Below are 72089 nucleotides of genomic sequence, written 5' to 3' on the forward strand. Positions count from 1 at the left end.
CTGCCAGATTATCATGTAATAAAGAAAAGTATCACCAAAGATACTAGGCTCAGCACTGATTTAAAAAAAAGGATAGTCTTTCAAGGAAGATGTTTCTAAGTTTGTACTAAATACAGTGGTCTTCATGACCAAAGTTCATTTTACCTGTAAAAAGTCTGAGTGTTCTTCCTGTAGGTGCAGAGACATAGATATCATCCCTTTGTTCACCCTTGGTGCAGGGCCATGATGTGGAGCCCATGACACCTCTAGGCAGGCTGCTATGGAGATGCATGGGTGATACTGGTGGTTCAAGGATGCCTCCAAACCCTGCTTTGCTAAATGGCTCCGTGATGGCTGTAAGACTTGGGAAAGCTGGGACACTGCTAACCAAAGAGGGAGCCTGGGAAAGTGGTTTTTGCCAGCGAGGCACCATCAAGACCTTCAGAGTTGTGGGGAAATGCACCAGCAGGAACTTGGCAGAGGGGCATCAGCAGGCAAGAGTGCTCGCCAGCTCCTGCTGGCCACAGCTGCCCGCCTTGCTGGCCTGGGGTGCATTCTTCTCTGCACTCCGAGGTAGAGAAGGTGGGCAGCCTGCCTGCAAGGGGCGGCTTGGCCACTGCTTAAGTCTATCACCCCAGCTCAGGGAGGGAGAGAGGGCTTTGAGTGAGTGTTCCTTTCCTGGCCAGCCAGGCAGCTACCTACCACAGAGAGGGATGCTTTGGGCCGGGGAAGGTGAGCCAAACTGCCTGCTCAGAAGCCAGCGCTCGCTCCACAGCTGCTGCAGTTCAGGAGGCCACCAGCCCCTGCACAGCCGCCTGCCGTGCTTGGTGGGAGGGCGAGGGAGATTTTGTCTGCCGGCGCTGCCGAACATCAGGCCATTAGCTGGCCGTCATGAGACCTTGAAAACACCAGGCAGGCAACAACCCTGGGTGGATGCTGAGGCCAGTCTCTAATGACTGCTGCTATTTCTTTGCACTTTAGTCCCTGTTTTGACTGCTGCTTGGGTTAACCCCTATTTGTTTCTTTAAAGTCAAAGGTCCTCGGCAGAAGACAATACCTGTCTCTTAAGGTGAGGGGCCATCGCAGTTTTTGTGAGATGGCATAAGGATTAATCAGCTGGAGTATGAGGATTTCAGATAGCACACCAATGAGCGTGCTGTGCCCAGGCAGATAAGGCAAGCCTTCTGTCAATAGAGTTTTGATCTCTGGCCTTTTCCAACCCACTCTCTTTGGGAACAGGTTTTTGGAGGGGTAAACTGAAGTTTAAAGCTTCTCTTATGAAACTCTCTATTGTACTTTTTCGCATCCTTTATAGTATGAAAAAGATACTGTTTTGATTATTACCGTTATCTCTTTTCTGTTAAACCACCGTGTACTTGTCCTTGGCTGAAGTTTTTGCTGCTTTAAGAAAAACTTGCTTTAAAGGATCTGAGAGTTAAAGAAAAAAAAGATTTTTTTCCCACTTCCAGCCTCTGTGTTTTTGAGGGTCCTCTATGCAGCAACTTGTGCATTACAGTACCAAAACGTACAAAGGTGTATTAAAACGTGTTTGCATTTCTGATTATTTTATTCTGCTACATTGGATGGTGTTAAACTGAGAGTGAACCTGGAAATATAATGTCACAACACTGGGTGCTGGAGGTTAGCTGTTAGATGCCAGCAGAGCTCAGGCACGTGGGCTCTCCGAACAACACCACTCATTCAATCATGTTTTAGAAGCCTCCTGGCAGGAAGTGCTGATTTGTTTAACTCTATTAAGCTCAGATAAGAAAGGTAAATAATATGTCTATCCAATATAAGACAACCACTCCAAAATAAGTTTGATATTGGCCAATAATCACTCAAGAATTTTTGTGGCTTTAGCAGCTTTGGAGCCTGTTGAATGGCACAATGGGGGAAAAAAAAAGAGTGAGAGAACGAACTCCTGCTTGTTGCTTTAGCCTATTTGAGATGAATTATTAGGAAGGACAGCCAACACTCGGACTAAATGCTAACAGATGTGGTGCCGAGTGTGCCATTTAGATGCTGGTGGTTTGCTGTGGAGCAGTAGGAAGTGGCCGCAGTGGGTGGCAATGGGAGTCGGTGTCCGGGCGGGGGAGTGCAGCCCCAGCTTCCTGGAGAAACCCCATGCAATGGCAGGGCTGGCACCACATCTGAGGACCTGGTTTAATCTTTTTACCTGATTTCTGCCAGGAATGTCTTGTTACCAGACATGTTTTTGACAGTGACTCTGGTTGTGAGGCAGGAAAGAGGGCTCAGGTCTTTTGCGGAGCATGGGCAGCTCTAAAATTGCTCTGTTGGGCAGGAGCTAGCACAGACCAGCCATCAAAGCCACAGGGGCTGAAAAGGGAGGCCTCCCTCAGCTCTTCGGACTCACCCAGGATGTGATGAAGCAATAGCTTTGCCATTGACATGTTTAGGAAGGGTTTTCACAGTCACTGATGCGTTTTGGTGCAAGATGAGTCTGGTATCCATTAAGTGCAAGCCTGGGATATGCTGGGCAGCAGTATGGTGTGACAGAAACAGGCTGGCTGCTTCACCTTGCAGACATCTGCCAGATATTTTCCAACAAGACTGTTTTTCAGCTTCTTGGCATGTAAATTACGGTGACATAGCTGTGTGTTGAAACCTGACAAAACCATAGCAAACTGGTTGAATGCCTGTGGTGTTCAAAGCTTCAGTGAGAAGGACGAAAAGGTTTTCAACACAAAAACTAATACTGTGCAGTGATGTAGGAGGTCAGTCAAGGAGCACAATAAACAATAACAAAGACCCACAATGGGAGATGTGATTAGCTTGTGAGCAGCCACAAGATAACGTTTGCTCAGAAAAAGCCATCACTGAACACATCTGATGAATGACAGTGGTCTTATGAGCTGGTTGCATAAAAGAGCAGAAGGTGACCTGTTGGCCTAGATACTGTGCATCCCTTCTCACCTGCCTGCCTTGAAAAGGTGTCAGTATGAATCCTGTTTCACAGAGGATAAGGAAAGGTGTCAGTCAACAGATGAAGGTTTTACCAGAACCATGCTCAGGAGATTAATCTTCCTGTGTGCAAAGAATATGAGTAGTTTCTGCCACAGAATATCACTGATTTTTTCTTTTTTTTACTGGACAACTCAGTTTGATACAGAAAAAAGTGTCACTGAAGAAAGATTGTCATGACTCTTTTTCAACCTTAACTGTGTTTAGGGGTTGGTTATGTTCTGCCCTGTACTCTTCCTGGGTTGAAGAGTATCTTCATTAAATAGTTTAATATTAAATGTCTGTTCTTCATCCACTGTGTCTTCTCACCTTCATTTTTGGGGTCTGAAAAACCAGACCATTGCACTTTTCTTTCTTTTTGCCTGTTTTGGCTGGTCAAACTCTTGTTCCTAGGGTCAAAAAGTTAATCATTGGAAGCTGGATTTCTCATCCGTCACTCTGGTTTCTTGCCTGCCGGATGAAACAGGACAGCACTATGGCCAAAAGACTCCTGAAAACCAAGCAACCACATTTTTAAATGATTGCTCACAGTCTGATGAATGTCATAGCTCCTAGGAAAAAAATTTCCAGTGGGCTGGTGGAGTATCTTGCCTGGGAAAGCTGTGGACAGTTCACCAGCATCAGTCTGTAGGTGCAAGTTAGATAGATATCTGTCAGGAATGACATAGGAAGTGTTACCTTGGGGTTTGGGGGTGGCCTGGAGACCTCCTGCAGTTCACCCAGACATCTCTGACTGCCCAATGGAGGATCAGGGCCTGCCTCATCTCACAAGGAAGAGGCTGCATGCCACTCTGGCCATATCTTATTATCCTGATGCTCCACTTACGCAGAGGTGAACTTACGAACTTTTTATTTTATGGATATCTTAATAGCACTGAACAGAAGGATTTTGGCTTCTCCTTACAGTGTGACAGATTTTGCTGAAGAGACCACAAGGATTGGATAGGTAGCCTCTATTACAAGTCCAAGTTTAAACTGCTCTGAAAACATCTGTTTTAGCTTGACTCTTGCAGGTGGGAATGTCATTCCTAGTACTTTCCTGTAGCTGCTAACATTGAGTTTGAAATAATTTTAATGTTAGAAACACAAATAAACAACTCATAGACTTCAATGCAGTATAAGCCACTCTGGAGCTTCCCATCTAGGTCAGTTTGTCAAGGCCACTGTTATCAGGGCCATTCCCAGACTGAATTTAATCATGGGTCAAAATACAACTGCAAACCCCATCTTTACAGGGACAAAGGCATCAGATTTGACATGGTGTCTGTTATGTAGCAATAATGGCAACAGGGTCCAAAAGCTATTTTCCACACACTATTCCAGGGTTCCCTGCCCTTGGTATTGTGTTCACCAAGTCAGCTGGATTTTAAAGGTTCTTGCCCTTTCTTACGGTCATAGTCTCCCATGACTTGGCCCGACCTGAATGTGGGTCTCAGTGGCTACAGAAAACAAAAAGTGATGCCTCTCTGTGGTCACCACTCAGGCGTGGGTTTATTCATGCATGTGCAGGAGAGCTGGCAGGAATGGGGAGAGCCCTAAAACATCCTCACCTCAGCAGTGCTGCCTAGGTAGAAAGCAGACATTGTGTGATATGACTGAGCTCAGCCACTTGCACAGGCTCTTCCAACAGGCCTGTGTGTTTCAAATATTGGTCTTTGTGGATTTTGGATTTCTTATTTAGAACTTTTTCTTTCTTTGCCCCAAATTTTCTTAAGCAATCTAGAATATATTCATTATTATATCACATGCATTACCTGTAGTTGTTGTAAAATGATGGTAAAACACTGCAACAGGGACAGAAAAGGCCACAGGACAATGTAATTTACAATTACAAATGAGTTGGACTGTGATAAGCTTCACATTTAATTGTTTTATCTCACTTGCTCCCCCCCTCACACTGTGAAGTTGAAAGAGAGAAACCTGAGTTGCAGAGCTGACTCCAGACATGTCCTCTAAAATTCAGCTAGCTGGAAGCAGGGCTTTTGCCTCAGTTTTTGAATAGCTGATATAAATCAGTAGACATCCACTGATTTCAAAACTTCTGCTATTGGTTTATGCCAGCTGAACTCTGTCCCATTTTGCATCTTGCCATCCCTCATCACAGTAGGTGGCAAGTATACAAGGCACACACTTCCCTGTCGCAGCCGCCCCCAAAAATGGACCCAGTCCTTAAGGCAATCATGTGAATTTAGGAAATGTTTTTGGAATAGGAATTCATTTGGGAGAGGGAAATCATTCAGTAAAAAGGGTGGGATAAAACTTCTCTCTGTTCAGGAGCAAGGTCCTTATGAGCATGTCTCAGCCTAGCAGCCAGGGCCATGACACTTAGGCAGCCATAAAAGATGCCTAAATATTTTTGACTTCTGCTCAGCATTGTTACATTAAGGCTTATGAAAAATTATGGAGATCTTTTAATTCTTGTTTTTAAATGACACGGAAAAGAGAATTACATATTCTGACAATGGCAGAAGACAAGACAAATGTGATTCATTCTTTCTAATGAGTTGAAGAGAATTAACTGCTACAGTCACTTACTTAACATGTTACTTGGAAATATGTTGTACGTATTCAGTTTTCTGCACTTCAAAACAACCGATTAGTTAAACAACTTTTTCTTTTTTTTTTTTTCATGGTCAAAGATACTGCTTTGTAACTTGCTCTGTTACTTCCAAGTAAAACAACTGGATTTTGGGCATAGCTTGAACAATTCCCTGCAAAATCTCTCATATGATGGAAACTTGTATTCCCCATAATTACCCTAGATATTTGCAGTTACAAGGTATTATTTTAACTGTAAGATGTCATATAGGAAATTAGTCACATAACAGAGTACTGATTGCATTATTATTTCCTAAATTTGTCTAGGAAAGAGTTTTCTTGTCCTGCTTGATTATATGATTCTGCAGGCTATTTTTCCACTCCAAATCAGAATGAAAAGTCAAATATTTTTGTATATGAGGAACCCAAAATACATTCTGAGCAGAGTCAAATCATTACTTTTAGTATAAATTCACATTTCAAAGGGAAAAGCTGTTAGGATCCAGAAAACAAACTTTTACTTAGGAAAACGTTAAAACAAAACTTTTGGAAGAATTGGAAAAATAATAACAATAAAAATATATAATAGTTTCAAGATTCACAAATGTCTACGTTTTCCTTTTGGCAGCTTTGGTTTTAATTGCCAGGCTTTTACCAATTGGCTGAAAGGTTCCCCACAAAACATACACTTGATGCCTAGTTTTGCATCTGTGATCTTTCCCCCTATTCCCAGGATTATCCAGCCTCATGTTTCAGTTACAAAACTAATACAACTCTTTTTCCCCAGTTCTTTAGCAATACAAGTTCACTTTCTACAGTGATGTGTTGGATGCCCCAGACATGTAACTCACATACTGATCTGGGCTGCTTGCACAAAGCACGGCTGTGCAGGAGCTTGTTCATTGAATGCATATTAAAAGCATTTGTCATGAAGATGAAGGATTTGTAGTTCATTCATGGGGCAGCTGGTTTCAGTCTTTATTTCCTTCACTTGTATTCTTGTTAAAAACTCATCTTGGCTGTTGGACTTCCTTTATTTATTTAATTATTTTTTTACATATCCTATGCATGTACATATATATTCATAGTCTTCCATTTTTTCCTGGCGCAAGCCCAGTGCTAAAAGATATCATACTTTTCCTCTAAGCTCATAAGAATTTTACTTAATGGTTATATTAACTCATATAAATAGATAGAATAATAAAATTATTCCCAGAATTTAACAAAACGGCCTAACTAAATAAAATATTTTCTGCAAAAATTGCATCTAACCCACACACCTAGCTGCAGATGTCTACTTCCATAAGTCATCTGTTTTTCTAGTAATTTAAGAATTCAGCATGGAGGGAGTTTCTCCCTTAGATTAATACTCTGAGGTAAAAATGATAGGAAAAGCAAAAAACGGTAAATTAAGCTTTTGCAGAGCTGTAGCCTTGAAAGTGTTGGGGTCTTGTAAAGGAAACTGTAGCGCTACAAAACCAAGGTTACAGTCCTTTGTGGAACTAGCTACACTTGTTTCAACAGATCTACCCCAGGGATCTGCTTGGGCCACAAGTTATGCTTTTCATGTAGATAGCATGAACCGTGCAGTTAGTTTTTTCATCAGTTCAGATCATACTGGCACAAGATTTCAGCTTCATGGGAGAAAAGGAAAGGTTGTTGCTGAGCTGGAGCTGGAGACCCTTTCCAAGAAGTTACTGATAGAATGGAAGGATCCATTGCTTTCAGGCAAGGTAGTGCTCTCCCAGGAACCAGCAAGAGTCTGGGCCTATAAATGCATTTTTTTTTCTCTCAAGAAGTCATTATTCACTGGTCTAACCACATTAAAATCAAGACTCAGGGAGGCTTTCACTTTAGAGTTCAAATTTTAACTTTGCTTCCTGCAGAAGATGTGTAGCCAAACCCAGTCAGTCCATCTGGAAGCCTCAATGTATGTCTGTGCTTCATCCATGCAGTGGAGCCACTGCGGGGACTGACTGATGATTACATGCTTTAGGATTATCTAGATTATCAGAATCAAATAAGTTTTAGTTGACTTATTGCCTGCTTGAATCAACAACTTCACTTACCACCCTGTACTGAAAGAACTAGGTACCTAAACCGTGTAAGTCACACTAGCCCGTCAGCTAGCAGGGAAGTGGAGGATAGCCAAAGCAGCTGGTAAGAAACATAAAGGAGAGATATGTGCTCAGTCCCTGTCCCAGATACAGTCAAGGATGAAAAAAACCATGGCTGTTTCCAAATGGACTCCAAAGTATGGCTTCTTTACTGGGGTGAGATATCTAAAGCAGTAAAGTCCTGTCTTACTAAAATTGAAGGGGAGAAATACCATCTGTATTTACAGTAGCCTGGTATTTTGGAGTGCTCATCAGAGATATGAAGATCAAAATTCCGCCTTTTGGTTGCCTGAAGTGGAGAACAGAAAGCAGGTATTCAGCCCCCCAGGTCTCCCACCCTGCTAGTTTAGTCACCAGGCAATAAAGTATTCTGAGGTGGGATTTTCCCTCCATTCAGATTGATGCTGTTCTCCTTTGTACAAGGAACTGGATATTCTCTAGCCCAGGCACCTAAGCCCCACTCAACTCTTGCATGTAAGTGACCTCACATAGGCTGTAATGCAAGTAAAATGCTTACAAAAAAAGAAGACCTGCTTGCATTACGTTATAATGAGGTATTTTACTATGGATTAAAAGGCACAGGGTAATCCAGCTGCGTATATGCTCCTGGGGAGTTAAAAATCTCAAAGTAGGTGACAGAAAGCCACACTAGTGACATGCTGGGACCACCACTGTTTTGCATGCTGTGGGCTGGAGAAGCTGATACCACTTAATAATGAGTGATTTCTTTGGCCGAGAAACAGAGTGGTGTATTTCCACCCTGAGAAGATCAAAGTGTTAAATCTCTCGATTTCAAATGAAGAAACCAGGTCAATGGTGAGGAGATGGCTATAATTCAAACCACTGTGAAGAAGTGATATCTCAGCCTAGAATAAGCAAATAGCAAATTAGAGTTCTTAAATTAGGTATTTCAGTTTGAGTAGCCTTAGTGAACATCATCCTAGAATACTTAAAGAATTGACTGCAGCAATCTCAGAAGCATTAGCAGTGGAGGATAGTGGAGGACAGACAAGATACTGGAAGGTTAGAAAATGTCATACTTAATTTTTAAGAAAGAAGAGAAGGGATAGATTATTCAGTTTAACTTAAGTACCTAGGAAATACTGGAAATAATGAGCAGACATATTTTTGCAGGATGAGTTGAGTAACAAATACTACAGACTCATTAGGAGCTGAACAATCTCATTTCGCTCCACAGAATGGTAATAAACCTTCTGGACTGTGTACTAATAGTAGATACAGAAATACATATCTTGACTGTAATAAGACTTTTGACACTGTGCTATGTACCAAGCAAGGGGGCTAGGCAAGCATAGCCCTGAGTATGTGGAAGCTGTTGAGAGAAATCTTCCAAGAGACTCATAATTTTTTCACTCCTCCATGGGAAGAATGAATGAAGAGGGACTGCATGGGACTGTGCCCTGGCCAGGCTCTGTTCAGTGCTGTTGCAAGTAAGCTGGATGGAGGATAAACCAGAGTTACTACACTTGTAGATGACGTGATAATTAAAAAGACCATACATATGCTGGAGGCAGGAGCAAAATTCAAAAGGATATAGAGTAACTGGAGAAATGTTCTAAAATAAGATAATTCTTTATGAAGACAATAAGGACAAGTACCAGTTTCTGCACTTAGGTGGAAAAACACGTTCACAGTGGGAAACAATTGACTAGACAGCAGATCTACGGGGCAGGGGGGAGGGGGGGAAGTGATGATGAATCAGAAGCTGAACATGTTTGCTGAAAAAATATGAATGTTACAGTGTGGGGTATAAACTTGAGTAGAGCCTAAAAGTGATGTGATATGATCCTTCAATTCCATTCAGGTTTGAAAGGTCTTTGATGGAGTCCAGTCTACAGTTTTGCTCCAAGGAGGATGTGAACCTACAGAAGAGGGTCCAGAAGAGGGTCCAGACAGCTTGAATGTCCTGAAAGAAGTGGGTAATTTTTACTTCCTGAATGGAAAAAGATACAAGATAAATATCCATAGCAAATGTGTAAGTGTGGGGAGGTTCCAGAGGTTCTTTAACTTGATGTCTTCAGACAAGTATCAGCTAGGAATGATGTAGTTTGTTCAGTTTGTTTCTGACACGGAGTACAAAAGTAGGATATATGACCTTTTGAGGTCCCTTGAAGAGACCTCAAATGATCATTTTACCATGATCTTATGATTAATGATTAACCTAACTCCATGGTAACACCAAGGCCTATGTAACAGAGAGATCGGTGGGGCTGCATTCTGGCTTGACCACACTCCTGAATATTATATTTAACTATTAATACCAAACAAGAAAAGTTCAGGAACTCTGACTTGTCCCGGTGCTGTGATGGATTTTATTGAACAAGCAGCTATGTGTCTGTGCTTCCCCAGTGGAGGAGATGCAGGTACACAGACAACTAGTCAATTAGCTTGTCAGGCTCAATAGACCAAACAAGGTTGGTTTGGCTGCATATTGTTCAGATGTATAGGAATGGCAGCAAACTAAAATATCAACTGATTTTAATAACACAGTGTAGTGAATTGAAGAATGTATCCTAACTGGTAGGGGTGGATATCCATTTCAGCCATGTGCAATCTGCAAAGTTCATCATGAACTTATGGAAGTTCATCACTTCCAGAAACAATCAGCATAGGTAGATGCATATGGAAAGCCATTTATGAAGATTACACAAATCCATCAGACAGAACATGGAGTTTAAAAGTATTTGTTTGCTGTTTGGGATAAGTGAAGAGATGTGGGCTGTATGTGACTGGAGAGAGGCACTGAGGGGAATGTACACAGGAGGAGGGATTTGTACAGTCACCAATTTAACAACACTAGGCAGGACCATTAGAAAAAATATGCTAACTTTCTGTATGTTATAATTGTGTGTGTGGTGTTGTTTTTAACCTGTTAACCCTGCATAAGTTCCAATTACATTCTTGACTGGAAAAAATTAGTCTTTTTCTGAAGGTATTAAAAGATGGAAAACACACCACTTCTCTTGTAATTTTCTCTAATGGTTTAGCATTTTCAAGTCTGGGGAGGGAAAAAACCCAAACCTATCCAAACCAAAGCAAACCAAAGCAAACCAACCAAAAATACCTCCCTTCCCCCCCAGCCTGCATTATTTCCAGACTGAATTTTTGTGGATTTAATTTTCAGTCCTGCTTTAATTTCTCAGTAGATTAAAGAGCCCTTGAGTGACCAACTTTTTTCTTTTTCTCTTCTTTTTTTCCAAAGTGTTGATAAATTCTTCTGTTTCTCTCTTTGATAAGTAAACAGAAAAAGTCTTACTGGCAAAGCCTAATCCCAGCCTTTCTAGTGGCTCTTTGTTGTATTCTCTCCAAGTTCTTTACACTCTTTTAAAACTAGAGTTACCAGAATTGGATATGATGCTGTAGTATCTTTCTCCCAGTGCTGAATACAAAAGTTAATTTACCTCTCAACTCCTACTCACTGATTGCCCATTTATTCAGCCATGAACTGCAGAGAGATGAAGTGACCTCTTGCATCATGAGTCTGGTTCCCTGCTATTTGAATTGCCTAACCATTTATAAGAACTAGAACTGCTGCACTGGTCCAGCCAAAAGTCCAAGAAGGCCACTACCACATCTCTAACAGTAGCTAGTCACAGAGACTTAAGGAAAAAGAGGACAAGCTTACAGTTATCTTTTCCCCAGTGTATTTCACAGTTTTCAGCAGTCTGCAGTTTGAAGACCCCTTAAATAAAAAGCTGAACCTTTGTGTTTAGTAATTCTTCGTAGCTGGTTTTTTTTTCCTCCATGAATTTATCTAATCTGATACTTGCTAGTCCTCGGACTGTGAAAAATAGTGAGTAATCATTCACCATTTGTCTTCTCCATACTGTTCATGATATTCTATTTCTCTACCATATATCCCTTTAGGCTTCTCTTTCCCAAGATGAATACTCCTAGTCTGTCTCAATCCATAGGCGTAATTTCCTAAATTTGCACATTGCTATAATTTCTGACATATTTTTCTCTTTCTACTCTTTTATTTTGGAAATGGGGAAAAAGAACTGCACATAGGATTCAAGATGCAAGTTATATGTTCAATTTGTTTGACCTGGTAAGAGTCTGCAAAAGAACTCAGCACCACAACTCAGTTACCTAAATTAGGTATTTAAATTGACTGGCCAGATTTCCAGGACTGTTGAGTACCCACTGCCTTCCACTGAGGTAGTGGAAACTGTGGTTTGCTCTTCTGAATATCTGAACCCTGCTGTGGACATTGAGCACTTTGGAACTAACCTTTATAATATAAATATATCTTGGAAACAGCATGTTTGCCTGAACAGCAACAGAATGAAAAAATTCCTCTAACTCTCTCACATTTTTTAATGCTGAGGTTAAATATGCAATCATGGGTAGGCAGGAAGAGGGTGTGCAAACTCTCTGCAACTGTATCATTTCATAATTTTTATGAGCAGTGGGGATTATTTTTTTGCAGAGAACGCTATGCATTATAAAAACATCTGATTTTTTGAAACACATTTCCTGGCATCTTAGACTTAGCAATATTTCTTCTTTTCTTCTTGTGTTTTAGAGGTTTTTTTAGAGTTTTTTTTTTCCAAAAAAATTTCTTGGGGAACTTATGACTAATTATATCTAACTTAGGCTACATTTATATTGCCCTATGGAAAAAATGTTTATCTTTTACAACAACAGTGGGAATGCTGAACTGCTTTGCTAATGCTGATATATTTCCTTGTAACAGATAGGGCGTAGTTTTAGTCCTTTTTAAACAGAAGGCTTTTTATTGGTACGACCCTTACTCTCTGCTACGGATCATAACTTCACTGAAAGGCCCAAATGAAAAAAGGAACAAATAATGAAGCAAAATTCATGAATTTGAGTACACCTGCCTCTTGTACTAGAAAAGTCCCATGGAAAAGTAATAGTATTGTTCTCCTCTATCACCAATCTGCCCCCTTTCATAAGCACTACACTTTTTTTCTCAACATAATTAAAAAAGGAGAGCTAGTATCCTGGGAATTTGTATGCTTCATTTACTAGCACCTGGTGTACCTCTTCCTTTCTCTTGCTTTTTCTCCCAGTAAACATATATAGTAGATCATATAATACAGAAAAGGCAGGAAAATCTATGCGACTGCTTCTTTCTAGAGAAACATGGCAGTCCTTCAAATAGGAAATAAACATTTGGCGATTGAAGTAAATGGCAATGGTGACTTTATTTGGCATACAAATGGTAACTAGGGACCTGCATTGCAGGGATTTCAGATCCTGAAGCAGTAGAAGAAGGTGGAGGTTGCTGACAGTGTTCAGACTAATAAATACCAAGTCTCTCTGGTGAGCTTTACCAGAGCTTTCACATAGCAAGAAATCTCTTCACCCTAGGGCTGAAAAAATGAAAGATTTTCACTATTCCCAGGACTGCTCAGAGCAGGTTCTTCATGTCATGGTTTCCTGAGTAGAAATCATCATTGCCGACTGTAGCAGTGCTCCATTGGCCAAAGGGATTTCACAAAAGACAATCTGCCTAGTTATTTTGCTACTTCAATTATGCCTACAAGGACTTGTTATCAGAAGCAGAGCATTGCACAGTGTTAACTGGAGACATGTTTCTCATCTAATTGCAGTTTAAAGCCTATAACACAGACCAGTGAAGATCAAGCCTATATTACATGGTAGACATCTTAAAATTGCACTTTGTCCTCACTACAATGAAGTAGCTGTCTGAATGAAGGTCCTACTAAATTATACAATCATCTTGTTCTGAGAGCTGTGCTTTGAATTTCCCTTCATAAGCAATAATGTTTGAATAAAAGAGAATGTTTCTATCAGGACACAAGACAAAACATCATAACTGCTGCCCAGAAAAATGATTGCTGTCTTTGGAATTGAGAGGCAGGAGTTACGGCCTCAGCTGTGCTTTTGGGTTGTTCACAAAACCTGGGAAAGTGATTACACTGCCTGATTTTTTTAAAAATAAGGATAACTGCTGATCTCTAGAGCTATAAATCTGGACCCATCTTAATGTCTTCCTTCCCACTTTCAGCGGCTGCAGATGTCCCCTTGTGCTCACACACTTCACGCTGGCCTGTTGTCCCTCTCCTTTAGCAGCAGCAACACCAGCGGAGATGCTTGTGGCCTCAGACATGACAGCCTTAGCCTGACATCACCTCAGAGCATGCTAACACCATGCCTGCTATGGCCTTGCTTGCATCTTTGGTTGACTACCTTAAAAATCTAACATTGCAAAGTACTGTAGAAGAGGTAGGTCTATGTTGTCATTATGGTCGACAGCACCTTTGGTGATGAAGTTATCTGAACACTAGCTCTCAGAGCAAGCGCCGAAGATATTTTTGGGAAAAGCCTGTACACAAGAGCTAGCAGCCACTCTTTCTGAAGCTACTGGCACAGCTCCTGGGAGCTCAGCTGACCCATGGTGGCCAGAAGCCTGCTGGGAGCTGGCTGTAGGCAGGGGAGGGATCCCCGGGCTTTGGATCAGCCCCAAGTAGACATTACTGGCTTTAATTTTGCCAAGCCTGTAGAAAAGTGAGGGCTGGCACTGAGAGGGTGTTAGGAAAAGTGGACAAGCTTCACACATCCTCAAAGAAGCTGAACAAGGGCAGTAACATAAGGGTGCAACTGCAACCCTCAGGTCTGTTGTACTTTCGTTTTGCTGAGGAAGAAAAATGGGTAAAAATTGTCTACCCACAGATTTGCCTTACAAAATCTCAGTTCCCTTCTCACCCTAAATACTGGTTGAGTGTGATGGTGTGAGATGGGATGGGATGGGATGGGATGGGATGGGATGGGAGGGAGATTAAGCAGAAACACAGTGTCCTACTTCCATGAAGTCAAATAGTCTGTCTTGATTAAGAAGGATTTATTGAATTCACAGTTTCAACTTACCTAAGTCCCAAGAGATCTGCTTTGTGTTACTTCTCACTTACTGTCCTTTTTCCAAAGGAAGATTGACATCTCCCTGCACCATCTCAGTGAAGCTGAACTGAGGAAATCTGCAGAAGATGCAGAGTGGAAAGTAGACCTAAGCCATTCAGCAAAATTGGAAGATAACAGACTTTTCTTACTGTGTTGGTGCTGTGTAACTTGCCTCCTGACATGAACTTTTCTCTACTATAGCAAAATCCTAAAGCATTTTTTCCCAATATGGTTTAGTTGTGCTATTGATTTTTTTGAAAAAAACAAACAAACAAACAAAACACAAAACACAAAAAAACCCCCATAACCAAACAAACCTAAAACAAAAATCAAAGCAACCCCACCCCAAAGCCCCCCAAATAAACCCAAGCTAACAAACAAAAAAGCAAACAAAACATCAAAAAAAATGCTAACTGATTTTCCCAGATGTTTTTTTTCAGCTATGTTTGTGACCAGAAGAGGGTATTGGCAATTGCAGCATATTTTATTAAACTACTAATTGTTCTCATGTCCTGTACAAAACAGCAGCATGCCAGACTTCGTGTTTGTTTGTCAATGTTACTTATTCTTTTCATGGGGTGAACACTGAATCTTTGGTTTATTTTTATGCCATGCCTGTTTTCAGGTGTTTCAGATACTGAGGCAGGTAAAGAAAGAGGTACTGGATGGAGGTGTTAGTGTTACTACCTAGTATCTAACACAGGTTCTGCTACTTGAGGAGCTTATGGAGACCCAAAGGACCTGTAAGAAGAGCAGAAGGGTGGTGGTAGAGAACAAGTAAGCCATGGTTAACATTTTCCAGAGTGACGAGCAGTACCTGTGGAAGCCATTTTTGGGTGGGGGGTTGGCAGTTCATTCCTGTTTACTGAGGTAGAAATCTTTTTATTTCTTAATCAGAATAAATTATATTAAAAGAGGAGAAACTAATGAGGCTAGCAAGGTAGTTGGTTCCAAGAAGAGCCATTTACTCTTACAAGGGTCCCTCCTCTCTCCTTCTAAATATTTCTGATTTTAATTTTAGGGACTTAGGGACAAGCATCCTACCTTGCTGAAGGCAAAGCAAATTTTGCCATGGGCTTCATCAATGCTGCAAGTTCACCCTGATCCCTCTGCATTTGCCTAGACCAGGAAAACACACCCTGGGCACAAGATGAAGCAGTTGCACTGCTGTGACCCCACAACAACTGTGCCATGCTCTGGCCCCCAGAAAGGGCTGATGTCTGAGCAAGGGCCACATCGCAGTTCAGGCAGTTGCTGTGGCATGGAAGCTACATCAGCGTCAGTGTAGAGTTGCAGGAGTACCTCATATACAAAATCTTCCTGTTCCTTTTGAGGCCCCCAGGGTGAATCTGCCACCTCTCTTGCAGCCTGGGCTGAATCCACAGCCCTCTCTGAAGCAACTGATCCCAGTGCCAGGTATTTCTTGCATCAAACAGCTCAGCAGGTTCTGGCTGTGATCAGAATGGTCCCTTGTCTCCCTGAACAGAATTAGTCCTATTGTTTCATGCAACATAAATGTCACTATTTGTACTGTTTCACAGAATCTCACTTTGCATAGTGCAAATAAATTGACAATGGCACCTTATCCAATGCTCGTGCAGTGCACTTTACATTAAATGTTGCAAAATAGCCTGGCTGGGCTATGACCTTTCGCTTTTGTCAGACCTCCTGACTCAGGAAGAAATGGAAACAAGCTCACAGATTACTTAGTAATGAATAATACTCCAGATGTTGTTAACCCCATCGTCTGTTGGACATCAGCAGAGGCGGTTGATGGGTGCAGCTATAATATATCTTTACTCTCAAAGGAAAAACAAAAAGCTGGCTTTTGTTCAAAAAAGGAAAGAAGGACTCACATGAGCGATTTGTTTTACTAAAAGAGACTCATGAAATGTTCCCCCTTCAAATTAATCTTACTGAAATCTTAAAAATCAGAGGGGTGCCACAGAGTGTTAGGTTAGCAAGCCAGAAGCATTTGCTGTGAACTTCAACTCCTCACACCACAGTTCAAGCCAAAAAACATCTCCAAGCAAGCAGATTTATATTCTTAAGAGGTTTATAACATGGGTGAAATAACTATGTGTAACTTTTTTCCTATGGGGAAAAAAAAAGAAAGAAAGAAAAGATTGCAGCTGCAATCAACCCAGAGACGCTGAAGCAACAAAATGGAGTGAGAACTGCAGGAGAGAGGAATTCTGTCAGAGCCCAGAGATGCTGCTGAAAAACACCTGGTGAAGATACCCACATGTGTCTGCAGTGAAAGTAAGGATGCTGGTTAGGACTGGCAACCCACACCAACCAAGTGGCTGGTCATATTTTAAATGACTATTATTTATTCATTCAATAAAACAATTAAATGTCTTGCCTTTCCAAATAGCCATAAGAAACATTTAACTTTTCATACAGCATGATAGTTCAACAATACAAACCTTGGTCCAGATGACCAATCAGCCAACACAGACACACTATCCAAGTAAGAGGAAGGGACAAAGAAATACTTCCATCTAACTGCTGTTTTGCCTGGGAAATCTGGGAGACTTTATCAACATTCCAGCTTACGTATTCCAAGCAAACTCAAAAATCAGATCCTCATATCAAAAAAGTCCCATCCTGAAAGTCTGGGGCAAAGAGTGGCAGAGGTTGAAAAAAAGATGCAAGAATAGTCATGGAAATTCTTAAACTGGAAAAGAAAATTATTACACTGAAGAAAAAAAAAACAACAACAAACAGTTATAGTGGAAATAAGGTGCAGGAAAAATCTCAAACTTATTGGACCACCCAGGAAGTACCAAACTCAATACTTTACTTCAAATGCTTCCTGGCATCCTTCCTGGACAGACATGTCACACGCAGCAGACTGAGGCTCTAACAAACCCTCTCCACCCTGCCTTCATGGTGAGCAGCTGATAACCAGCCAGACCTGATCCGACTCACGTTGCAGCACAGGTAATCTGGAGGGTAGCATTAAAAAGCCTCTTCACCTAGGAGAGCACAACTATTTTAGTACACAGGACTTTTTGTTACCTCTGCAGTGTAGCCACAGGGAAGCATCTCTCATCCTACAGTGCAGGAGTTTCCAGCAGAAAGGAAAGAACGTCTTTATCAGCAGGAGACATATCTACATTTATTCCATCATACCCAGAAGCAGAACTTCAGATATAATGGTTTTTCTCTTTGCTTTCTCCTGTGTTCTCAGCAGGTGCCAAGTGCATATCCCATGCCTAGCTTTGAGGCAGCTAAGCCTCATGCACCTGACCAAATATCATCCAAAGTCTGGACTTTTCCAGAGCACTGAGTCCTGGCTTGCTTCTGTGCTCACCGAGGTCATCATCATCACTGCTCTCCATCTGAGAAGAGACGGACAAAAAGAGAGAGGCACCTGAAAACATAATTTAGAATCACCCTTTTGCCTAGATTTAGAGATCATTGTGGACATGTTCAGTCCATGCCTGTTGTTGATATAGGTATGTTTTTCTTCTCTTCCTCACATTCTCTTTACTTTTCTATCAGCTGCCTGCATTTCTATCTATTGCCTGCATTAGGTGTAAAAAAGGACAAATATTCTTGAAACATTCATTCCCCTCCCCCTATTTCATTGATTCACTAGGAAACAGGGTTTTGAATTTTATTGAAAGAATGGAGATCTGTATCATGGCTTACTATGTTACATATATATAACAGAGTATTATAGTAGCATATAGTACAATATATGCTATGTAGTGCATTGCTACATTGTAGTTTAGATAGTATATGATATATACTATAAAACATCGTGTATATATATAGCATATATAGAATGCATGTATGCACTATATGTATACATGCACATACATATATAGTGCATATTTATATATAGAATACAAGAGTGCCTATTATATATACAATATGTAATAGAGTATATATTATTAAAATGTGGTGTTTATGTGCCACAGTATTAATGTGCACAGTACTCATGTGCAAGTTGCTCTGTGATTAACAATTATTGAGGCCATATGGATTTATGTGGTATGTCTTTCTGTGCACTTTCACCACAGTAACCTGAGATTATCTGTGACTTAATACTTCTGCAACACATGCAGTTTTTGTCCACGCCACCTATTTTCCCATGCCTCTCTGTCTACTGGATTTTGGTTAGAGAAGCTGAAGTATGAGCTGTATCAGTTCCAATGCTGACTGGCCAGTCAATGCATGTGTCCCAACTGGCCAGCTGGCAGACCAAACCAAGTAGATAATTACTACTCTCACACTGCAGCTTTTTGTTTAGTCCTTAAACTGGGCTAACCTCCACTACCAAGCCACTGACTCAAAAAAATTTGTAGAAATGTAATTTTGTTTGAATAGTCTGTCCTGTCAAATTTCATTGGAGTTAACCAATAGCTGGCAGGAGGAATGACAGACGCATATACAAACAAATGGAGAGAGGGACTGAATGCATATGACCCACTTTCTTAGGGAACAATGAAGGGAGTAATATTCTTAGACACTTCAGAGTTATGTGTCTAGTCTAAATTACTTGTCTTGATCACTTCTACGCTCAATGAAGAGCACAGGCGTACCCAGCAGGTATTTGACCCAGTTTAGGATATGTAGGGGAGCATTTCTTGGATAAAATATTTATAGTACTACATAGCATATGGGCAGCTATTGATTCAGGAAGGCTGGCTGTTGTTTTACCACACCCGTTAGTTGAAGCAGAAGCTGTGCTCCTCGGTGACCCTAGCAACCAGCCTGCAGGAAGCAGTACACTCCTGAAGAGATACTCCAGATCAATCTGTCATTGTGCAGTTACACCCAGACATTTGTTCCTACAGACACATCCTCTTTTTATAGCCCAAATTTTATTCAGAAATAAGAAAATGACAATGTTGGACAAGATTTTTCATCCTTGGCAAAATTACCAGTGACCAGAGAGTGCTGCTTGCTATACAAAAGACAGACCCAGACAAGCGGGCTTTTTGCATATAGAGAAAACTTGCAACCAGTCCAGTGCAGGCTGGACATGTCAGGCTTATTGCACAGGCACAGATGAACCACCTGGGCAGCCGTGCTCCCCTGCCCATGGCAGATTCACTGCAGTTACGCATAGAGGGCAAACATAACTGGCCTGACACAGCCTGGGCACAGCAGTCTTTCTGTGTGTGCATCACACATTTCTCTGTCTGGGGAATCCTAAGGGAAACCCTTGTTATACTTAGAAGTGTTTTGGAGTATTTTTCAAATTATAATTTCCAAATGTGCAAAATCTCACTGGAATAAAGTAACATAGAGCAGAGAATGGCACAGGTGTGGAGCGTGAAAGAATTACTGGGTTTGCCAACATATAACTAAGCAAAGGATTACTAGGAGAGTGCTGTAAGCTTCAGCAGGAAAGGGTGAAGTTTACAGACACACTCAGGTCACAGAAGACTTGCTATTTTCAATACCAAAATCACAACCAGCCACAGCTGCTCTCTATGAAAGTAAAGAGAAGTTCTGAAAGCAATAGTTCTGACATAATTTGCTTTTCATTTTGAAATACTGTATTTATGTTCCTTAATCTGCGGTGGTGTTGAATTTAGAACTGTTCTAGAGCACTTATGAAGGTGATATAAAATCTCCATATCCTCAGTAAAGAGGGTAATCTATTGTTTAGGAAGTAAATAAGATGTAATCCCTAAAGATAAAATTAGCCCAGCTGGAGTTTCAGGAAGCCTCCCTTTCAAGTGAAGAAAGACAGAGGATTTCCTTCAAACTGTGGTTCATATTCTCTTTCTTGCTTTCAGTTGCCGTCTAGATAAACTCTTTGTTGACCGATGACCTGATGAACTATTCCCATCCCTATCTCAGTGCTCAAATTCCTGCAGTTGTTCTTTAGTACAAGCAAAAAGTATAAGCATGCCCACTGCCTCTATCACTGCTAGGGTCTCCACAAAACAACCGTGTACTCCTTCAACTCCCTCAAACCCTCACCTTCGTGATGGTACCTGCAGTATGCAGCACAAGTGGCCTACAAAGGCCTGCAGTTATTATAGTGACCACAACCACTTTGCTGTCCCTCATAATCTGCTTAGATGTATATTGTATTCATCTGTTGCTTCTGCTGCAGACTATGAGGTCCTTACAGCAGAAGCAACCTTTATTGTTCCTTAGTTATATGTTCTGTATTTAGCATGATGGTTTTATCATACTACAATCCTTGACTGTAGCTAAAAGGAAATGCCTCAAAACGCAGGTCTATCTCTAGGCAGAAGCTTCATTTGCCTAGGGAATCTCAGGAAAGATAAACAAGCTTTAGCCAAGCCTACTTCACCCATGACAAAGCCTTAAAAGCAGGTTAGCTGCTGCTGCTGAAGGAGGGGCAGCAGTGTGTGTGGCAGCGGCCTCTCCCAGCAGCCACATTCTCTGCTCCCATCAGCTGTGGTCTCCCCATGTACCAGAAGCAGCAAGCTCAGCTCTTGAGGAGTCTTTCCTCATTCTTCACCACATTGGTCTTTTCTCCATACCTCACTTTATTTTCCCTGGCAGAAGTTGCCTTGGCCTTGGCCTTGGCAAAGAGAAACTATGTTCTTGCTGTGCTGCCTGAGGAGCCTTGAACTGACACCATCTTTACACACAGAAACATCTACAAATAAATTACTAATTTGAGGGTTGCTCAGTTCTTGCTCAGTCATTGTACATTGAAATTCAATGTATTTTGGTTCATCTTAGATGGGGGATGAGTCTTCAGCGAAGATGGTGGCTAAATGCCAGTCTTTCTCAATTGCCTCCAAAGAACACATGGAATAAAACTGCAGACTTATATAATGCTCTATTTGTTAGAGGTAGAAAAATAGAAGGATATCCATACAACCATGTCTAATACTTTGGTCAAGCTGTATTAATTCTATACACAATTATTTTTCTATGCATGAATCAAAACAGAGGTTTTTTTCCTTGCTATCAATAAAGGAAAATGTCTTATTTATGCAGGTGCAAAGTGCTCTCTGTGTGTGTACCCTGGCCTAGGTGAATGAAGACTCTTACTTGGAAACCATTTGAAAAATACCATTGATTTGTTTTGATTTTTTTGCCAGCAAGGATTGGTCACGGGGTCAACATATGGGACTGATTTAGGGCATTATTCAAATGAGCACCCTCTGCCACTGCTTTTTTGCTCTCTCCCAAACCAGCGGCAAAATATTTCAGCCATCAAAGCACCAGTCATTTTGGTAGAAGATACATCCTAATCTGCAGGCTGAGTTATGCCTTGATGATTTATCCAGACTAGCTACTTCTCTATGTCCTGAAATCTTTCTCCATTTTTGTTTAAAAAGTATGATAATAGGTATAGCATACAGAAATGTGAGCATGCATTTGTCTGTTTGCATTTGTGTGTTTGTGCTGGTGGCGGGAAGTTTAGTATTATGGATGATCTCATGTTGCAAAATTCACCTCTGCATATATGTTTTGCTAATGCTCTGGAGCATTCAGATCAGTGTACTGCCAAGGTCAGTGGCTGGGATTGAAATGTTCTAAATTTTTAAAATGGATGTGATTTAAAAATACCTCCTCCCTTCTAGCAGTTTGTAAAATATCCCCCAAATGCTGGAGAAAAGGCAGAAGCAGGAATGTAAATTTTCAGCAACTATATAACCTGTTGTTCACTAGAGCCACAGTAAGGTCCTCCTCCCAAATACGGAGCACTTCAGCAGAAATGCCATCTGGAAGGAATCTGCCCTTTGTGGAGATCTCATGCTGCTTTGTGCTTACAGCAGAGGAAAAAATGATTTGACAAATTTCAGGTCATAGCAAAATCAGTGGAAGAGTGTAGTAAAGGTGTAGTAGCGAGGTGGGTGTTGGTCTCTTCTCCCAAGTTACTGGTGATAGAACAAGAGGAATCGGCTTCAAGCTGCATCAGGGGAAGTTTAAATTGGATATTAGGAAAAAATTCTTCATTGAAAAAGTGGTCAGGCATTGGAACAGGCTGCCCAGAGAGGTGGTGGAGTCACCACCCTGTAGACATGGCACTTTAGGGCATGGTTTAGGAGACATGGTAGCGATGGGTTAACGGTTGGACTTGACGATCCTAGAGGTCTTTTCCAACCTTAATGATTCTATGATTCTATGATTCTATAAAGATTTAATTCAGGTACATCCCACAAAAAGCTAATAGTTACAATAACAACATCTTTTTTCTGAAAGAGACAATGAGTAACAATGAGAAACCCAAGAAGAAATTGAAGAGAAATCTACCGTCCACCTGTGGGGTGACACTTGGCCAAACATTAGAAGAAAACTAGAGCAGCTGGACTTGCTTAAGGCCACAGCAGACAGGTCAGATATCTATGCTTTGGGGTTTCCTCACGTGTATGCAGACATGCACACGAACATGAATAGAAACATGCACACTATGTGCGTACTGCATGCATACTGTGAACAACAGAAAAAGTCTACTGGAGAAGTTCATGATCTGGACAAGTAACGTAGGTGCAGTACCTCACTTTCAGATATCTCAGGTTAGAAGAGATTAATCCCATCCAAAAAGACTTTATTTTTATCAATACCCTTCCCTGATCAATTGTACTGGTACTTATAACTTATAAGATGTGTTCTTTGCTTCCGCAGGTAATGCATTTCTATATTTTCTATGTTCTTGAGTATAAGATGACCTTTATTTAAATGGTAGCCTTTAGAAATATGTTTGCAGAGAGGAGATATAAAGTCAAAGAGTACCAGAATTTACAAGGACCAGAATTCTCTTTATTGCCAAGGAAGGAAGCAAATGGGGAACCTCATTGTGTGAGTCATTCCAACACTACCTAACCTTGCAAAGAGGATAATGAGAGCCTGGTATTTTAATTTTAGGTCCCAGATGCTTGGTTTTCAGTATCACTACAGGCCTGGGCATTGCTACAGCCAATGATGCTGCTTCACAGAACAGCTTCAGCTTCCCTTTGGGAGTATGGTGGCAGGTGCCAGGGGAAGAACACACATGAGGATGTGTCCAACACCTCTTGGACATCATCTGTTTCCTATAATGCCATTCTCATCTCCTTCAGTCCCTGTTCAGATCCCTAGCATACAAAGTAGAGGATTTCTGAGAATTGCCTGGAGAGAATTGCCTGATCCAGCTCACAGGCCTCCTGTCAAGCCACATACTTAAAAGTAGATGAACTGTTTCCACAGCTTTACAGATGCTTAAAAAGAGATCTTCAGATCTTAGAGGAAAGTGAGAAGCTGCATGTTTTGTTGCTCAGCTTCCCCCACTGAAAAAGAATAATGTGCACAGGAAAAAAAAACCCACATTGCTTAGTTTACAAACTTTCACCATGGGATGGAGCAGCTATGGGCATGCACTTAATTCATGTTCTCCCCCACAATGACTGAACACACAGGGGACAGAAAACTCAGCACTGATTGATGTGAAAACTTACAGCATATAAAATAACCCACTGAAAGCTCTCCTTCCCTAAATCAGCTAATGTGAGGCTCTCCCAAACGTGCAAGAGAGTAATCAGCTTCTTAATAGCTTTATCAGAGCCATGGGACAAGGAGATAGATGATTATTATCTACCTTGTTGCATTTATATGGTACCCAATAGTGTGCTCCATCCTATCCCAAAAAGTCACTGGGAATACTGTTACATAGCTTTTTCTCATATAGGTCTTTGTTCATTAGGCCTTCCTTCTCTTTCTTTTTTCTTTCCTTCAACCATCAAGTCTAATAAATCTCTCCTACTCTTTCTCACTTTCTGTTTGAAGCTTTGTCACTACCTTATTATGTTCAGGTTAGTTTGCAGAGATACTGGACATGTATTTGGAGGAAAAGAAGGTGGAAAGACATGGTGGCAACCTGTGAAGGGAACATTTGGAGGCTTCCCTGCTGGTTCCTGAATGAGACAGCAGCAAAGAAGTCTTTGCTCACACAGAGAAGGTTCCAAGATCTCTTAGAAATCATCTGTTTCCAGCAATGTCCTGCCAGGTGATTTCTCACAGGAGGTTTCATTTCCTGCTTGCAGAGGTGCTTTTCTTCAAGCTAGAACAGTGGTCCCAATGAAACCTGTCTTGGAAAACAGTATAATAGTTCCATGAAATAAAAAAGTTGGTGGGCATCTTGAAGATGGATTTCTTTCACAGTACTCAGGATTTGTGCATGAATAGGTTGCTAAAGGTTAACTACACTCCAGGACTGATCTTTCCTCAACAGCTGTTTGTGTTTCTACCATAATTAACTAGGATGTCAGGAGTTTAAGAGAACAACCTAAATTTCCAAATGGTTCTTCTCACAAGAATAACTTGCACAGACCAAAGCTGTCCAATAACTGAGACTTCCATTAAGATAAATAAGGCAAATAAGGCGCTCCCGTTGAACAGAGGTATCAAATAGGTGGGAGGGCAAGGCTAGTATGTTTGGCTGTGTCTGTACGGTGGGACCTGGGAGTGCACCCCAGATGCAAATTTGGAGCATCTCTATGGGACCATGGATGTGTCTGTCCTCTCCTCCCTCTCTCCTGCCAAACTGGCAATCAGACTGCTGCAAAGCCCTACACTCTAGATGCGGCCATTGAGTACTTGTCAGGGAATTAAAGATGGCACTTGTGTGGGATGTGGGGCACATACCCTCCTCTTCTAGGAACACAGCTCTGATCATAGAGCTAGATTTTTTGTTTTACTTACACGGGTATTTCATTAAGAGTAAATCATTGAGTACTGGTAGAGTAGCTCCAAAGTAAAACGTGTAACTGAGAGCAGAATTTAGGATCAGGATTTAACATACAGAAAGAGCAACCCTGTAACTTACTTTATTTATGGATGTAATGCTCTGAGACCACATTCATTCCTGTATAAGTATAACTCTATTCAAATCAATAGAATTACACTGGGGATTAATTCACTCCTTAAATTTAACTGCATTGAAAATAATTATAATGTCCTATGACTATAATATTTTCATTTTCCAGGGGGAGAAATTTGCCAATATGTAATATAGTCTCACGTACCTGATTGCATATTACCTCCAAATCTGTGAGGGCTTGCAAGAATGGTAAAGCTGAAGAGGTCATGCTGTTTAAGTTGGAAAAGGGCCAGCTGCATCACTGGCTGAACATCTAGGCTGCCTTCGTAATGGATGCACAAACCCGATGTTGAAATGGTACGACATATGTCGATTACTAAATCTCAAAACTTCTTTGTTGTTGTTTCAGCAAAATTCTTTGTGTGAAGAAAAGGGGGCCCAGTCCTAAGAGGGCCACGGCAGCTGCAATTCCTGCTGACCTCACTAGGAGCTGGAAGCGCAGCACTGGAAGCTGAAGGGTTTGTTCTAGTCACATTGGTCTGGTACACTCTTGGAGAAGTTTCTTTAGAACTAGTAGAACCATAGACATATAAAATTTGAACAAGCTTGGTCCTAACAGAGGTCTTTAAGACTGCATGCCATATTCATTTTCTGAATTCATGGTCTCCGTGTTATCTAGGTTGATCAGTAATTCTGTGAAAGAAAAAAGTATAAAATACTGAGCTGCTGAGGAAAGGATAGACCTATATACTTTTATTTCCATGAGTCAAAACTTCACAAGTATTTTTCCTGAAATATAACAGGACACCCAAATATTTTAAAGAAGCAGAAACAATTTCCAGTCCCTCAAATGTTCTTACAATATTTTAGTTTTGTTTTTCACAACATCTCTTTTAATACTTTAATTTGGTTTTCAACAACTAGAAGTTCATAATTTCTTACTTCAAAATACATTTCTGGAAACTGAAGCTTTTCACGTTTCTCAGTCAACAATTTTGTTTTCCAGATTTTGATATCCTACTCTTCCCCAATGCTACCTTTAAAAAATGTGGGGCATTGAAGCCAGTTTGTTTCAGTTATTTGAGGGGAATATAAGATGGTACAAAGAAAAGAAATAAAAAGAAAAGATTCTCATGAATTTGCTTTCCCTTTCAAAAAGAACATTTTTATTTTAATAATTACAATTTTTAAATCAGTTTTGCAAGAAGTCAGTGGGACTTTCCAGGGAATAATCAGTATTGATAAGCAGTGTTGAAACAGGTGATTTTAACCTGGGCTTCAAATAATTATGGGCATTTTTAATGCCTAGTATGCAGTGCTAAAAGTCGTGTCTCCTGAATTTTTATACCGGCTCTTGCAATTTGCTACAACATCTTTTCTGTCTTATGTACTGTTTATATGCTATATCTTTACCTCACAGATTTGCTCGCCAGCCAGGTGCCACCACCAGTTTAAGAAAGGTTTGACTTTGTGGGACAAATAGCTCTTGGAGCATGTAGATCTAAATGTCATCACATTGCAACATTTTAGCACAGGGTGATGATATCCTGTTTTGACACAGTGTCGTCACGCTGCATCCCTGTAGGAAGATGTTTTGACACAAAGTGCTGACAAAACATCAAAATGTTAACAATTGCTCTTTAATATTCATGTGTTCTATGATGCCTGGAGCATACTAACTGATAACAGCAAGATGAGGACCAGTAAAGACTGCTGTTAAATATATTTATTTGATTTTTATACAAACAAGTTACTACTGACTATTCCTACCTGGGTGAAGGTGAACACATGTCCTCCATAAGGACTACCAAACAGGATGCTACCAACCTAACATCTTAATCTACAGAAAAGGAAAAAAAAAAAAAAAGACCCAAACCCACAAACCCCCCTTCTTTCTAACTTCTTTTTTCTGTTGTTACAATGCACAAAGAAAAATAAACTAATGGTCAGAAATAGAAGCGTGGAAAAAGCATGATCTTAATGTGAAAGTAACATTGGGTAGAAACTGTTATAACTGCCCACATGTGAAAGAACAAGCCTATGTAAGAAGAGGATTGATTCTTCTAAGAAACATCTCAAGATTTTTGGGTGTGAGGCACAGTGAGGGGAGGAAAGATTTCAAGGTGAGCAGAGTCAGCAAGGACCCAGCCTGCTTGGGGTCCCAGTTAGGGGGTCTGCCCAGAAACCCACAGCTCAGCATCCTGGACATGCAAACAGCAAAGCAAGCAGGAAAACTGCAAGGGGTTCGCACCCTAGAGGTGGAAGCAGTGACTCTATCAATTAGCTCACCTAAGGCAGAAATGCTCACATAATTTTCTCAACAGAAGGGACGCAGGCAGTGGTTTTACTGAACTCTGTTTACTGAACCTGAACCCAAGTTTAACCTGAATAATAGCCTTGTGCAACGCACTGGGCAGCAGCTGGGGCAGAGAAGCCGCAGATCAAGGCTGTCCACCAGCCAGGCTGAGAGAAGCAGCAGCATGACACTGAGTTGAAAGCAGGATTCATCCAGTCAGATGTTTTTCCCACTGCCCAGCCTGTTCCCAAGCAGCACTGGCACAGAAAGCTGCACAATAGCCACATTATTTGAAACATTTCATGATAATTTTTTTTTTTATCAATCCATTAAAGTGTATTAATTTTTTTAAGGGAATGCTAATAAAACAGCAAAATAAATATTTTACCATATAGAAAGATTAGTACATGGCGTGACACTTATCTGGCATTTTTAAGATGAACCACTCTGGAACTATTGACAGCTTTGACAATTCGAAACCTGTTTTCCAGTCTTGAGTTACCCTTCTCTTTATGACTTTATATTTGAGATTACCAGAAAGAAGGTGACATATTGAGAAATGACAAACAACTCCGTAGAAATTTTCAAGCCACAGATTTGCCTGAGTACTACAGATAAGCATAAACATAAAGTTATCTCTCATCATCTGCAAGTACATAATATTATACATGCAAATCCATTCTGTTTTGTGAATAGAGCTACTGATTTCTTTGGATCTATCAAATGATTAAAAGTTACTTACTTGCATAAATGTATGTGCAGAATCAGATCCTTAATAAAACCTGTGTCTGGACATGTTACTCTTTCCTTATGAATTTTCAGTAGCTGCAAGAGTATAGGCTTGCTATTGTTATAGCATTGAATTATTTGCACTAATGTTCATGAAAGTTAAATTTCATCTCTTTCTTTGAAAGGTGAGAACGAAGGACAGGCTTACATGTTCTCATGGTCTGAAACAAACAATATTTTATTCTAAAGGATTATTGCTAATTTAAAGATTTGGTCCTGAGCCCATTTCTCCAAGGATTAGTCTCTCCAATATTTCTGGCACATGTTTAAGTTACATTTGAATATAATGAATAACTGTCATGAAGAATGGCCATAACCAGCAGCCTGTGCTGAATGCGTCCTGCACTGTTATAGGCTGAATCCTGTAATAGTTCAGCACCTTCGTTTCTTATTGACTTCACTAGGAGCCAAGGTGCTTAGAATAAAAACTGGCTGGGTGATGACAATTCCATTTTATGCAACTTTCAATGTTTAACATTTGTTTTTGTTTCATGTTGAACTGTCTATTATTGTACTGAAACTTGAACTGTTCAGCTAGGATCCCAAGCGGCATTTCTTGATTTACTTCTACATCACCTTGAATCTGGTAAAAAGCTGAAATTAGCTTTCCCAAATGAATACAGTAGAATACAAGATGGTCTCTTTTTTTTTTTCCTGAAAAAAGACCCCCCAAACCTCAAAACTTCAAAGGAGAAAAATGAACCTGAGGGCTTTTGTCCAAGTAACTCGTAGGTGCGAACCTCAGCACTTCCTCAGCTCCGGGTCCCTGGGTGTTGCACAGTCTTTGTATCACTGCTGCCCAATGCAAAGGCCCTTGGGCAATGCCCACTTATGCCCCTACAGCCAAGGAGAATGACTGGGGGGTGTGTGTGCATCAGCCTGGGGTTTCTACCCCAGGCAGAGTGAGCAAGAATATGCACTGCCACCTTGCTCACGTGGGCACTCCAGTTTGTTCCACTGGGACAGCACATATGTACTCTTAATACAATTTCAGATTGTTTCTAGAAGAAATCTGTAGTTAACAGATGCTGATCGGGCTTTTACAGAAATGCGTGTAAGTGGTAAACATATGCTTTGGGGCTGGGTTCCTTAGCAGACAGATATAATTAAAGTGCACCATTAACTTACAGAGCCACATAGGAGAGTTGCAGGCTCTCTTTCTCTCTCCATTCCTTCAGGCTTCCGATGCAGCCAAGCATCCAGGCCTGCCTGCGCATGCCGCACAGAGTTATCTGCATATACCAGCAAGCCTGACACGCGTATCACACATGTGCAGGACATCTGTACAGTGCATGTGCAGGAGGTTCAGCCAGCAGCCTCATTTCTGCCTATGATTTCCTGGACAAAGGAATGGGAGCTCTATCCACACACACTCACACCACACTGATAGTGTGTGACCACACACTTGGCCTGCATGCTGGGGGCTGACTCCAGCCCCTAGAGCGCAGCTGACTTCAGCTGAGGGTCTGCCTGTTCATTGTGGGGTTTTCTCCTTTCATTTCTAGTCATTCTGTCACGGCCTGCATTGATCTCATCTGACTTACCTTTCAGAGCCTAGACAGACTGGGGAAGCAATTGCCCTCTGCAACTGCAACCATGTGAAAGGTCTCTGAGCAAATCCTCTCACTTACTCAATTATCCCTTCACTGAAGTGATTTGCATTGCCGTGGGCAGGGAGACCTGAACTCCCAGTGCACCACACTCATTTATCAGGTGAAATGAGGCAAAGAAAGCAAGGTCAGTGAGTGTCCATGCTGCTTACAAGCTGCAGAGCCCTCAAGCCTGTCATTGCCCAGATTACTTAAAAACTCATTCCCTTCCCAGCATATGATCCCCTTTATCAGCAGCTGCTCTCCACTCACTGGCAAAAGGAAGCTTGTTAGCCTTTGTCACCATGTCCAAGAGAGTGATGGGCACTACAGACAAAAGCCACACCAGAGAAGGTAGTACCCATGCTAGTGAAAGAGGTTTTCTTCAGTCTTGGAGCATTGGCTGAGAAGCTCCTCATTGCCAATACGCTTTGATGGAAATCGGTATCGGCAAGAAGACAAATCAGGAACAGGCAGATGGAAAATGATCACTTAAATATTGTTTAGCTTTTTGGTCCTTGGACAAGTAATGGCAAAAAACCTACATTACTCAGCAAGTTTAACTGAACAATTTTAGCCTGGTTTCTTGTGGAAGGGAACTTCTGGCCTTACAATCTATCTGTTTTCCTCTCTTGTCCCTAATAACTCCCATTTCTACCAAAATTCAGGGAAAAGTAGGGATCTTTAAGAGAAAGATATCATTCCTGGAAGTTTTGTGAAGATAGGTGTCCCTACAGAGAAAAAAAAATCCTGTAAGTCTCCCAGCTAAATCTGACCTAGATTTGTAGGACAGCAAAATTCATTACTTTTGATGTCATACCAATGACTTATGACTTTTACAGTCAGTTTTAATAAACAGACTGGGTCTAGCTCAGTTTTGACAGGCAACATTTGTGTAGACTCTGAAGCCAGTAAGTTAATGAGTGCAAGCATTAAACATGAAAATTTGGTGAAGAACTTTTACTATCTGAATAAGTATTTTTAAAGCCTAAACCCCATCTTTGAGCATTACTCTAATTCTAATTAACCCTAGTGTTAATGTGATTTGCTCAGATGCATTTTCATGCCTACAAGAGATATTCACATCACCCCATCTACAGAGAAGGTGGCTCTCGGATCATGGGCTGTCATTGTTCTCCTTCATGATCAAAGCAGAGCTCTGTAGGACTTTGGAGGAAAATGTGTCATGTTGTCTATGTTAAATCAGTTATTATGAGATACAGATAAGTATAGATACATGCAATATGCGCAAACACGCACACGCACTAACAGCAGTTTCAGATTGCAACATCCTCCCAGCTGTTCCTGCCTCTGGTTTACACCAGGATTTTACAGACAGTCCATCCAGGAGCCCTAGCATCACACCAGGTGTTTACTGGTGCACACACAAAGACTATGCTATTGGGGTTCTAGTTTCATGTTTGCTGTCTGCATAGTCACCAGTTCTGATTACAAGGGTGTGTTTTGTCAGAAAATGATGCATTTTGTCTTCTATACCAGGGTAAATCTGAGGGGAGCTCTAGTGCTGCTGAGAAGTTATTGATGAGTTCAGGATTTACTGACCACCGGCAATGTTGTGTTGCAAGTCAACAGGAAGTTGGCTTGCTCTGTGCCACTAACATTCTTATTACTGACAAAGGGCAAGTTACTTGGTTCTTGTGCCTAGTTCTTCTGTGGTCTATGCACACGCAAAAAATCTACTACACTGTTTTAAACAGCATTCTTCATAATTTGCAGAGTGATGGCAGCACATGGGGTGAGATCCTAGGTTTTTTTCTCTGATGGGCAGCTCAAAACACAGGTATTTGGGGGAAAAATCACTTAGTCAGGTTGTAAGATACTTTGAGTGGGTGCTGCTGCAGAGGAAGCCAGGTCAGCTTTGAGAACTGATATTTAAAACTTCACTAAAGATCTATGGCACAGCTTTCAAGGACTAGGAAACACAGGCTGTGAGGACTCTTCAGCCAGCTCGGTGCCTGCTTGTGTTCAAAGACTTATGAAAGACCAGCAAGGGACTAATGGTGAGGAGAATATATGTGCCTTCAGACAGTCTGAGAGACCTAGATGCCTCTCCTGGAAGCAATCTTGACATTTACTTGACAGGTTATTGATATTTGTCTAGGTTTGGCACTTGAGGTTGTCATGCAGAGAGATTTCATCAGCTTTCAGGATGATAAAAAGCCTGACTATAATCATATAGACCAAGTTGGGCTATTCTTTACCTGTAGTTTAAAGGGACACCAGTAGGTCTGCTTGTCCTGACATCAAACCTACCAGATTTCTTTGTATTTAAACAGAAATGCTATCTTCCATCTCTTATCCATCCTTATGAACAGGAAGGATACTCTGGCCTTGATTCTACTGCTCTTGTTCACATCTACAGCTGCAAGGTGGGCAAGGTTCAAGAATAACTGAACATGTATATGCTTTTTTCACAGAAAATCTTGGGCTAGTGGTGAGCATGTTCCCTAGCTGAGAAGATGAGTGGGATATGAGGGGTGAGGGAATCCTACTGCTACAGTGTGAAGATGGAATTGTATCTGCACAGCAGCTGTTTCAGAAGTGATATAGCTTTTTTCTTTTTTTTTTTAACATAAACCAGAAATTTTGGGGTTTCATCCATATAATAGGGTTCCTTTAACAGGATGCTTTATATTTTACTACCTTTCATATTCTTGCCTCTGAACTAGACTTTTCAGTACAGGGCTGGCAAAAAAGCAGTAACTATATTTATGTGGGCTTTTTCATGGAGAGCTGGCCAAGCAACTGGAATTATAGAAGGCACCCCTAAGAACAGCTTTTGAAAAGGCTCTTGGAGCCACCTCCCCACCCCTCCTCATGGAACAATAACTACATTGCTAATTATCCTCCATTTCTCCAATTTCTTGCATGCATGAAGTGTGTGAAGCCCACAGTTTAAAGCTCATGTGTTATTTGTGTAGCATTCCTGGGGCCAGATTTTGACTCTGTGCCACTGGCTGCATTATGGGTTGGCAAAGAAAAGGTCTGACCTCTGCTGATGGTCCCCAGAGCCATGGTGAGTTTGGCTGCAGCTCTGAAGAGGCACATATCTCCTCTGCAGCGCACATATCTCTCTGCTGGCTGATGAGGAAAGGGGTAGTATCACAAGGCTTGAAGTTTTCACTTTCCATGTAGCTGCTTGTCACAGGCAGTATCAGATGAGAAAAAATGAAATGTGAGCTGAATGACAGTTCACTTCAGGGTAGCAGCCTAAGGCAGCTGAAAACTTCCTGGTGAGCTCTTTCAGATGAGCTTTGCTCATGTTGGAATAGGTGTGTGTAACCACAATGTAAGGAACAGCATAAGAAAGCAGGGGAAATACATTCAGTGCCTTGCCCCATGACCCTGAGTCAGTCACCTTTTATCTGTGTGCCACCCTTTTTCTCTTCTATTTAATGGTAAGTACCTCACAGCTGGGATTACCTCCTACCATGTGTACACTCAATGCACAGTGAGGCCCTGATCTCAGAAACTGTCTAAGGGCACAGGTAAAATAATCCAGAGCAAATGTTTCAGTTTCCTTCTGAAACCATATATTTTGGTGATGATGAAAATATGCCAAAGGCTGAGGTTGTGCACAGAGTCACAATGAAACCAAAGCAAATATTCAAAGACCAAACATATAACTTTGTTTCCTTTGCTGCAGAGCTGATGGATTCTCTTCTCATACACAGAGAGTTTTTAGATGAGTTTCATTGCAGCTGAGCTTTTTTGTCTTTTACTATAGACTGAATTGACTTCTCTCTTCATTAAAGTACAATTCTAAAGGGATGAAACAAGGCTCCAAAAGAAAAAGAAAAAGAGTTAGCAGCTTCATTTTCTGAGCTGGCAGGCTCTGAAAAACATGTATTTTTTTTATGCATGAGGCAAATAATACAAGATCTTGCTTTAAGAAGGGCTAGGGTTTTGATAGAAGGCTGAGTCCTAGAGCACTCGCCCTGTCGAATGCTGAATATCTTTGCTGAATATGGAGTGCAATGTGGTACACAGATGACAGAGCAGGCGCTTAGAAAGTACAAAACAAAATAAAAAATCCTAACCCTTGGACAGTGAGATTAAGCAGATAGGATGATACTACACAGAACTCCAAAGACACTACATGTGCGGACACGCACTAAATCTCAGCCTTTTATAACGTCATGCAGGCTGCCATTTCAGATCTATCATCAGCTACGGTGAACATGATGAACTGTCTGGTGAGTGGGTGCAGTGCCATGCTAACAGATGGCTATGAGTGTAAACAGGCAAGAGACTGCACAGGAGCTTCAAGATAAGTCCACTCAGGTCTCAGGTGAGAAAGGAACGGGAAAACTTTCATGTTGTTTCTATGGTTTCTACCTCTTGACTTCAGCACGTGTGATTTGCATGCCTCTCTGGGGCTGGACTGCAAATAAGGAGTTATAAAACAGCTCTTGTGTGTGCAGAAGGTGGGATCTTTAAAATCCAACTACTGTCAGAGCTTCAGGAAAGAAAGAGGAATGAATGGAGAGTCAAAAGCATGCACAAAATCTCTTCTCTTCTTCTTTCATCAACACAAACCCCTCTGGAGACAGCAGAGATCTGAGTACCTCCAGTTAGCCCCGTGCTGTCTGCACTGAGCAGGTATGGAGGATGCTGCTTCTTCAGAAAAGTCATCTTACAGGCAAACCCTGCTGATGAGCAGGGCCTTCTGTGTGGTCACAGTGTGACCAAGTGATTTTCTTTTAGTGGGTAGAGATTATTCTAGTGGCTTTGGCTTCTCAAATTGAAAGCAACTTGCTTGAGCAGCAATCTGTTTATTTAATCATTTGCCACACAGTATGCATAGCCATCAGATGACAAAAATCTGCCTTACTCTGTCAACGAAAACTGGTTTTTTTGCAAATAATTACTTTTTGTCTTGTTTCACCTTTGAGAAATTAAGTCCCCCTTAATATAAGATCGCTTTCTCTCTCAAGATTCCTCAGATGAAATACACTGCAGCTTTACAGTTGTGTTTGTGCTTGTCTATCATTTATATTATTTTTGTTGCAAGGCACCAGGTCAAACTCTGTCCTCGCTTACTCTGGTGCAACCGCAGAGGCTTCAGTGCGGCTGCAATCGAGGATGGAATCTGACCCATTGCGTTTGTTTTTAATCAGAATATGCATGACTTAATGTTGCCTTCTCCTTTATTTTAATCTCCAAGGGCAGTCTGAAGAATCAGATGTTGAATCTCAAGAGATTTCCCCCCAGTGAAATATTCTAAATATGTCAGGAAAAATGTTTTGTCAATTCCAGCTTGTTGATTCACCCCAGCCAGCTGGCTGGGCAGGCTCAACCACTACACGCTGCCATACAAACTGGGAGGTCGGAGCTGGGCGCTTGCAGGCAGGATGGTGGGGCCATGTGCTAGAGCATATTGGATGGATTCCACGTACTGTAGTAGATGATGTGTTTGGTCTTCTGAGGGGACGGGAAGTTGCACACTAGCTGTTGCTCAGGACTTAATTTAACTGACCAAAGTAGGCAGAAGTTAGAGTTAAGGATCATCCCCATGTTTTCAACATCCTTGACTAGATTCTGCCCTGCCCTTTCTACCAAAGGCGTCAGAGTCATGGTGCACCTCTGAAGATGGTGGAGCTGGAGGGTCTGCCTTGCCAACTTCCAGATCTACTAATAGTCACTAAAAGGTTGCATGCAGACAAAAATCATCCTCCATCAAAATGAGCACTTCAGAAATTCCCTTTCATGAAGATCTGATGTATTTTTAATATATATACTAAATAATTTTTAAAATATTTTTAAGGATGATTGGCTTTTTACAGGGCTAGTCATTGGAGTGAAGGATAAATTGGCCTTTTTACAAAACTATCCAGATCCTGCAAATAATCTGGAAAGTTGTCATTTATGTCTAACACACCAAGAAATTTCCCCAAAAAAGGTGGATTTTCATTTTGTAGATTATGTGTATTAAAATAGCAAAGGAAAGATGGTAATGGTGGCCACCATTGTGGCCATGTTAAGAACATCCCCTTGGTTGGGGACAGCTTGGACAGGCACATGTTTTGAGAAAAGACTACTTTCATGTTCACGTGTGACTGTGTGAAAGAGGAGCATCGTGCTACTGGTGCCATGGCAGAGCACTGAGGCGTTTTATAAATCGAAAGGAAAGTGTGTGTCAAACCAACAAAATAATCTTCCAGAGGTGTAAGTTCTTCCCTTTGAAACCATGAATTTGTGAGCAGGAGCCCTCTGTGTTAATGAGATTTTTAATACTAGAGGGTGTTTTATGAAAGTAAGGTGTGACTGTTTCACTGAGGGTTATATTTTCATAGTACTCCAAGTGTTTAGATCTGCATATAACCTTATAGCCTTTGCCTTGGATCACAGCCCTAAAGACCAAAACAATATTATATGTGCCTTAGTGCAAAATGAGCAGGGAAAACAACCAAAGCAAAGGAGCAGACACAGAAAGCAATACACAAAGAGACAAAGGATACAAAGCAGAACCAGGCTTGGACATCAGAGGTCAACCCACAAAATATTGTGAGGGGTGAACATGTAAAAAAGAAAACTCTTCCAAGGAAAGTACTCACAAAATGGTTTCTGAGAAAGCTGCAGGGCTCCCTCATATGGGCTCCTCATGCAATATGTACTCCTTGCTCTCCTGCAACTGGCTTTGGCACACACGACACACAATAAGAAAGCAGTCATGAACCATTTTTTTTTGTTGGGATATGTTTAACACTAATTTTAATGAAGGCTTGTTGTAGAAGTTGAAAGGGTTAATTATAACTGAAAATACATGTAGGGGGAAAAAAGAGAGCACAGCTTTGTTTTGACTTTACTTTATTGACTGTTACTTCACTTAACACGAGGTACGCTAAAATGTCTTACAGAATTAGAATCTACAAGACCAACACGTAGTCAGAATAACAGAAAGAGGGATACACTGAACTGTGGATGTGGTCAGAAGTGAAACATGTTTCTTATTGCTAACCTGTCCCATTTGCCATAATGTTCTATACCCAGGAAAATAAACTTCAGTCAATATAATCAATAGTTTGATGTTTCTGCCTTGTAGATCATTAATGAAAAGAAGTTTTAACAGCACCTGTTCTAGGCCATTGGAATAAGCGACATATTTTGCACACGCTTCTAAAAATTACAGTGCAATATTAGCCCAATTAATTTCCGTGGCTCAAATGTTACAATGCCTACCTACTCACTGGATAACTGTTGCAGATTTTCAACTGCTCTCAAGTGGTCCCTGCTGACTTATGGTCAGGGTTGTCACTGTCAGTGTGAACACTGTCAAAGGCCTGGAAAGAAGAAATGCTTTGATTTCTCATAAGAAACAATAGTGAGGAAATTTGTTGCTTGTTAGGCATACTGATAAGTGAAATGTGATATTCAGAAGTAAGCACCCTCCAGAAGGATCCTTATTTCTTCAGCAAAGAAGTTATATGGCTTATCCTTAGTATAAATGACAGGCCTCTTCCAGCTCTTTCCTTTCACATCTGTACGATGATTTTTATATGGTTCTAGATATTTCCATTTTCTCCTAATCTAATCTAAGCTTGCTATGTCTTAGTTGGCATTTTTAGCATGAGACTTATACAAGTCTCATCCAAGATTTACCTCCTAAAGTCCATGTCAAAGCTAGGCATAGGGTGTTGGAAGGACTCTGAAAGGCGAGGCCTCTCTAGGTGCCAGGTCTTGGAGCTTATCCCAAGGGCAGACTCTGCCCCTGGTCACTTCTTGCTGGCAGAGCCTTTATTCAGGAAAGCTTCAGTCCTCATGACTGAAACAAAACATCCTTGAAGAACTTATGAATAAGTCCATTTGCTTCCTGCCTCAAACACTTCTAAAACATTAACCTGAAGCGTAAACGTTTCTGCCTTTCATTTCCTTGGGGATGACAGGAGAGAGAGACTGAGACTGATTGCAAAAGCTGTAGTGCTTGTCTGAAGTTTTTGGCCTGACTCTGGTCAGGCCCCAGGTGACCAGCTAATGAAAATAATTCAAACTTTACCAAAACAAGAGCCATTTATAATGTGGAAATTCTAGACAGACAGCTCCACAAAACCCTGGGAACAAGCATGGAGATAAATCTCTGCAAGAAAAAACACCCCTACCTAACTACTCATAAGGTCAATTCTAAATAGCATCATGGGGCATAGCCCCCACATGTGGCAGAATATGTGTTAGTATTAGCTCTTTTTTAAATACACCATACCTGAGTGCTCTTTCCTCTGGAGTCATGAGGTATCAGGAAACATTTGGCTTCAGAAATATTAGAAAGGCTTTTGAAACACATGCCTTTTAAGTACATGGGCTTTGGGATTATTCTTAAGAACTGTTTCTATAACTGCAAATGAAAGAGGAAGAAATGAACAATGGAAAATGGGTATAAAAGCCCTGATTTCAAATAAACACAACACAGCCAACAAACAAGACACAGAACAATATGAGAAACATGCATGAAGGAGGAAATCAGCTGGGGCTCTCCAGTATCAAAACTGGAAACTTTCAGATGTCCAAAGTCTCCCAGAAACAGGAAAAGAAGGATGGTTTGCATGCTGTGGCACATAGGCTGTGCAAGCTTGGAACAAGGCAGCACCAGTGAAGCACATCTGGACATAACCAGTGACAGGGAGCAGCAGCATCCCTGAGGAAAGTGTGTGTTGGATTTCCTGGGCTTGATGGTCAGCAGCCTGCTCCTGCACTCCAAGTAGTGCAGCCCAGCCCTGCCCTGACTGAAGGGCTACGCATCCTGTGCCCTGTGCCCCTGCACCAGGAGGAGCTCCCCAGCAACAGACCCAGGCCATGGGATGGACTTTGGGCTGGCCAGGGGCTTCCCAGCCAAAAAGCCTGCAGTTTGGAGGAAAATGCACATTAGCTCTGGCAGGCTCAGGGCCATCCCCAGGGCATGCCTGAAGACCAAGCAATGGGGAACAATTTGGAATCAGTCCCCAAACGGTTCTGTAAGACCATCCCAGACACTGCACAAAATGAAGGCTCTTCTCTTCAGATAACTCTACTTAAAAGCCTTATCTAACCTTTTATGATCTAGGGATTTCAACTACATCCAAATGAAGTGTTTTTATTGTGATCTAAGTAATAAGTCTTTAGAGGTACACACTATGGAGCAAATAATTCTTCCTTTATATTAACTTCATGTATATAAAAACCTATAAAATATTTCTACGTGTTTATATGTGTTTTTTATCTTGCCGTTTATTAATATTTTATTTTTTAATAGCTATCTTCTAAGCATTTTCCAAGAAGCCTGCAAAGACCCAAATTGCATTTCTGCTTCCTGTGGAAAAACAATAATTGGAAAATTGGCTTTTTAGCAATTACTGCCTTCTGAGACATCTTAGATGTGTCCTAATAAAAAAGGTTATAATACTTATTAAATGAGTTACATTGAATCATATCCTGATCACACACACTAAACTAAATAATTTTATCTATGCTAAGTACCAATGAAAAATAGTATTTCCCACACCTCCTGCTTAATAGGATTAGGGTTGAGCAAAATTCCTTTCCTACTATGTATCTGTTACCTTGCTGAACATCATGTGCACAGGACACTGTATTAAGGTTATGGAGAGGAGCATTTTAAAAGTATTTACTATTTCCAAAATATTTGAAAGAGAAGAGCATTATGTGGAGTCTCAAAATATCTCCATACTAAAGAAATCCCTCTGGATATGGTTGCTTCCTTCAAGTTCTCACTGCAAGAAGAAATTTATTTCTGAAAGTGATGGAGAATTCTCAATGTGTGGTTAAAATTCCTAAATGTTGATTGCTACATCATGTCATGTGGTGGTGTACAAAAGCAGCACAGTACATTACTGCCTACACCATCACTTGAAAACAGTTTTCAAAGCATCTGTTAAATTATTGATGGAAGTCATATCTATGTTTTTGTTTCCAGGTACCCAACATTATTTTGATGGGTCTCATTTCAGTACATTATTGAAACTGTCACGAATTAGCAAAATAAAATTAAAATAGAATTAAATCCTTGAGAGTGTCAGTTCTGCTGCTCTCTAGCTTCCCTGAGCACAGATGTCAAGAAGACATCACAAGCATAGGAATTCAGGAAAAACAGTCAAAGGTTTTTGGTGTCTGTGCTTGAGGGAAGAAATGTGTTAAACTAAAAAACAAAAATAAATTTTAAAAAATTGTTAAACTGGCCGAAGGAGTTTGGAAGAAATTTTGTCAGTCTGTCACTTTTTCAGTACAAGAGGACTAATTTCTAAATTGCAAGGTAACACATTATAGTTTTGTTTTTTACTTAGTACCAATCTTCTCAGGCCATATAATTTTTGTGATGAACATTCATATGAAATATAGAAAATGAAAAAATAATCCATGAAGATTTGTAGTTGAATATGTACTACTAGGCCCCAAATTGGAAAATGATGGTAGAATCAGCATCATAAGTTGCAATGTTCACTAATAGTGCCTACTAACAGACCTTCAGGTTTTTGGGTGTAAACTCCCACGACCCCAACTTTGTAGCCCCCAAACTGGCATCATTGCTAGGAGTTTCCTGCAGGCAAAGATACTGGTGCTGCAGTGATGATGACTGGGTTACATCCTTCCCTTTCCTTCCAGGAAGCAGGGAGGTTAGAGATGCTGACATCCACCAGCTCAGGACATGTCTGGGGGGCTGGTGGGAGTTGTTGCCTCTTCAAAGGAATCCCCTGCCCTGGGCGACCATGTCCCCTCCAGCCGTCTGTAGCCCCTATAGCTGCCACACATGACTAAGTGGGTGTCCACAAAGCTTCCCTGAAAAAACGTGTAGGTAATCTTCATGGTCTGAGTGGGGCAAAGTGAAGGGAAACAGCCTTTTACTGCTGGTCTACAAGCACTTCAGTCTTTTCCAAAACACATCTCCAGGGAAGCTTGGGAGAGGCGAGTAACTTCAGCCCTTCCTCACCCATCCCCAACAGCCACTCCAAATGCCTCCAGGGTATCCCATCACAAGCTTATCAGGTCCTTTTGATGACTAGATTGTCAGCCTTGCAATGATGGGCTGAAGTTATCTGAAAACATTATGCTGCCTTTGTGTTATTTTCCGAACAACTCAGCTACAGAAGTAAATCAACAGAGGCTAGAGTCTTCCAGTAACTCAGCAATCTGATAACTAGCTCAACAATTGTACAAAGAATTAACATTCCCTTAAACAGTGTCTCCATGCCCTTGAGACCCATTAGCCTGGTATCCAAAATAAAATAAGATCACACAATAGCAAGAAAAGGAAAAACTTGTGTCTCTTGACCTACTCTATTTATATCTTTTTCCTAATAAATCTTTTGAGAAAGAAGAAACATTTGCAGGGAAATTCCTTTGACAAGCTAAAGGATAACAATTATGTTTTAAACGACTTGTGAATAATTTCCAGAAAACTAGCCTTTTCACAGACAAATTGTTGAAAGTAAAAGGGGGCCAGATAGATAGCAACTGCATAGAGTATTCAAATCTTCATGACTGAGTCACTCAGTTGCAGTCTGAAGTGAAAATTAAGGTACAGAAAGATATATTCAAATAACATTTAATATTTGGCTCCATTCCAGATGAACAAGCATGCTGCAGTTGAGTCAATCTGAAAGTTTTCCCTGTTTTCATGCACTGTAGGTTTAAAGAATTAGCATCTCAGTCAAGCTAAGTGGTATCATAGGTTAAGTTCTGGCATTCAGACTAAATGCCCTCATGTTTGTACTTTACAGCCAGGTTTTGAACATTACTTGAAAAATTGTCTACATCCGAAAAAAGAGTGATCGCTGCACAGGCCCCCTCCAAGAGTTTTCCCCTCTCTCTTCTCTGCTTTCCTGTTAGAGTTAGAGAAATGCCATTTCAAAGTGGCAAGGAAACCATTAGGCACTCTCTACGCTTGGAAAGGATGATGACTTTTTAAGAAGTTTGGGCTGAAATGTTGCATGTCATGAAACATTTTGATTAAAAGAATGAGTTACGGATACAGGAGTTAGAGTGGCATATGCAGACTAGCTGGGAAATTAGAGTCTTCACTGTTCCGTGTAAAATCTCTTCTCTAAGGTTTCTTCTTTAACTGTTAGAGCAGAAGTTCATTATTCTTATTAACTCTTTGTGCCTCAGAGTTTGCATTAATCACCTCCGAGGAAAGCAACTGCTCTCAGTCGTGTGGGTTGTGTGTCTCAGCTTTCCCTGCTCCATGCTAGGGTAGTCTCCAGTGCTGTTTATGTTTGCCACAGCATAATCACTTAGCAGATCTCCAATAGTGATATTGTTCAGACCCAGGTGATCCAATGACATCAGCTAGGCATTTATATACTGTGCCTTGGTTTTGGAATTTAGTACAAGCTTTAACTGAACAAGACTAAGAAAAACTCTTCAAGAGAAAGTTAAGAAGCAGAAAGCATAAACTGAGCTGAGTCAGACTTTGTGAGTAACACTAGAAGTAGTGGGGGTGCTCAGAAAGATTCTTCTGGCTTTACAGATTTCAAAGACTTTCAAGATATCCCCTGTTCTTATAAAGAACAATTCTGCTACTTGCTGATATTGCCTCACAGCACCACAAGGAACAGTCTATGCACCCTCTCTGCTTGAGCAAACAAAAGACCTCCCTAGCTGAGCCATGCTACAAGACCTTGTGTTAACATATTTAATCCCTTAGTTGCTTTTCAGCTGGGATAGGGAATCTGCCCTAATCAGCGCTGTCAGCAGATGTATCTCACGTGTACCGCAGAGCGCAGAGCTGAATCTTGTTTGTGCCACTTGTGTAAAATAAACCGGAGCTCTGATGAGGACAAGGGGCATATGGGCACACATACTCTGTTGGTACCTCTCTCTCCCACTTCACCTCCCTGGAGGGCTGGGTGACTAGTTTTGGTTGTTCACTGGCAGTTAGGGGGGGTAAAAAAGAACCTCTGGTCAAAGCAAAACAGCAAAGTTTTCATGTGTCCAGTAAAACATATAAATTTAATTTCTGAATAAGCTGATTATATTTGAATTAGATTTCAGGAACTCTTAAGGAAAAGGAAAGGCAATTTGGAAACAAGAAGCTGGAAGACCGAAGCACTGGTCATTAAAAGAAGAGTGATCCCCTAATAATCTAAGGCCCCCTGGTTAGAGCACTCGTCCGCGATACTAAAAATACATGTTCCTCCCACCACCTGTCCGTAAAGCTCTGGCATGAGTGTCCTCACTGCCAGGCTGAAGGTCCCTGGCACTTTTAGCTATGGCTAAAGAATATTTTTTACCCTTTGGAGGCTGTTTAAATATATGAAAGCTAAAGCCACCCTATTTCTAAGTAAGCACTACCACAGACAGTCTCACTGTGTTTAGATTTTATCCATTTTCTAAATTCCCTATTGTTTTCCAGACCATCCTTGGGCAGACAAGCCATTAATACCATATTTAAGATCTTTCTTATTTCTCTCTTTTCAATCCACTGGTATAGATCTTTCATACTTCTAAAATATCTGAAAATTTAGAATTTTCTACTTTAGTCGCAAGTGCACCACACATGCCTTAGTAATCTTTTGCCTCAGTTACTCCAGCCTCTGCCATTTTGACCTTTGCATCTCATCACACTTCCCTCTAGTGTATACATAATGCTGCTAAATCCAATTTACTCTCATACAAATCAAGCCCTTGTCACTTCTCTTTTTCAAACACCACCAGCAGACTCTGATAAATTCCAATGTAACGTGTGAACTTCTTATCAAAATCTTCACATTTTCTGATTCTCAGGCCAATGCAATATCTGACTCATCCATACTTAAATATCCCTTTTGTTTTCTTTTTTTGGCTTTACTATTTTTCCTACAAAAGCCTTGCCTTTTTTCTCTTTCTTTTGGGTCAAATGACTACATTTTCTTCAGTCCAGCCCTTCCTTCCAAGGAGTTTCTTGCAGTAGGTGTTTCACTAGTGTTCAGACAAAGCTTTCACTGTCTGATAGACTTGAACTGTATTATCGATGTTTTATAGACAAAGACTAAATATATTGTAAGCACCAGAAAATTATACTTTCCAACACCAGTTGTGGAAAATAAATTTGAGAGAAGTCAGCCCAAACTACACCTTTGTAGCTGTACGCTTCTACGGGAGAACTTATCTTGGGCCGCATATCTCCGGGACACAGGGCTCTACCCACCCTGGGGACAGTGATGCACAGACATCAATATGATGGATACAAAATGTCCGTCTATTTGGCTGCGTCACACGCTTATATAGCTCTTGCAGTTCCTGTTCCTGCCACTCCTATGGGGAGGAGTCTATCTTTCCGTCACATCCCGTAACCTTCCAGTCACCGATCCCTGTCTATTCCCCTACACACCTTGGACATTTATGATGAAAAAACAGAAATAAAATTTTCACCTCAGCCACAGGAACTGCATCAGAGATGAAGACAGAGAGGGACTGTGCGTGCGTGTCTTTCCAGCTCAAAGTCTGACCTTTTCCCTTTTCAGTCAATGGAAGCTTCACCATTAGCCTCAATACGCGCAAGACCAAGCCTGTAAAGGGGCTACAGCAAAGACAAATTGAGCTCTCAGGTCCTGAAAGCCAGCAATGCAAAATTCAGAGCAGGATTCAGGTACATAAGTTCAAACAACAAGCTTAAGTATGCAAGGAGCTTCCTCTAGCAAAATGTGAGACATCTGACTCCTGAAGCAGAAATTATTGTTCCTGTGTTGAATGAGTTAAAAAAATACTGCTTCTGTAGCAGTATTGATTCTTCTGGAAATTTGCAAATAGTAGTCTGAATACATTTATTTATATAATATTATATGCTATCGATTCCTTAAAATCCCACCAATTATAGATTATGAACAGCCTCGCTTAGCTTGTAAACCCAGTAAGTTTTACTTAATTTAGACCAGCTTGGTTGTCTTCCTTCCAGCCTCACTTGTTCTTTCAGGACCCATTGAAATGAATGACTTTCTGTTATTTACAACAGAGGAAAGGGATATAACGTACATAGTTGTGGATCCTATTTCCATATGTCTCAGTGCCAAATCAGTTCCCAAGGTAGTTTGAGCCATGAAGGAGCCTTGAACCTTGCCTGCAACTGCCTTCTGGAGAAGGTTGCCAAAGTAAGGCTGGCTGCACAGCCAAGGTTTGGAGAGGAGAAGGCCGCTCAGGGATTGTCCCCTGGAAAATCCCCATGGTCTGTAAAGGATGGCATGGCTTGTTTACACACACAAGAGAGCATAAGGGAACTGTAACAATGAACAGGAAAGACAGAAAGTAATAAAAATATAGGGGGGAACATAGCAGGGTGTGGAAAAGAAGTACATTGTTTTTCCACAATGGAATAGAGTTGAGATGTGATAGGACTGACACTTGGGCTCAGGTTTTCAGAAGTTCATCTATATACTCTCACATCTAATACTCAGTTGCACATAAGATGGTAATGCACAATGCCATTGTACATGCAGTCCTGGGGAAGAAAGGATCAGGTCAAACGTGTCACTGAGAACATTTTTAAATGGGTCTAAATATTTTTATATAGGTTTTATACATTATTGCTGATGGTTTCTTGAATATTTTGCAAGAGTTTTTGTGATGTTGACAGTGGCTCTTTGAGTGTTTTTGTATCTGTTCTGAGTGCATTTGATGGGAAATAATCAAGCATATAGAGACCTCATTTAAATGTAACCCACTCCTTGGAGAGACGAAGAAGTGACCTGCAATGAGGTTAATGAACCGACTGGCAGAGAAATCTGTAAGACCAAGTTTTAACCCATTTATTTTTTAGGGAAGATTATGCCACTGAAGGCTGACTATGGAGAAATTCCCACATCTCGCATTAAAATGTTCCCACCTACTGCTTTTCAACAGAAAGAATGCCAGAAAGCCCTTTTAGGCCAAAGAGTTCAGTCATGTTATTTCTACCATCCCAGCTGAAAATGCCTCCTTGCAATATTGTAGCTAGCAATATTGCCACATTATTTATTGTTGAGCTTCTTCCAATAGAAATACCACAAAAATGCCTTTTCTTTGGGGTATTTAGACTATGAAAATCTTACAAATTGTATATATCAACATAGCTCAAATTGGTACCAAGTATTTTTCTTTTTTAACATTACCAGTGTTTTGTGGCATGTCTTCCCTTTCCATTTTGAGAACACATCATCAGATTAGAGTTCCTGCTGGGAAGGAACTGTCACCAGACTTCTTACTTGGTAAAAGATGAAGAAAATATAAATTATAAAAAGATGTATAAAACCTCATCTTTGCTTCAGAAATAAGTCAAAATCCTATCTTTCCTAGAGAATTACATTGGCCGGTATATTTAAGCAGGAGAGACAGTCAAATGGATGTATTTCCGGATGATTTATTTGTATACATTGCCATATAGGTCTTGCAAATTCCATTACCACAGTGCACACTGGTAGGAAAATCACTTCGATTTTTTAATAGCTTTGTTTCATATATCTTCTAATTCCAAATAATTTGGTTATGTGAATGAACAAATGTGTTCTTCATGTGTCCTTTTCAGTTTACTGCTTTGAAAGATCCAAAGGCTGGCTTGAAAGGTCAAAACAGGGAATGACAACCTCTGAAATTCTGCTTCGTCAGTGACACAGATGTTGGAGAGCAATTGAATCAAAAGGGAGGTGTCCTCTCTGCATCCATCACCACTTTCAAAAGGTTCTCTGCAAAAGCATTACCTTGGAGGCTCCAAAATTTGGAGGGGAGCTAGCTCAGGTGAGAAAGCTTACAAACAAATACATGGCGAGTCACCCTGTGAGAATTCAAGGCCCCAGCAATTTCCTTGGGCAAGATGCATATCAAGGTTTTGTCAGGTGTGTATTGTGAATGTGCACTCCCAGAGGCTCACTAGGAGGTAAGGCTTGCCAAAAGTTGGTTGGAGGAGAAATACTGATAGTTTGTGATGAAGCTGGATTCCCTCCAATTTGGGGAAGTTTGTGTTCAGTCAGGAAGCATCTGCCTTATGCTGCTTACCATAAGGGATCAAACTGGGACACCAGCCTGAACTGGTTCCCCACCTTCCCAGCATTGTGTTCAAATCTAAATCCTGAATGAATGTTATGGCTTGAAGCCTCCTCTAGGTAGCAAAGGTGATAACTGTCCTTGCTTTGACTTCTAGGGGTGAAAGAACAGACCCATAAAGATTAAGAAAAAATTTCTGTAGTTTATTAAATACATTTCCATTTTGTGTCCAACACTGCAAAATCTCATCTTAGCACTAGCACTGACTTCTTTTCAGTTCCCTTGAGTTGCTCACTCAAATAATGCAGCTCTGCAGCATCTCAGGGCAGCAGCCCAGGAAGGCAGAGGCTCATCAAGGAACTGTCAGACCTGATAACAGCACCACAGGTTTCCCAGAGAGCTATTTCAACAGACTTCAGAAGAACGGAGATGACTTCTACCAAACAGTCTTAACATTTGAAGACAGTTCCCAGACAGAGCACCAGAATGGGCTCTGGGTTGGTGCTGAGAAATACGGACGTCACGCAGAGTCTCTCTCTCTCCTCTGACTCACACTGCTTTTATAGTGGTGTGGCCCCACTGAGCAGCCAGCTTGTCGTCGTGGACATAGAGGATGTCGGAAATGGGCCCACAATGTAACCACAGAAGCAAGCAACATCTAGGTAGGCCCCTTTGCTCTGGCCTAAAATGTTGGTGGGTTTTTTTTCCAAAACTATTTGGCACTCCCCTGAGCTGTTGAGTAACTGGGTTAGAATTTTTTGTTTGTTTGCTTTAAACAAAATGGGATTGTTATTGTGCAATAGCATTGTTCTGGGATGCAGACAGCTTTTGCAGGCTGTCTGCAGCTTTGTATTTATAAAGTATGTGTGTTTTTGAAACAAAGGTCAGTGATCATGCTATCAGGTCGTTCCTGTATCTGTGTCACTGCGGGATCAGAGCCTGCTGATAATTGGGCCACCTACTCCCCCATGCTCCCACAAGCAGCTTCGGTGCAGCCATCTGCAGGGCTGCAGGGTTACTGCAGGTGAGCCTGCATCCTCCCACCCTGCCCCAGCCACCCTGCAGATCAAGGTTTTCTTTCCCAGGTGTTCCCTGTCCAGACAGGCAGCGGAGCCTGATTTAGTGCTGCTAGTAATCAGCACCTTGAGATGAATTAAAAGCAGGACTGTAAATCTTGACATGCTCTTTCATCCGTGACTTTTTGGTTCTTAACATCAAAATAGATTGACATTCCTCTACCACATGGCAGGGTTGGGTCTTGTTTTACCGAGAAATTGAAGACTGCAGCCGCAGCACTCATGCTGTAACGATATAGCGTGTGGGAAGAGGCTGAGTGACGTGTTGAATAGAGTACAGGCTTTGTTCCTCTGGGATCCAGGTTTCAGTTGAATCTCAAGTCCTGTGTTAAATGAGTAGTCTCTGCTCCATTCCTGGGGGAACAGCAGTCTGCATTAGAAAACCGCGGTGCATAATTCAGCAGACTCAGTAGCTGAAAGCCAGGAAACAGATTCTCAGGGAAAGTTAAATGTCTTCCTCCTGGACAGAGGATCCCTTCTGCTCCTCCGGGCTCAGGTCAGAAGCCGTCTGATGGGCATCTTGCCCATGGTGAAGCCAAGGACACTTCTGCCAGAACTAGCCTCAACCACAAAATGTGGGGACATTCTTCTGACTGGTGCTGTCTTGTAGCAGTAATGTAATTCTGCAGCTTGAATCTGCTAACACTCCTTCCAGACAGCACTAATATTACTCACAAATGAAATGAGGAATGCTTCTGTCCAAAAAAGCCTTTATACTGTCACCGTTAAAAGCCGTTGGACTTGTAAGCCCTGGAGTGGCTTGTACTATTGAATTCAGTTCAGAAAACCCCAAAGAGATACAGCTGTAGTGCCCTTTGAATTTCAAACAGATCTTGTTTTTATGAAGGGAAATTATCCCACAACACTGGTAACAGAATCTGGTGATCGATGTGTTTATTCATTTTAACCAGTCAGAATTCCAGGAAAAAGAAGACTTTGGAGCCACATGTCTGCCCAGGACCCTGACACCAATATGAGCTTTATGATGACACTACAAATGATAGAGAGACGTAGATGAAAAGAGAGAGGAGTCTTAAGACTGGATGCTGGAGGCAAGCTCCTGGGAAGAGCAACCCTCTTCAGCAGAGTGTGCTGGTTGGAGGCTACCTCAGCCCAGAATGCCAACCCTTCAAGATGCAATCACAGTGTATGGTATGGAAATTATGGAACAAAATAATAAGCACAGAGGAAAATGATAAGACAAAAGCTTTCATTAACAGGTGAGATTAAGAGTAAAAAAACTGTTTCGATTATGTCAGCTGTATCCCATGCTTGCTCACTGATGTTGATGTAGTATTACAAATATGGAACAATCTTCTGTGTTTTAAGAAACTCTAAGGAATGGTCCATAGTCTGATCTTGCTGTTTAACTATGAAGTATTGCACTGACATCAATAGAATTGCTCAGCCTTTATGAAAATCTGAATCTAGCCCAATGTTGTAAAAATGCCAACATTTCAGCACATTATTCTTAACAGTAAGCCAGATCCCACAACATGCGGTGTCTGCTGATCAGTGGGAAGCAAGGCTGTACCATTTGTTCTTCTGGGAAAAGGCTGTAAGAAACAAGAGGCACACATCTCAAGGGCTGTAGGAGGAATGCAGAGGTTCATGTGTGTGCTACAAGGAAGTGCTATGCAGACATCTGGAAACAGAGTGGACAAAAAGTAGCAAAACTAGACTGCCCAAGGGTGGCAATAGTGTTCTGACATGGGAATACAACTTCCAAGTCAGTATCTCTGTGCTGTGAGTGAGTCTGGGTGACTTGATAAGAGCTGCATGGAGCCAAACGTCTACAAAATAGTTGTATGAAATTCTGTGGTGTACCACAAGGCAACAGTCTCCTCTTTCCTTGCAATCAATGAGACATTAGTCCATCTTTCACATAGCATCTCTGGCACCATCATATCCATTGTCTCCTTCTTTCCTTCAGCTTCTCTTTTCCTACCTCTCTCTCTGATGACCTGCCTTGAAGCTTCACTGCAGTCCTCCAGGTCTCACCACTCAGCAACACCAGCACCCCAGTCACCTGAAATGACTGCACTGAAAGCTGTAATTCACTGTTATTCTTCATTGTATACATTAGAGAGAACTGTCCCGGTTAATAATACTTTAGATTAAACCTGATCTGGGCTTTCAGCCACTTAAGAGTTGTTAAGCGTTGTACTTACAGTTGTAAGTTATAAGTAAGGCCAAGCTGGAGTGTGAACAATTGCTTTTTTTTCTCTAGAACACTCACTCATTATTAATCTCTCACCTAAAAGTGTGATGACTGGAGTGTTACTTCAGGGAGACTGATAAGAATGCTGTGTTTTGGGGTAGGAGGGTCAGTATCTTAGAGCTATTTGTTTTAGATAAGCAATTAGGTCAATGTTATCAAGCTTGCGTGAAAAAAAAAACAACTGGCATTTAATTCGGATCCTTACTTAGGCACTTCAGTGGATTAGCAGGAACATGAAGGCTAATTTAGTTGTAGGCTCTTATGTGTACATGACCAGGTCTGGAAATCACCTAATACTAAGTATATAGAAAAGAGGAAAAACTGTTTTGGAAACAGGGTGATGTAGCAGAGCAAATGGACATAGTTATCAGCTGCTGCTGAGGAAGGTGCACACCTGCAGCATCCTGGAAATCATATTAGCAGTGCTTGAACAAAAGGCCAGAGAGTCCTGTGTTTAAGATAATAATTACAGGGAAAACTGGATAGGCAGCATGCTGTGGTCCTAATTGCATCTAAATACAAAGCTGAATGTTTTAAAGCCAGTCTTTAAATCAAAGCATATTCCCCTTTCATTACTGGACCTTCAAGGCAGAGTGAATTCATAGCAAATTCTAAGGCTTTAAAGTCCTTTCCCATACATTAAATCATCAAAGACTTTTCTGCATGAATTTTGGACTGGCTTATGGCCAATCAGGGGAGACTTGACCATTTTCACACTATCTGCCTAATGTTCCCACAGCAAAAGAAAGCATCTTAGGTAGGAACCAATCTACTTACTGACTGTTAAATCCACACTACCTGTGTTTGTCTGAGCAGTGGAGAATACAAATCCCCATTATCTCAAGTCTGATACTCCTTTTAAAACTCAAATCACCACTGACAGGCAGAACCAGAGACAAGCTCTGTCCCTGCACTTAGCCACCTAGGGCCGAACTGCCAGACTATCCAGCCCTCACCAAAAAATCATTCCTTAAATAACTCTCTCCCCCAAAGAAAAGCACCTCTGAACTTCACCATGCATTTCCATAGATCTCCTAGCATGGGAAAAGAGGTGGGAATTCCACAGCTGACAATCTCTTCGTGGAGTTGGACCACCAGGAAGGGGCCTCACTGTGGCGTCTTCATAGCAGTCATTGCAGCTGCTGTGGCACCGACATCTTGCCTCAACCAGAGGAACTCAAAACACTCTCTATCAGGTGTGAAAAGACAAAGCCAGCACCCTTCTGATTCCCGAAGGCAGGCATGGAGGAAGACGAAGATGTCATATTGTATAATGAAACGTGGGGTTTTCCTATTTCTCTGTAATCCTTATGTAGTACTCACAGTAGAAGCTAACACAATGTAGTAGCGAACTGAGTTGTGCCTGGCTTATTGTACAAAATTTTGCAGCCGCAAGTTGCTCTCTACCTGTCTCAACGTAAGTGAAGGACAATTATTTCTATAAACAGTAGCCTGGATAAGAAAAGAGAAATCCATCAGGTTTCTGAAGCAAAACTGGAGTAACTAATGGCAGACACTCCAGTGTGGGGAGAAGATAGTTTTTTACCACCTTCCACATCCTTAGTATTGGTGGTCCCATCTCCACTAAACGCTGATTCAGCTGCAATGAGTAAAGGAACAACAGAAAACTGGCAGGTATTACATACAGAAAATACCACAATCCAAGACTTTAGGCTAAGCACAGGGTTAAACACCTGCTGCGAATTGGCCTGCCCTCCTAATTACTGAACTAAAATGGAGCACTGAGGAACCTAAAGGTATTGACTTCAAGTGACTAGTAGTGGGCAGGATAGTGGGCACTGGAGAGAAAATCATCTATGTTATGAAAAAGTTCCAGAATGTTTGGCATTTTGTTAGAGTTAAAGTAAATGGGAAACTCTGTGATAGCTGAAAAAATGAGAGAGGTAAAGAGTACCCTTTGGATTTAACCAATTCCCCCCAAAACTAAGACACAGGTAGAGGATCTCAGATGTTCTTCCTTTGCATTAGGCAGATAAGCCTTAATATGGGCCTGCCCCATCCTCCTGAATCCTCCTGGCCACAGAGCCAGTTTTTCTTTATTCCTCATGTTAAAAGGGTTTTGCCCAGACTGTGCAATTTTCCATAGGCTGAGTTCTGCAGTCCAAGCTTCCAATGAATATAATTCACAGAGACCTAACAGCAGAGATATCCAGGATGCATCAGAAGGAAACATGACAAGATAGAGTCATCAATTAAGTTTTTCCTTATCTTTTTACCAGCTCTGTGCTTAGGATACAATAGGGCTCTATTGCACTCAGTGGCAAAACTTGCACTGCTTTTAGTCACTTGAACCCAGACAGTCTTTGTGTTCACAGCTGAAGAAAGACCGTACCCAGCTGCTCAGCAAGGGAATAGCGTGTGTGGAAGAGAAGGAAAAGCAAAAGAGAAAGCACCATGTGCCTGTTGGCCTCCCCCTCCTCCCACCTCGCCTCTCGTGCATCCCCCAAGGTCAGGCACAATCTGTCCCTTTGTATCCTGGAAAGAAATAGGACGCAAAGTGTTAGGAATTTCCTAAAACTGTCTCGAATCATGTGCTGTTTAAGTAACTGTCATTTCACTGCCTGGTTCATTGACACTTGGGTCTTAAATGGTGCTTGCGGAGGAGTAATATTTTCAGCTCTGAAGGGGTAAAGAAAACAGTCTTACAAAACTAAAGCCTTTGAACAGTGATATGCCAAGGAGGAATATGTTGATATGCTTGTTTCATGTAAAGCCTGCATTTTTTTTGCATGAACTCAACAAGACGTTAAAATAAGTATTTCACTAAAGTGTAGCATGTAGGAGAAGTCTATTTTCATAGAAGGAAAAAAGTCAGAACAGATGGTTGAAGAAAAAAATTAGTTTAAAGACATCAGAAACAGCTGAATAAACTTTCAGTAGTCCAGGACAAAAAGAGGCTCAATCTTCTGGTTTATTCTTATTTTCCTATTTACATTCTTTAAATGCACTGGAAATGGCATTCAACTTTTCTAGTACCTTGGCCTTTTTAATTTATTAAGGTTTTTATTTATTTTATTTATTATTATTAAGGTATTTATTTATTAAGGGTACGGATCATAATGTTTAAAGTCATGGGGGAGTACACTGTTAAAACAACACTAGATTTGGTGTTACTCTCTGTATGTTAATTTCAAAGTCATAAACTAACAGGCACACAAGACTTTAGAGCTGTTATTAGTCCTCACCTCATGAACACACCATAACAGAGATAGGATTAAAAGTCAGGCTCATCTATTAAAAGAAGAAAAGTCTCACTCATGGCTTTCCTTTGGCAAGTTCTGCTGTATGTTGTAGCATGCAAATGTACGGCCGTGAGAGAGCTCACTGCCAGCTTCACTCTATATGTTCAGTGCCAGTGGAAGAAACTTTGCTCAGAGTGATGAACTGCCTTATGGATTTGACACTGGTTAGATTCTTTTCTGGTGTCATGCCACCTTTTACATTTAAACAGAGAAGAAGCAGGGTGCTGGAAACAGCCTTTTACACCTTAAATGGTAATTTCTGGTTCCAGGTATGACAGAGATATCAGACAAGCAGCCCTTTTCAATGGTGCTAGGTTCTATCTGTATCAGTCCTGATCTGGATTAAGAACTAAAGAGGAGTGTTGGAGTAAGGTGTAGCCTAAAAAGTTATTAGAAATTAGGCAGACCTAACACTAAGCATTGTTATTAATTTCTTTCTGTGGGACCACTTTTTTAAACATCAATTTGCATGTGAATCCATAATAATTATACCCATAGAGTAAAATACTCAATGTTTTTCTGAGACATACAGTGGATTGTCTAACTCTGGGTTAGGAAGATTAAGAACGTGCATTTTTTGATAAATAATTTATATCTTAAATTTGAATGTGAGGCAGCAGTTTTGTAATACTAAAATAATTTTATGATTGGAGAGGTCTGAGTCCCAGAGACACTGGGACTGTTTTCAGCAACAGCAATGAAATAGAATTCTCATTATTATAAAAAAAGATTATTATTTTCAAACAAAATTGTCCTCATGATAAAATGTATATAACATATCAAGAAACAAATCTTGGTTGTCTCATGTCAAATAGCAGCATAATAGTTGACAGAAATAGGTCAGTCTGGAAGTGTAAAAATTGATGGCATATGCAAGCAGTTTGAGTCTTCCTGCCACTCAGGAACATCAACAAGTTATAAACAGAACAATATTTTTTTATGCTTAGACGTAAGAAGAGAAAATAGAAGGTAAGATTTTAATTTTGCACACAAGTCCTCAAGTTTTCCTGGTGGCAGAGCAATACAGCTCCAGGATAAAAACTATAATAAGGTTGAATTTAATGACTGAGGCCAGAAACATCTTTTTCCTACCTTTTTATGAGTAGCTGTCTTTTCCACCAAAACAAAGATTGCTAGAAAAGAATCTTTTATTTTTAAATTAATATATAAATTATTTTATAGACAACTAAAAATCAAGCAAAACCAAGGAAAGCCAATAACCTACAGTAACCTCTAAGCAAACAATAAAATGTGGTTAAATTCTTTTTGTTGTTCTTTCATCATGACGTCAAATTATTTCCAACTGAAATTTGATAAAAATAACTTCTTCAGCATTTCCTATGAAAGCTAGTTATGTTTTGTATCATATCTAAATTTGATCTTTTGTGAAAAAATGTGAAAAGTTCGAGCAGCTATATTTTTAGCCTATAATGTAAGAATATTTTTTCTACTTCCCTTTATAATTCCCTTATCTTGACTGCATTTTTAGTCTACTAATTTTTAGACCAGTATGGAACTTTTTTTCTGTTCAGTAATAGAAAGGAGCCAAAGTTGTGTTTATAACCTGTGTTTACTAAGAGAAATAAGTCATTCCGTAATAAACTTGTTTTATGATTACTCTAGTGTTGTTCCAGTGGCTGAATGAGATTCATTGTGATATCCTTCCAGGACAGCTTCCAGGACAGGACCTTCAAGGAAGATGAATTTACTGTTAGAGAAGCCCAAGGAGAGTTGAAAGACCAGAGAGGAAACCAACTGGTAGCAGAACATGATCTAAAGAGTCCCTGTTGGAGAAGATTTTGACAGTATGATTGTTATTAGAAAGATATGAACTTTTATGGGTGAGTTTAATCATTCTCTTGGTGTACACACATGAAAAAGCATAATCTAGCTCTTCCTGAATTATTTTTTTTACACTTTTGATGAGGCTAAACTGAAGTCATTGCACCTTTATTTCCCCATGCCATCTTTCAGTTTACTATTGTGTCATGCATGGTGTTTGAACTTTCTGAACTAGGCCTATATCTTATGTGAAACATTAAAACCAGTTGAGTATTGCTACTATAAAGTAGGAATAAAACAACTGGTAGGCCATGTCTATGTCTTTTTGGCATTTTTAAAGACAGAGTTTATCAGCTGCTTCTTAATGACTTTCTAAAGAAGTTCCCAACTTTCAAGTATGCAGAATGGTCGAATAAGGCATTAGATGATACTCAGTTTCCATTTTATTTGTCACAGGTAAATTTTCATTGTGGTTCTTGATGATTTTGATGTTTTTTGAGTAAAGTGCTTTGTGAAAATTGTCTCTTTCCCATTTATCACACACATGTCATATCAGAAACACGCTTTCTGCATCTGCTATTTAATTAGAACTGTCTTCTACCAACAGCAAAAAACTAGAACATAAGCCATTATCCACAGCTAGGAGACAGCTTAGGTGAACACAGATTCAGTGCCTAGTTCAGTTAATATCCCCTTTGAAGTTACAGGGACATCATACTCAATTTCAGTTAATGCTGTAGTAAACTTCTAACATCCTGTTTAACAAAACTTTAAATGTGTCTCTCTTTGAACTCCAGATTTAGTCGTGCTTCCCTGCTGAGTGGATACGTTCCCATGTTGTGTGAAGAGTCCACCTCTGGACCCAATGACATCCAGAGACCTCTGGAAGAGCTCATGGCAAATCAAGGCACTGCAGCTCAGATCTCTGTCTTGTCCTCATTCCTGAGACCTGGCACCACCACCCAACAGCCAGTCTTTGGAGCTCCATGCTGACTTTTTGCAGACAGACAGCTAACACATCCTCTCCCAGCAGCCAAGTGGATCCTTCCTTGTTTAACCCCTAAGTGTGGTGTAAAATATACTCATCTTCAGGCTTTCCATGGTTCCTAAATACAATATAGCTCTTAAAAGTCAAAGTACAAGAGAGATTAAACGCCAACAAGCAAATAAGAACAAGCTGAATACAATTCCTTTTCTTTGTCATTCATTCTTTCACTGGGGGCCCATCTGTGTAGGACATCAGGGTCAGTAAAGCAGCTGTGCCACAGGGAGCTCCTACCCTGGCATTGCTCATCCTGAGCAAGTAACTGTTCTCCATAAACATCCCTCTTTTGTCATTAGTCTGAATCTGTCCCTGGAGGTGGTCAGAGACAACTATCAGGTGTACCACTGACAGGTAATCTCTCTAATTAACTCTTTCACTTGGGTGAAATACCTTCTTTTTTGAAGCAAATTAATTATGAAAGCAAAGCATGCAAATCAGCAACTCTTGTTAGATTTGTTATTCAGTGCCACTAGTGTGGGGAATTTTACCACAAACACAGATGAAATTAAGTGACAAAGACAAAAGTGGTAAAAAAGAGTTCCTGCCTCACATTCACATCTGCAGCAAGTTTATAATTTCCAACAGGATTCATGAATTGTTATAAATGGATTCTTCATGTCAACACAAGCATTTGCAAATTTATTGTTGAACTGGGGTTCATGGGAGATCGGTGAGCAGCCCGGACTGATTCTTCCATAAATTTTAATGCTGGCCATGAAACTCAATTTTGTTTCAGAAAAGTCAGCTATGCTTTGATACTGTGCTGTGAGACCCAGCTACAAAAATTAAGTGGTCGAAGGAAGGAAGAGAATTGCCAACACTTGTGATTTTATTAGGAGAGAGGTTGCTTTTTCTTAAAACCCTAGCTCCTGAAGTCATATGATTACAGGAAACTGTCATGTTTCATTCTTTCAGAAGAAATAGTTTCTACTTTTTGCGGTTGTGAAGAAAAGTTGAAAATATAAATCCAACAGAAGGGGCCACCAGACGACAAAGACACCAGCTTTATTGGCATTTTAGGGAATGTGATGGTTTATGAAGGCCTGAAGTTGGGAATGCTGAAATAATGTTATTCAAACAAAGAAGGCAGTGAATAATGATGTGAAAGTAAAATTTAAAGAGTCAGAGTGCTTTCCCTATCATACTAAAGAAAGGAAATAGCATGTATAGTGAAACTCCCCAGCTTCAAAGCTCATCCGCATTTTTATCCTAGAGCAGTTGTTTAAAAATATATATCTTTATTCTTGGAGAATGGAGCACGTACTATGTCAGATGAGATACACTCATCTGCTAATACGCTAATGGAAAGATAAAGCAATGCTTTAGGTCTCCATGTTGAAACTTTACTTTTCCTGTTTCTCCAGATAAAAACAAGAGAGATATGTTAAATAATACGAAGCCAAGCTATTGCAGAATTTGCAGAAACTGCTTCCTGTGAAGAATTAAGGTTTAATTAGCTAAAAAGGAAGTGTACAGAGGGATGATAACTGAGAGTTGGTCACCCTGTCTCTCTGATGAGATTATCCTCTGTACCTCTGAACTTTATTATCCAAACAACAAGTCCATGGTGTGATTTGGTGCCTCCAATAATCTTGTGCTAATTTTTACTCATGTTGTCTGTCAGGAGGCCCTGAGTTGTTTGCAGAACAGCTCTAGATATGAAGAACAATTGATTGCATTAACTGTGTATGCAGAAACATTATTATAGACATCGAAACATAGACACAGGGTCCTGATCCAAAGTCCATTAAAATCAACAGATAACTTTCAGTATTTTGAATCAAGATCTTTGATCAGTTTGCTTAGTATATTTTTGTGCCTTTATTTTAAAATTGGTTTACCTGATCATCCTAGGACGTGCAGTCCTAGGATGAGAGTGAAAACAGGTCGGACTTAACTGAACACCAAAGCACCATGTGCAAAGGTCAGCGATAAACTCCTTCAAATACATACACCACCAGGATATAAGCATAGCTAAGGACAGGCAACAGGTTGCCAGTCTGGGTTCATTACTAGAATCCTCCTGGCTTCATTGACTTTCTGGCTGTGACCTGACTTTGCTCTCTGTCTGAGGAAGATGTCACCAATACAACTTTCTGCAGGGGTTCAGATACTGACTTGTAACTACCCAAGTGCCAACAGATGGGGTCCGCTGCCTGCTACAAGTGATGAGACTGGTTGTGTCCCATCTACCGTTTGGTGAACCCTTGTTTCCAATGCAAAATGGGGTGGTAACTGCCAGTGCTAAGGTCCCAGGGTGCTCCACAAGCATGCAGTGCTCCCTACTGCAAACAGAAAGTGATCCTGCCTGGAGCAAAGCTGCAGTTCAGAGCTGTGGAAAAAGCTCTCTCTACAAAAATGTTTAAAAAGCCAAGAATTAACCCTCTTCATGGCCGTAGTCTTGGTATAGGCAGGTACTTATCTGGGCTTCCAATATAGTGACACTGCATTTTTAGGGAAGATATTTAGTGTGAAAATGTGTCAAAATTAGTTCAGGTATTCTGAGGGATTCAGAGCTGTGGTGAAGGAAAGCATATAAAACCTCCATAAGCTGGTGTGGACAAAAGGAAAGGACAAAATGAGATGATAAAGGGATTAAAGGATGATACGGGATGAGATGTAAGAGTCGTTGAGAGATGTGGATCAAAAGCAGCTGTGGGGATCTTACTCTCATTTGTCCTTTAGCAACAGTTTAAGAACATCACTGACTGAGGGACCCCACTGTGCTAAAAGTATTGCACAAACTCATTGTAATTTTTACAGCCATGCTCTGCCCTGAACCGTTTCTAATCTCAGTTGGTGAGCAAGGGCACAAAGGCACAGAGAAAAGAAGCAGCTTGCCCAAAGTAGGTTAGTAGCAGAAATAAAGATAGGATCCAGATCTCCTGCAGCCAACTGGATGCATCCCATGGAGAAAAGTGTAATCTGCCTCCCAAACCCATGGGGAAGCTTCCAGGCAGAAAAATCTGTTCAAATAAAGAAGCAAGGAAAAGGAGATAGTGTGGGCTTGAGGGTCCTAATTGATATACGTAGGAAGATGCTGACTGTCTGTAACTTTCTCCCAGTGGAAAGGCACAAGGAAATAAACAAGTACAGATGATTCAAACAAAAACCAAGACTCAGTAGCTGCAGCACTCAGAGCCTCTGCTAACGCTGCAGCCCATTCTCTCTTCAGAGAAAGAAAAAGCATGGCAAAGACCTCTCACAAGTGTATTATAGAGTGAGGACAAAAAGAGGATAAGTATGTTATTCTAAGCTTTAGTGGTTTGGGGGAAATTCTGAACTAGAACATTTCTTTTTAGCTAAAAAAGCACAGATTCCTTTCTTCAGATATTTAAGTCTGGGTTTCTTGATGATTTACTTCAACTTCTGTTCCAATCTGTTTCTGATCCTCATCTTTTAGCTGTTTAGAGATTTGAGAGACTGAAAAATGGCTCCTGTCCATTGAAATTTCAACATGGCTTTGAAAAGCCATGGTTTTAAAAAAGTGGCCTAACTATTATCAAGCCAAAGCGCAATACAAATAAGCAAATCACATACGTCCACTATGTTGCATGCTGCCATTAAGAGGAGGCTGGTAATTTCCTTTGAACTCCACAAAGAAATTATTAGTGATAATGTAAGGAAGATCGTCAGTGTACCTGAGGTTTTGTGTCAACGTCAAAGGTTTCAAAGCCAAGGAATGGAATTAAGAAGGAAAATCTAAGACAACAAGGAAATACTACGCAGTGTAACATTAGTACTAAATTTTAATGCAATGAGCCATTTCTTGTACAGGGAGAACATTACTTTTTTCCTCCAGAAATCTGTAAGCATTCTGCTTAAAAAGACAGAGCACCTCTGTGAATGAAGTGTGACAGTATTCCTGCATCAGCCCTAAAGGAAAGTAAGCTGAAGTACAGAGACGTTAAACACTTAGCTCTGCTACCTGCATCTCTGACCTGAGTTAAAGGAAATAACCATATTCATCATCTTTGGAAACTAGATTCTGAATAAAGGTGCTCAAAAAATTAATGCAAACCCCATACTTTTGAAATTAAGTTGTTACTTCTTAAAATTTCATCTTCCTATTGCACGTGACGTATTAGTGTCAGAGAGGGTCACAGCCCAGACATATAGGCCTCTTGCTTCCTGTGCTAGCCACTCAGGTAGGACATTTTGCCTGCAGGCAAGCACTGCTTGGTTTTTCTCAGATTAATTTCATTTTTTATTCTCTTTGCACACAGATGTTCATCACATGTGCACTTCTCTAGCTGCTCGGAGAGAAACTTTCTTTATTTCACATTTAAATATGTTGGATTTTGGATATTTTATGGGAGTTACTGTCTCGCTTAATGAAAAAAACATTGCCAAAACTCTAAAATCATGAATGACACATGTTACACTGTCAAACCAATTAAGGCAAGGAAGTTGCATGTGCTTTGGTTTCCAGCACTGGATAAGATCATCTCTAAACTGATATGTTCCCAGTGCAGGTTAGCTCATTATCAGCAGAGCTCTGGAAGGTAACTTCTAATGATGAATTCCTTTGCCTCCAAATTGCTCTGGAAGTTTATCTGCACGAGATCTTTTTCAGGCACATGTGAAGGGGATCATCAGTATGGTCATTAAATCACAGGACAGAGTCTGACAGCATGGATTCTGGTCTCAACTCCGCTACTGAGCTGCTTTGCTGAATGCAAGCTAGTCTCAATTTTTCCAAATGTCTGCTCAGATTAGGAGATTAGCCTCTATTTTCAAAACCAGCTGTGGGGAAATCCACAAAGAGAGTTGGACCAGGCAAGAGAGCAAAAATGAGACGGGGTGTGTCCACAAACACCAATCTTGCACTTTGTTTTGCCTGGCACGGGAGGTACTGACTGCTGCTCATGCACACACACAGCACATTGACATAAACCACCACAGCTGTGCAGAGAGCTCACCTATCCCCAACACACTGCCCCTGCATTCCTCCTGTCTTCCCTGTGTTGATTTGAGCCTCGGTACAGCTCTGAGGTGGACAGCTTCAGTACTCAAGTGAAGTTCACAAGGCAGTGAAAAGGTGTGGTGAATTTCTTAAGAAAATGACCGTGGCTAAAACTAACCTTTTTTTCTTTTCTGGCAATCATAGTTTTAATGCAGATCAATTCACTGATCTGGATCACCATACGGCATCACAGATGCTTGTGCCAGCAGCAGGAGGTGATGGGACAGAGGTGCGAACAAGACGCTAGAGGTGGACGACAGTGGTAGCAGTGCTGGTTTATGCTGATCTAGTGTTCACAAGTATATGTGAAACTAACAGCTTTAATCTTTTGCTTTCTGCTTATGGAAGTGTTCAGAAGAACAGCATTCTGTACAATCTATCTGAAGGAAAGATGACTGGATGATGATGATGATTGTCATTTTTCAAATGGCTTCACTTCCTTTCATTTTGCAAGACAAACGCTCTCTCTAGGGATTTAATGCTTAAGTGTTTAAGCACCAAATCCTGTTCATGAGACCTAGGCTCAAAAAATCACACTCAAAAGCATTACCCTTTGTATTCCTGAATCCATTTATCTGTTTATAAAACATGACTGACATTTATCTACATGGAATTTATCTCTACTCTTGCTGCCCAGTTGCCTGGAAAAAGCAAAGAGGAGGCTGCCTGCTGATAACACATGACATATTTTTTACAGTAGGACCCATGCGTCTGGGATAGGGTTTCTGGAGTTCACAGCTCAGGCTCACTCTGAGGCTGACCTGAACGTATTCTGCTGGATCAGCCCCTGAAAATGCTGGCTGGGTATGAACAGAACAGATGTTTTAATGGATGCAACATCAGGCTTTCTTTAATAAAGTTCAAGGATCAATTAATTCAGGGAGCGTCCCTGCCTCTGCTTTTTGATTACACCCACAGGCCTCACAAGGGCCTACAATTAACAGCAAAAAAATGTGAAAGCAGAATGGGACAGAGGGGTTGTGAGGGGTGGGTGTCGCTTCCCTAGCAAGGTCTGGAACAGAGACTGAATTTCCTACAGTTTCTTTCTCTGACACTGATTATGCTCAACACATCTTTTGGTAAGGGGAATTTTGCAGTGGTGTTTCCTGGAAGGATGTTGCCATGCTGCTCCATGCCCAGTGGGGTGCACATCTCTGAAGGGACCCAGACATGATGCACAAGGGAAGAGAGGCTAGTGCTTGTGGCTTGCTGGGAGCTGCTGATGGTGGCTCTCTGCAATGGACACCTTCCCTCTGAAATGGGTGCTCTAGTCACAGTGTCCTGAATACCTCCTTAGCTCCAGAGTTTCAGGGCCAAAATTCCTTACCCATTTCAGTGGTGTAAACATAGTGAAACCACTTAAAAGAAGCCTGCAGAGCTTGCCCTTCCCTCTGTCCCCAGTGAGCTCCCAAAGGATGGGCCTGAAAATTCCCCAAATAGAAGTATTTTTTACTGCTAGCCGTCACATTGAGGGACACAGTAAGGACAGGATCTGTTCCTGTGCCAGATCATAAGGTATGCCAGAGAAGGCAAAGTCTTCTACCACCCAGTGGAGGTGCATGATCTACTTGCTCCTGCAGAATTGTTTCTGCCAGCACAGTCGTAACTCTCCACAGGCAATGTGTCAGAAAAAGCCCCCTCAACATATTCTGGGGTGGATTTATAAAATGCCTTTAATTGCCTCTCTTAGTGGAGCATATCCACACCATGTCTCAGGAGGCAGCTGGGTCACCACAAGATCCCTCCCACCCTCCTGATTCCCTCCTGCTGCAGCTGTATACAGTCCTGGTGGGCCCACCTACAGGGGAATTTGGGGAAGAAATTTATATCTCTTTCCCTCAAATAGGATTTTCTTCCTTTTCTTAGCCTGAGTGAGGCTAATCCAGAAACCAGCAGCTCAAGAGCTCAGTCCTAGAGTTAAACTCTTACAGAAGTATCACACCGTCTTTGCTGGGCTATTCTAAGACATAACCTTGGTGACACTCAAGGGACTAAGCTGGAGGTCTCAAGTAACCTAAGTTGTGAATTAACCCTTATGTGATGGGGTTTGTGAAAATGGTAGAAGCTGTATTAACATCTTTTTAAATTTAAGTCCACAGTGGCTGGTCCTGATTAGTATGGAACAGGGTTAGCTATACTGTGAAAGCTCCTGAGGCTCTGAAGTTCACCCTCAACATTTCTTATGCAACAGGCAATATTTTTTATATCCCACAGTAAGGTCAAATGTGACCTGTGGGTAAAGGATACTAAACCAGCATCCCTTACCATCTTCTGGACTCTAAGTGGTAGCAGAGAGTGCTCTGGACTCCCCATGAGCACCTTTGATAAAAGAGCATGCTGATTGCACAGGGGAGGTGGAGAATCTGAAGCAAAGCGATGCTTGTGAGCATGTGGCTTGTGTCTTACCCGGAGTGCATAGTGCAGCTATACATGAGCTGTCTATGAACCTCAAAACACAGGAATGCTCACACTAACAAAGCCATAGAGCAAAAACCGTGCCTGAAGCTTGCTCCTGACATAGTTGCCCAGTATGTCAAACCTCTTGGCATGCAAATGAGACATAAGCCACTCACAATAGGGCTGTTTTGCACATCTTCAGTGTTGAGAACAGTGTGCCCTCGGCTAGAGAAAAGGGTGCAGCAGAATCAGTTGGTTACCAGACTGCATTGTACTCACAGGAGGCATGAGGATTGACAAGTGACAAGTGCCACACGATGATGTGCAAGTGCCAGCTCCGGGCCCCCATCCAAAGTGACTTTCTCAAGGAAAAGTACAGCATATCCAGTATCACCTCACTGGCTACATTTGCTCTCTTCTCCTCACAATATTTCAGAGATCTTCAAGGCCGCAGCTGCGGGGAAGTCTTGCCTTTTTGGCAAGTGTGCAGGATGGCCGAGCATATCAAATGAGCTTTCTAAGCTTAATTGATAATGACAACAAGTCTAAGGCAATCACATATAAAATTCTCTCTTCTCTCACATGTTGCTGGACGAGTGCTGGCACAGCCGCCTTCCCTCACAAACATTTCAGATACTGTTTCTTACTTTTTGGCTAGAGCTTCCAGTAAGACTTGGAAAAAGACCAAGATTTATCATGGGCCTGGGTTACTTTTTTTTTTCCTACTTTTTTATCCTTATTCTCCTCAGACAAAACACTGCTTGATTCACTTAAAAAAAACCCATCCTCTAGCCCTATTCTCACTTTCAGTTCTCACTGAGGGTTTGGGGTGAGGTCAGGAATGCTCTGAAGCGGCACCTTTGCAGACAGCATGTTAATGACACAGAGGTCAGATTCATTTCACTTACACCTTCACTAATGGACTTTTTACAGAGTACATACAAATACACACAGAGCTTTCTGTATCTCCATAAATAAAATCTCCTCCAAGCACAAGATTGTACCTTTATGGGACTTTTATGAAGTGGCATTGTTCAGGAAACTTCACCTAAGTACATATCAACATTATGTCTGGACCAGTGTGCTACAGCTAGGAGCTGGAAATTAAAGCTTCCAAACATCAGGAGTGTACATCAGTGGGGTTCTGAAGCAGGCACTTTGCAGGCAGTGGAAGCCCACAGGGTAGGGGGTTTGGGAGGGAGCTGGAATACGATCTTGACCCAAACCCAAACACTTTTAAGTCTGAATGGGTGTTTGGAACCAAAGTGTTAGTTTAGTGCGTTACCAAAACGTGAAAGCTATCCATGGAAGAGAGATCTGACACTGAACTTTCCTCTCATGTGTGTAGTGTCCTGAACTATTTCTTGGTTCAGGTTCATGTCTAGGCAAAACATCTCTGCTTCACAGTGACCTACATTTTGTGGCTCAAACAGCTTTCCCCTCCAGGCTTTTTCCAGTGTGGTTTGAACTGCTGTAATCTCCATTTCTTCGCTCCCAGCCATACCTGTCTATGTAGGAATATCACCAAACATGCCCATTGTGTCTCCCCTAGTCCCAAGAGGAAATCCTTTTATGAAGTCTGAGGTGGGCAGTGATGATATACCTGTCAAACATGACCACCTTACAACAAGGAGGCGCCCCCCCTAGCTGCAGCCCAGCCAGCCTAGCCATCACTGGTGAGGAGACTGTGGCTGTATGGGCATCAGCATGGGCTATATAATAACCAGGACCCTCAGGAGGTGTTTGGCTGTTGAAAGCCACTGTAGTTAGAAGCCGCTGTAGCTTCCACTCATTAGGCCAAAATGTCTCAGTCACGCAGAGGAAAAGACGGGTCATAACAGATTTTGAAAGGTGGTCCAGGAGGAGACCTATGGTCACATTTCCAGCTATTTACCTTTCATAGAGGAATAAACATACCACACAAAGGGAAAAAACCAGGCATGGCATTTAGGTTGTTCATTTGCAAAGAAACTGGAAACCTAATCTCAGCTCTCTTTTCCTCTCATGTGCTCTCCCAAGTATGACCATTTTATCTGCGAGAACAGTTTGTTGAAAACCCCCATATATCATCCATGCCTGTCTCTTCTATTCAGAGATAAATAAGAATAAAATGTCGATGACCGTCTCTTCTCCTCAGTTCCCTGTTTTCCCTGTCAGAACAAACAGCTAGGGCTGAGACACCATCCCAAAGACATTAACTGTTCAGCTCAGCTGAAAACTGCCTGTAGCTTTATACTGCAACATATCACTCATTGCCTAGCTCACTAAAAATAAGTTGTAGTTCTTTGCTCCACTGAAACCTGTACAGAAGAGCCAAAGCTTTGACAAATCTGTAGCAGAAGAGCTATGGCTTTTTATGACCATGACCTTAAGTGACCATGTTAATTTACTCTTCTTCCTGGCTCCATGCCAAATCCCACTTGCATGATCCACACAATGAGTCCAAGTTGTCCAAAGCAGAGAAGAGGGATTTCAGTTTGCTGCTGTGTAATTAGGCTCAGTAAATGACAGCGCTCTTCAGCAATAAACCTAGTGCTGTTGGGGCTGAAGCAGGAGTGAGGAGTCATGGGAAGAGGAGAGAAAAGAAAAGAGAGGAATGAAGGAAAGGCACATGGAAACTGCCTCCATAGGTGCAGAACTCTCCTCCCCTGGATTGAGCAACAAGCAAAACAGGGACATCTAATCAGTGTTACTCAGGGGAACCTCTACCTTTTCCCCTTCTCTTCTGGTCAATGCATTTTAGAGCATAAGCACAGACATCACAGCTGGCTGCAAGCCAGGAGCATGTCCCAGGTGGCCTTTGTTCTTGTCTCAGCCATGGAGACTGGGAGGCAAGACCTGAAGGGACTGTGAAAGCATGGGGGCAGGAAGGCAGCATGGCTGACCCCATGGGAAGACATAAGCTTTTTCCACTGTCAAAAGACCGGTTAGAATAGCCTATATCTCCAGTCTCCTGGGCCAAAGACAGGTGTCCTTTGCCTGTACAGTGGATTGTGTATTAATCACCCAGTCCCGAGGCAAGGAATAGGTGCCATCACTTCCTAAGTGTAGTGGAGAAGGATTGTGCTTTACACATCAACAGCACTCTTGACAAATCTTTGTGAAGGAGAAGCACACATTAGCCGTGATTTTTAAATACAGTAACCTGGAGGCTGGACACTGAGCTTGAAGGGGACATGCATTACACTTAAGTGACTGCTTATGTTCTTTTTTCTACTAGGTTGACTTGGCATATATCATGTGCAGCACCTGACCTCCAGATGGTTACCAAGAAGGATTCACCAATATCTCCAGTCAGAAAAAGACTGAGGAGGATTAGGTTTCAGAGTCAGCTCTTTGGCCTGACCAGCCTACTTGGAACTATGGGAAAACAGACCAGACGGTGGAAAATATAAATGTTTTAAAAATTACTATTATACAAAAATGGAAACATAGTTATTTTATTTTACATTTATTTGTAAATCAAGCACATGCAACTTGTCCTAGATCCCACAGGTCCTAAAGAAAGGGCAGGAGACAATCATACTGGGCAGTAAAGTGGCAAGCTGAGGTCCCCAGGCCTGTATATTAGCCTCCTGCAGTTCGTCTGTGGAAGCCATCCTTTCTTTCTTTCCTTTACACCCTGACTTTCCCCTCTCATGTCTGCTTTCCTTTTCCTGTTTTCTCCCTCCTTACATAACACCTGTGCTGGAAAAAATAATGTTCTGACCTTTCCACAGCTCCAAAAGGAATTATTTAATCAAAATATTGTAAAAATTTTTAATGTAAACAGGAAGAGAAGTTTTTAATTAGACATAGGAGAAAAAGCAGATTAGCCCCAGGATCTCTTGTGTGGAGATCATCAGGCCATTACGGCAGCTATTTTCCTGATGTCTGCATGGACTGAAGCCAGCTACGTTTTGCTCCTGCTGAAGAATCAGGTTAATCAAAACGATGACAGCCAAATGGACAGAGAGCAGGATTCATCCAGGCCTCTTTGTCTAAACTCCAGATGGAATTAGAAAGTTAAAGCACAGACAGCATGTCCAGGATGGCCGGGCCCTCATGTGACAAGCCCTGTCTAAAAATCGTTCCCATTAATTTGCAACTGTCAATCACCTCAGCATTCTGCTCCGAAACAATGGCTGGCCCTGGATCACAGCTTCTCCCCATCTCCTCGCACCAGCAAAGCAGAGAATTAGGGATTTTTTTTTTCTTGATTAGTAAAGACTTCTTGGTGCAGTGCAACTGGCTTGGTGCAAGAAAACAAGCTGCTTGAAGGCTACGGGACACTTTACACAGACCCACCCCCTACTAAAGAACTAAAACAATTTGATGGGTTACATTTAGTGGCTGCATTTGGTCTGTGTGAATAACAATTTTTTCAGCTTGGCACCCAAATAAAAAAAAATGGAAATGGGAGGGTGGAAGTTGGTTTGAAGTTAAGTTAAAAGCAAGGAAAACAAAACCCAAGATCCGCCACCCCACTGGAGAAGAAGGAGACAGCGGCATCTCTGTTTCACCCAATAGCTCATGGGTGGCTGCTCTCGCCCAGGATGACCTTACCCACAGAAGGGCTGAACATGGGTTCCAGTCACTGCTTCAGAGATTATAAGGAGAAGTGTCACCAGAAGAATTTGCAAACATCTTTCCTCAGCTGTCCATAATCCACTGCTTTCTGCACTTTCTTGTTGGGGGTGGGTGGGGGTGGGGTGGGGTGTGGTAGCTGTCAAACAAGTAAAGGAGGGAATGAATCATGGTCTCATTCTGGTTTTGGAGAGTCTGTCTGAAGATACAGGGCAGATGGGAGATGACAGCAAGTTCTGCAGTTTTGTGTCTTGATCATCTGTATTCCCTGGGAGAAAACAGTACAGAAAAATTTGACCCAAGTTCCTAAATGGATTTAGGATGACTAAAAATATTTATTTGAAGGCACACTTACTAATATCAATAAAAATAATCCCTTGTTCTATTGCTTGTATAAATTTAATGACAATTAAATTTGTACTAATTTCACATTTATTTTCTGCAGACCACATTACCAGTATATTGAATCTAATGCAAGGCTCAACATATTTTTGAAACCAAATCACATTCAAGATGTGCAGAAACCTAAAGAAAAGGATATAGGAGGAATTTTGACAAATCATAAGATATTATTTGAAATGGCAGGGTTTTTTTTTTAGATATTTAGAATAATATTTAAAAAGAAAAATATAACCAAACCAAACATTTCAAATTGACTTCAAGGGAGCTTTTTGATTTTTTCAAAAAGTTCTAAGAGTTTCTATTTCAGTTCTACCTGAATTGCTGTTCAGACCAGCAACCAAATTGAAAACCCTTGTTCTTCCCAACTTTTTAATATAACACAAAATAATTTGTCACCTGAGATTGCTTTCCTGAGTATATTACTCTATCTGTGTGACCCAGTGTGAAGACAGAAAGCCAGAGTCAGTAGCCATTTCACTTTCCAGACTTAAGCTGGGTCATTGCCCTGCACATGCTTTGCTTTTTCTGCTTGCCTGTCTAAAGACACATATACGCAATATTTAACAGATGTATGATACAGGGATGACATCATGCTATTTTAAACAATCATACAGTAAAGATTCTCTATTGTATACCACATGAAACTTGTGTAACTTTTAAATCCATATTTCCCCTATTATTTAGACTTTACCCACGAAGTTTGTTGTCATAGGAAGAGGAAGAAACTGTTAGCTACATGAGACTTAACACAAAATGACATGGTCTCAAAAGCAATCTTTTGCTAAGAGTACAAGAGAAAAGAGGGGAAGTAAAACAGATCAAAAAGAAGGACAAGGGGGTTGAAAAATTACATTACTTCGCTCCTGGGGAATGGAGCTTTTGAAAATGAATGCAGTCATTAACCATCTGGCTTACTAAATAGTGAGCAAAAAGTTCCTCTGAAAGGGTTGGCTTTACATTCATAACTGCAGTTTATTGGTCCATTGGCACTAGCATGCCTAAACACAAGGGAAAGTCAATACTGTATCATAGCATTGCCTAGCTAACACCTGGAATATATTCTCTGGAGTGAAAACAGCAGGGAACTGACCAGAAATAACCTCTCTCATATTATTCCTTCAATTAGACCCAAACAAGTTTCCCTTTGAAAACTTAATAATAAACACTGCAGGTCATTCACTTGTTTGGAGCCCCTTTGGGAAAGCTGAGCAGATGGGTCCCCTTATCTAGCCCCCTCGCTGTCACAGAGACAACAGCCGCAAATCAGGACAGATATTGATTTTAATTGGAACCAACAGCATCTACATACCGTCTTAATATCCACATCTTCCTGGAAAAAAATACATCTTTTTAAAAGATTGGTTTGTTTTGTCCTGTCAGGTTGATTAGACAGAATGAGGTAATTCTTTGCAAGATGAACAATTATGCCGTTTTTCAGGTTCACTGCTTAAGTAGATACACACAGCAAATCCCTAGGCAAACCCGAGGTCCATTTCAGAGCCTTTGTACATACAAGCAGCACAGATTAAAACATTGTTCATCCAAACTGAGGCAGTTATATTCTCATTATCAAACAGATTTGAGGTGTTGTCAGGGTCTCTTCAGTGGTTTTCACTGAGGCGTAAGTATTCCTTAGCCATGGAGAGAACTAACAACACAAAGTGAACATCTACTTAAAATCAAATTATCTGGGACATTTTCACCACCCCCAGGGTAAAAGCAGTTCTCCTCAAAATCCTTGTAAATTCATCAAGCCTGCTGTTCCGTGAAGAACCTCAGATGCATTGCTATTTGCCTTTAACAGATGCAAGGAAACTCTCTCCCCCTGCCCCCCGCCATGCAAATCTCTTTCCCATACGGCATGTTAATTCCCGCGAGGGAGGTGAGATGAACAGGTGCCATGGTTCTTGACTTAATTGCTGCGAAAAGTAGAGCACTAATAACGAGCTGTTCACTAGAGGCAGTTTCCATACTGGCAAAGGAGCCCTGCCAATCTGGGGGGTGTCAGCCAGGCAGTGGCACTGTCAGCTGGCCGGCTGCTGAGACTGCAGGGGCGGGCAGATTGCGGTCTCGGCAGCGGGCCAGCCCAAGTAGACCTTGCAGGGTTGTCGTTGTCATCAGCATCAGCGTTGTCCTTCCAAAGCGGTGAACAACATGACCCTCCTTCCCCCTGGAAACCACAAGAAAAAGCTTTATCACTAAGGGAGTCATCTCAGAGGGCCTCTATGGACCCAGCAATAAAACCAGCAGTAACATGAAAAGGACTGGACCCCTGCCCACATGTATCCCTATGGAGGCCTTAATGGGGAACAAATTAGACTGGGGAACAATTAGGCACTGCATTAGGAGGCTGGGGTGCAAATGGAGGGATCATGCAGGGCTTTCATTACTCCCTTCACTGTGGGGCAAAGGACTGTCACAACATAGGCTGGAGGCAATGTAAACTCTGTTTCTACCCTGTCTCTGCATACTCCATGCACCAATGGCCACAGCTGGGCCTTTTTGGATGTACACCCCAGGGAAAGGTGTTCGCAGGGCACCCAGATGCCGACATCTATACGCTCCATATTCCCCAGCTCTTGGACCCATACTGCAGAAGCAGGAGGGTGCATGCTGCACCTCCCCAAAGGACAGTGCTCCCTCCCATGTGCCAGGCAGCTCCAGCAGAAATTCTTCCTCCATGAGAAGCATCCTGACTTGGCAGCATAATAGCCTCTCAAGGGAAATGGTATAACTCATGGTTTGAATCGTTTAAAACTAGGTTGTAGCAAGTGCCAGCAGATGTAGGGGAGATAACAATCATGTAAGGGGTGTGGGGGAGGGGGGGGAAGGACTACTGTCCATCTCTGACATTTGTACTTCTGTGATTGATGAAATCCCCAGCAACAGCTGCCCTTTTGGCTAAGACTCAACAAATCTAAGGGTTATTAGAGCTTTTTGCAGGGCTGAAGGGGAACACAGAGATGCAGTGCATCTCTTGCATCATGAAAATTGTGTAGTACACTCAGATCACTTCTCCCCTTCACTACCTGATATGCCTTTTAATTTCCCTTGTGCCGCTCATCTCCATTCCCCCTGCCAGACTTCCCTGCGAGCTTGGCAAGCTTTGTTTCTTCAAGTGCATGCTTACCCTACATGCAGGTTTTCCCGAGCTCTCACTGCTTCTATTAAAAGCCCCCTTGGAGACAAACTACAAGACTAACACTAATTACCATAATAATTTGTTAGAGCATTGCTTTGATCTTTTCTCACCAACCAAGTCATTCTTGTTCTACTCCATCTCCAAAAGTGTTAGATATGATTACATAACTAATTAACACAAGAGACTGAATTTTAAAGAATGTGTGACAGTAATGCAGATAAAAGTTTTGATCTCTTGATAAACAAGGAAGTGGGCAATCTTATCACTTCCCAGGAGACTCATAGCAGGCCAGTTATTGCCAGAAATCTAATGTGTAACATGAATGGCTTA

This window comes from Phalacrocorax carbo, chromosome 3 (assembly GCF_963921805.1).
Source record: "Phalacrocorax carbo chromosome 3, bPhaCar2.1, whole genome shotgun sequence".
In the NCBI taxonomy this organism is placed as follows: domain Eukaryota; kingdom Metazoa; phylum Chordata; class Aves; order Suliformes; family Phalacrocoracidae; genus Phalacrocorax; species Phalacrocorax carbo.